This window comes from Petromyzon marinus, chromosome 49 (genome assembly GCF_048934315.1).
Source record: "Petromyzon marinus isolate PM22_M1 ecotype Great Lakes invasive population chromosome 49, UKy_Petmar_22M1.pri1.0, whole genome shotgun sequence".
Taxonomy (NCBI): Eukaryota; Metazoa; Chordata; class Hyperoartia; order Petromyzontiformes; family Petromyzontidae; genus Petromyzon; species Petromyzon marinus.
The window spans coordinates 5027854-5099942 of NC_133715.1; the positions used below are offsets into that span (position 1 = coordinate 5027854).

A 72089-nucleotide genomic window follows, 5' to 3' on the forward strand; every position below is an offset into this window, starting at 1 on the left:
AGACAGCCTTGAGGCGCACAGAAGTACAATACAACTAATTGATGTTGTAGTACAGCCGGCCTCTGATTCCCACGAGATCATTCTTGTGAATTCCGTTCATGGACAGCAGCAGTAGTCGCAACAGGAGCAGCAGAAGCAGGCACGTGGAGGGTGAAAGGAATTTCAATCTATATACCAACGTCCCTGATACGTCCATGCATGCATCAAATCGTGCGTCTTAAAATAGACCAATGCAGTTGCAAATGACATCCTAATAAAACCTTAAGGCTAATAGAAAGACACGAGATGGAACATACGTGATGGACAGTCCGTACGAGACAGACCGTACGGGCGAGACAGAACATACGAGACGGACAATGCGGACAAAACGGATCGCTCAAACGAGACAATTTAGACCACCCTCCCACCTCCGTATCCCGCAATCAAGAATCAGAATCTTTAGTATTTATCCTGGAGACGGAATCTGATGGAGCTACGAAGAACATCTTCTTCAAGACGTATAGGGCGGGGATGTCAGCAAGTTGCATCAACAAACAATATTATTATTCTTTTTTTTATATAAAAAAGCATGAAAGTACAAAATGCACTGGTACGTAAATTCCTGCAGTTTGGTCAACACCAAGTTCAAGCTCGGGGCAAGGCAGCAACACAACAACAGGCCCGGACCACAGCAAGACAACATAAGGATCGATCTGCACGGTTGGCTACGTACGGTGCTGAAGAAGTTCAACACACACACACACACACCTACAGATCGGTTACCCACGATTGCACACACGTGTGGCTGGCACAATTGCTGTCGTCCCCGGCCGAGTGACGATGATGATGCTGATGTCCGTGATTCGATTCCCCTACCGCGATGTGAACTTTCGACCTTGATCTCGCGAGTCACGTGCCCTTTGTGAAACCCCCCCAGCCCCCCCCCAGGGCCTCCCCCCCAGCAGAGCATTTAGCTCACCACTCTACAGTTTTGTGCTCACGATCAGCACCAAGCTAAGCAGCAAGACCGCTGACTCGTGGCTTCCTACAGAGGCACTCCCCACCCCGCCCCCCACGGGTCGCCTCTATCGGAGCCGACCCGTGCGAGGGCTGTTCGCGAGCGAGCACCGCCTTAACGAAGGCCAACACGGCTACGGTCACACGCCCCGGCCACCTTTGTTTCCCCAGTGGCGATATTCTACGCATCACACCTGGTGCTCGTTTTGAGATCGAGTCGACCTAGAGGAGGCCCATACGGGCTCGGATAATCGGTGGCCGTGGGTGGGAATCGCAGTGCGCTGACTGCTACGCTGCAGCTCCCCAAACACACACACGTACACACAACCGCACATGCGCACACAAACAATCACACGCACACACACGCACTCATACGCGTCCATGCACATAGGTACACACTAACAGTTTGATACGCTCACGCACAACCACACACGGACACGCACGGACACACATAGCACACTCCGACACAGGAATGCGTACACGCACAACAACCCACACATGGATACAGAATACCAATATCGATTTATCCTGGAGGAATCCGATGAGCTTTGAAGCTCTTTTTCACAGATGTCCAGCAGACACACATAGCGCACAGGGACGTACACACGCAACAACGACAGCAACCGCCATTCGCCTACAAGTTGCAGTGACGTCACCACGACGCTTGTGCCAGGCTATGTGCACAATGAGGCCACGTGAAGTGTCGAACGCTCGCTGGCAGGAGGTCACGGGGCAGACCCAGGTGCCACGGGTCGACTGGCTGAGATGAGTGGCTGATGCACCACCTGTGCTCCCTACTGTGCCAACTGGCTGTGCTTTAGCCACCCGGCGCTCCGCTCGTTGTTGTGAGCGTCGCTCCTCCGCCCTCCGTTGTTGTTGGAGGGCGACTGCCTCCAACGGCCCAGTAGCGTCCTTCACGAGCCTCCTCCACAGAGGCCGATCTTGACACCGCTGGTACCAGTCATCGGCAAGTCCACTCAGCTCCACATCCTCCTGTACCACATCACTCCATCTTTTCTCTAGCCCGTGCTGTGCCCGTTTAGCCCCCTCCATCCCGCTGAACAAAAGCTCTTTAGGCATGCGGTGGCTGGGCATGCGGGCTACATGATCCAGCCAACGCAGCCTTGCCTGCCGGAGGAGCTCACCGATGGGACTTTGTCAAGGATTTGTGAGCTCCTCACACAATCCAGCCTGGTTAAACCCAAGATGGATAGTAGGCAGGCCAGCCTAAATGTTTCTAACCGGCGAAGATGTTCCATTAGGGGGGTCCACGTTTCGCAAGCGTAGAAAAGGGAGGGAATGACTGTGGCCGAGGAGATCTGAAGCTAAATGCGAAGCGACAGACCAGGTAGCTTCCACACAGCGTTACACAACCGATGTATGTCGCTCGACTGATTCGGAGTGAGACCTCTGCTGTCAAACCGGAGCCCAAGTATGAGAAACTCTCCACTCTCTCCACAACTGCCCTATCACCAATTCGGAGTTGCGGGCGTGGAGTGTCCGATGGTACAACATACCCATGCAGGTGCTTAGTTTTGGTGGGGCTGGTGGTAAGTCCCCACCTCTAAGTGGCAAGCTCCAGGTTCAGCAGCAGTGCCTCCAACTCAGATCATCGGCAAACATAACATGTTTGAGCAATAGCGAGCCATCCCTTGACCGCACCCGGGCATCGATCAGCCTCCCATTGTATCTGTACCAGATAGAAACTCCTCCGGAACAGCTATTGAAGGCTTCACGAACTACGTGGTAGAAATATATGTTTAAATAATGTGAGAGCCAGAGGACATCCATTTCGCACCCCAAAGTGAACAGGGAATGGCTCCGACTCCCGGTCATGTAGTTTTACCTTGGCCCGCTCACCATAATGAAGGTCCTTAATGTTCATGAGCAGCAGGTCAGGGACTCTGAAAGCACGACGAACAACCCAGAGCCTAGGCTTACTGATGGTATCATAGGTCTTGACCAGGTCAATAAAGCAGAGATGTAGGTCTTGTTGGAATTCCCGACACCTCTGCTGTAGCAGACGGACAGAAAATATGGCATCTGTGCAGGACTGCCCTTTCCTGAAACCACATTGGGGCTCCGCAAGCCTCTGCTCAGCGTGCCTGGCAAGGCGATGTTGAATAATCCTTGCCAGGACCTTTCTCGGCACACTGAGGAGTGAGATGCCCCTGTAGTTGTTGCAGTCTGTGTGGTCCCCCTTCTTAAAGTAGGGAACCACCAGGGCATCCTTCCAATCCTGTGGAACCCGTCCAGTGGTCCAGACTGTTGTTATGATGTCATGTAGGGCAATCTGTGCACAAACGCCACCCTCCCTCAACATTTCGCTGGAGAGATAATTTCTGTCCGGTGCCTTTCAAGGTATCAGGCTCTTGATCGCCTTCAGTACTTCCTCAACAGATAGCACCTCAGCCAGCCACACAGGGGGTGACTTATTTTCCAATATTTGAGGCACCACAGCCTCAGCAGGGTCATCCCCACTTTGTGCCACGATGTTTTCCAGGCTGAGGCATTTCCCCTCCCCCAGGACCCCACAGAAATGCTCAGCAAATCTGCAAACCTGTTCCTGGGGGTCGGAGATTGGATCACCGTTCTTTCCACTAATGATGGCAATAGGTGTGGCGTTGCCGGTTACTTTTTTGATGGAATTAAAGAGCGATTTGTGATCGCGGACCACCAACCCACGACCACCAACCATCCTTGCAGCGCCTCACAGCTCTCCGAACCTCCGAGCGAAGGCTGTGGTAAGCCTCCTCATTATCTGACGTGGGATGCTGTAGACGATGAGAGTTGGCCTGTCGCTTTTCTCAGCCAGCCTGAACACCTCCTCTGTCAGCAGGGGTCTCTGAGGAGGTCTGGACTTTGTACCCAAAGCAGCCATTGCAGCTGCATGAGCCACATTCCTAAACCTCGCCCATTTCCCCTCGACATTAAGAGGAGTTGGAGACGATGCCAACCCCAGCCGCAAGCGGTGATGAAATTCTTGCTTGCAACTTTCATTAGCTAGCTGAGATAATGACACTATTGGTTTGAATGGGGTCCTGGGTGTACACCCACCACCGGAGTGGAAGAATGGCAGGTGCATCTAACAGATCAGCTCCACGATAGGTTTTGGTGTCAAGGACATGGGCCTGCATTCGCTATTCCGTCACTATGTAGTTCAGCCGATGTGCTTGCTTGGACCCGGTATGCATCCATGATGCCGGAACAGCGTGTTGGTAATTACAAGCCCATGGGCTGCACAAAAATCTAGCAGCCTCCTACCTTTGTTATTGAGCTGATCTGGCCCATGTCTTCCAATCACTCCAGACCAGGTGCTAGCATCATGACCAACTCGGGCATTGAAGTTACCCAACAAGGTGACTCGATCCCGAGGGGCCATTTTAGCCAGCACCTGTGACAGGAGGTCATAGAAGGCATCTGACTCATCGGCCTTGCCTGCATCCCTCCACGGATGTTCATCTTGAGTGGGGGCATAAGTAACTACGACCACCACTCCTCGCCTCTGGATGATGGGAAGGCGAGCCTAAAGTAGCCTGGAGCCTACAACTTCCCACACCTCACTGCCATGCTCCCATATCCCCTTAATTATTTTGTTCAGAAGAAGAGCCACTCCCTGTTGTTTGGCAGTCTCATGCCCCGAGTAGAGGACTGTCCACCCTTCATGGTGGCAAGAGCCAGAGCCGGTCCACCGGACCTCCTGAATACCACAGAGATCCAGGCAGTACTGGTCCAGCTCTCAACAGAGGAGTGGCAGCCTTTCCTCTGCAGTGAGCGTTGGAACATTCCACGTGGCCATCCGAAGTGGGTTTTTGTTGTTTCTAGAGGAGCCCAGAGGGTAGAGATTCAATCTCCTGGCTCCGTCATTTGGAGTTTGGCCAGGAGACGTCATAGACGCCTGTCCCCCCAGGGCCTCCGGCACAAGCTTAATCAGTGTTTTTGCATCGTAGTTTAGTGGTAGTTATTTGAAGGTGGAGGGGTTACCAGCCCCTCGCACCCGTCCACAGCCCCCATTAGGCCGCTGTGGTGGTTACAAATGCCATGAAGGGAAAGGCCAATCTCAATTGGCCCTCCCTCTACGGCACTGCCCACCACAGCGTTGCCATCCGGCACCACGAGGAGGTAGGGGGTTGTTTTTGTCGGACACGCACACACACAACCAAAGACACACACACACACACAATGACCTTGCCATGGAGTGCTGAAACATTCCCTCTGCCCCCTAAGGTTTGACACCCGCCATGAAAATGTGGAATTTCCACCCCTGGCTCATGGGTTACCACGGAACACGATTACTGGCGCAAATTTCTGTTGAGTCAGGTCAACAATTTGGGAACATGTAGTGGACGCGAGTTAGCGATGAAAATTCCACATTCCCATGACGGGGACCCGTCTATAGTACCCCAACGTGATAATTATTGCATTGATTTTTGGAAGAATGATCATGATGATGACGATGATGATGACGCTAGGCAGAGGAATCTATTCATCAAAAGAGCCGGGCGTGGCGACACACGCCTGCAATCAGCGCTTTGGAGGCGAGAATTGTAGGATGACGAAGAGATTTGTAAAACTGCCAAAGCCGCTAGGAGTCTTTAACCACCACCTCACCAGCCGCCTATTTTTGACGTGTACCCTGCAGGCTTCAATTTATTTCCTACTTTCCATACACGGCACGCATTGGGATCAATGAATGAAATCCGCCTGATAAATGTCAATAATAATTATTATTAGTTTCAACTCTTTTTTACAGGTAAGGTCCACTGAGCTATAGAGCTCTGGTTTTTTTTCAGAAGCGACCTGGCCACAAATGATCGCCCAACGAAGTTGCTCATCATCATCGCGTGGAAATGCATAGCAGCGAAAAACACTAAACGCGTGACGTTGATTATAAATATGGAGCGGGGGGAAAAAAACCGGAAGACCAGGAGAAAAATCCACGCGCCCACGGTGAGGGAGACAGGGGGACACGCCAACTCCGAATATACATCAGGCATCGCCAGGGCTGGTATCGATGCCCAGGCGAGGTAGTTAACATCTCACCACCGATGACAGCAGGAACAAGTCGGCTGGGGAACCCGTTCTGTGCGAAACCGCGAGAGTTGTTGCCGCCGTGACGGGTTTTCTCCGGGGGTCCCTAGCTTCCTCCTACACATTCCAAGGCCAACCCCACATTCGCGGATAGACTGAGCGTCCATTCTGGTTGGGGCAGGACCCTGCTGGAAAACGCGTCTTGAGTCTCTCCATTATCCTCCATTCCCCCCCCCCCACCAACGACTTTAACTATCGGCTAACTTTGGATATAAATTGCAAGAGTGTATGAATGTTGTGTTGTGATTATATACTGCCTTCCTCTTTGCGCCCTGGTGGGTGAATAAATCAATATCGTAATCCGCTCTCTCCAGGGGAATTACAACTATTTGTTGATATTTGCTTCATCCCACCCACCCCCCCACACACACACACCTCCTCCCCCCTCCTCGTAGCCTCGTGCGGTTATGAGACGAAGAAGTTTCCATTCGGGAGGCATCACGGCTGGCTGGCGGCGTTCCACCTCGCGTTGGATTAGAGAGCGGCACCGGAAGATGGTGTCGCAGAACTACTGCCGAAGAGACAGCACTCGACGTGTCCTGCAAAGAGCGCTCATTGCTCAGAGAGTTTACAGAAATGTTATAATATTTAAGTAATTATCTCTCAGACATGTCAGTCAGACAAATTAATTCAAAGCATGTAATTTTAATGTTTTTTTCTTGTTGTTGTTGTTGTTGTTGTGCAGTCACAACAACCATCAAACTCGCTACGTTTACAGAATCCGCTTTTATTCACGATTAGACGGCTAACAACTGGATTCGAACCCAAGAAGAGAAGGCGCTAGTTCTGTAATCTCTTACACGGCAATTATGGACCCAATTAGCGACCGACATTTCTGCTGTGCCACTCCACCAACACAACCGCAACTTTGGATGTTTAGTATTCATCGTTAGGGAGGAAAGTCACCGCAACCCGTGCCGAGTTATTTCCACTGGCACATCCGAGCCGTGCCAGGGCCGTGCCGAGCATCAGGCCGTCGCGGGTCAGAATGCGTGGGTTGTTTTTTTTATTATTTTGTTTATTGCAGAAGCAGAACCGTGCCGTTAATGTTGCACGCAATGAGCGTCACGGTGGCGAGATGTTAACTACCTCGCCTGGTATGCCGGAGGTCGTGGGTTTGATGCCAACCCTGACGATGCCTGTTGCTGTATATTTGGAATTTGTGTGTCTCGTTCTCGCCCCGTGGTTGGGTGGATTTTTCTCCGCGTCCTTCGGTTTTTCCCTCCGCAGTCAGAATCACGATAAGCCGCTTCGTTGAGCTATCATTTGTGGGCAGGTCGCTTTGGAAAAAGAGCCCTATATATCTGCGTGACGTGGAAACGCATGCCGTGGACGCGGGCACGCTGCGCTGTTGTTATTATTCAACCTCCTCACCGAGTACTGACTGACGTCACAATCATCGGAGGTGTCATCGGCCCCGCCCCTTGCCCTGTTTGACCTCGGGCGAGATTCAGATGTCTTGTGGGACCGGCGAAGCACGGTTCGGCAGTAAAAAAAAAACCTTTATCGTGAGAGCCCCGTGTTGGCTCGGCTCGGATGTGCCAGTGGGGGAAAAAAAGGCGTACTGTACAACACGAGACATCGAGTTTCCTATTGGGACGAGCCAACTCGAGCGGGCAGCGGTCAGGAGAGGGCGCCGCTGAGACGGCGTCTCGAGTTCGAACCCGGGTGATGTGGGTGATGTGGGTAATGTGGGTGATGTGGGTGATGTGGGTGATGTGAGTGATGTGGGTGATGTGGGTGATGTGGGTGATGTGAGTGATGTGGGTGATGTGGGTGATGTGGGTGATGTGGGTAATGTGGGTGATGTGGGTGATGTGGGTGATGTGAGTGATGTGGGTGATGTGGGTATTGTGGGTATTGTGGGTGATGTGGGTAATGTGGGTGATGTGGGTGATGTGGGTGATGTGGGTGATGTGGGTAATGTGAGTAATGTGGGTATTGTGGGTAATGTGGGTGATGTGGGTGATGTGAGTGATGTGGGTGATGTGGGTGATGTGGGTAATGTGGGTGATGTGGGTGATGTGGGTGATGTGAGTGATGTGGGTAATGTGGGTGATGTGGGTGATGTGGGTGATGTGAGTGATGTGGGTGATGTGGGTGATGTGGGTGATGTGAGTGATGTGGGTATAGTGGGTATTGTGGGTGATGTGGGTAATGTGGGTGATGTGGGTGATGTGGGTGATGTGTGTAATGTGGGTGATGTGGGTAATGTGGGTGATGTGAGTGGTGTGGGTATTGTGGGTGATTGGGTATTGTGGGTGATGTGGGTGATGTGGGCATTGTGGGTGATGTGGGTGATGTGGGTGATGTGGGTGATGTGAGTGATGTGGGTGATGTGGGTAATGTGGGTATTGTGAGTGATGTGGGTATTGTGGGTAATGTGGGTGATGTGGGTGATGTGGGTGATGTGAGTGATGTGGGTGATGTGGGTGATGTGGGTGATGTGAGTGATGTGGGTGATGTGGGTGATGTGGGTGATGTGGGTGATGTGAGTGATGTGGGTGATGTGAGTGATGTGGGTGATGTGAGTGATGTGGGTGATGTGGGTGATGTGGGTGATGTGAGTGATGTGGGTGATGTGGGTGATGTGAGTGATGTGGGTGATGTGGGTAATGTGAGTGATGTGGGTGATGTGAGTGATGTGGGTGATGTGGGTGATGTGGGTGATGTGAGTGATGTGAGTGATGTGAGTGATGTGGGTGATGTGAGTGATGTGAGTGATGTGGGTGATGTGGGTGATGTGGGTGATGTGGGTAATGTGAGTGATGTGAGTGATGTGAGTGATGTGGGTGATGTGGGTGATGTGGGTAATGTGAGTGATGTGAGTGATGTGAGTGATGTGGGTAATGTGAGTGATGTGGGTAATGTGAGTGATGTGAGTGATGTGAGTGATGTGGGTGATGTGAGTGATGTGGGTGATGTGGGTGATGTGGGTGATGTGAGTGATGTGGGTGATGTGAGTGATGTGGGTGATGTGGGTGATGTGGGTGATGTGGGTGATGTGGGTGATGTGTGTAATGTGTGTAATGTGGGTGATGTGAGTGATGTGGCTCAGAGGCACGCGAGAGGGGTTTGGGTGATGAAGATTCGGCGAGCGGTGTCGCTATGCTCAGAGCGCTCCAGTCACATCATCATCATCACTATCATCATCTTCATCATCGCCACCATCACCATCCTCTTCAATCATCATCGATCGACAATCAATCATCATCGATCAATTATCATCACTCATCATGAATCGATAATCATTATAATGAATTACCAATATTCATCAATAATCATCTTCACCATCATTAATCGTCAATAACTATCTTCAAGAATGTTCATCAATAATCATCATCAATCATCACCCATCATGATCATCGCTACCATCCTCATTCGTCATCAATATTCTTCAAGCAGCATCATCAGTGATAATTAAACATCATCAACGATCATCATCATCATCATCGTCGTAATCAAGCATCGTCAAATTCTGATATCCCTTCATGGCCATCAATGAGATTCGCACCGCTCTGTTCGTACTGGCCCCGCCATGGGAATATGGAATATCCAACATTAGCTGAGGGCCGCCAGCAGAGAGATGAACACATCCCAGTGGCTGCGTTCGGCGGTGGATGCCACGAGACTGGTCCCGTGTAGGCGCCACGGTGGCTAGGAAATGTTAACCACCCTCGCCTGGTATGCAGGAGGTCGTGGGTTCAATCCCGACCCCGACGCCTGCTGCTGCTGCTGCTGTATATTTGGAGTCTGCACGTTCTCCCCGTGGTCGCGTGGACTTTCAGACGATTTCGGCTGCTGTAAATGTCCACATGATATCGTTTGTGGCCGGGTCGCATCTGAAAAAGAGCTATACATCTCAGTGGGCCTTACCTGGTACAATAAAAAAAAATATAACAAAAATAGTTTAGTTTTAGTGTAACCTCCCAGAGAGGTCGGCGTTACGCGAGCCTCTGCGTAATAATCGCGATGTCCATTCACCTTTGGTCCTTCATCCACTGTTGGATGAAGAATGCCTCCCCATGGCGCTGGGGTTGTATGTGGGAGAAGGGTTTGTAGTGTGTGGTGTGTGTAGGCCTGTAATGTGTATGTGTGTGCCAATGTCTTTGTAGCATTGTGTGAGAGTAACAGACACTCACTCACCCAGAGACTCACCCACACGTGAATTCACACACAAAGACACTCATTCACCCAGAGACTCACTCACGAGTTGATTCACACACCCACGTACAGATTCCAAGGAGGTAAAAACCGGAGGACCCGGATAAAAATCCACGCGACCACGGCTGCACTACCCCCGAACCCGATGACGCGGGTTCGATTCCCGCTCAGGGCCACCAACACCAGTGACGATTGTCTGAACCGTTCCTGGGCCTCCCCTAGATCGACTCAGCCTCAAAATTAGTACCTGGTGTAGTGTGCAAACATCGCCACTGGGGAGACAAAGGCAGTCGGGTGTGGTACTGGCAACACGCCCCCTCGTGTACCTTGCCGGCCTTCAAAAGTGCTCGCTAACAGCACTTGCCCCAACAGTCTGCTAAGGCTATACGGGTGAGCTGTGTCTTTTGTATGTGTATGTGCGCGTGCAGATCGCGCTGTAATTGTTATTTGATGATTTGAGACGCGACTCCTCACGGTGACGCCTCACGCGGCGTCACAAGCGAGCCTACTGCTACACCCACAGAGACTCACTCACCCAGAGACTCACTCACACGTGGATTCACACACACAGAGACTCACTCACCCAGAGACTCACTCACACGTGGATTCACACACACGGACAATCACTCACCCAGAGACCCACTCACACGTGGATTCACACACACAGACAATCACTCACCCAGAGACTCACTCACACGTGGATTCACACACACAGACAATCACTCACCCAGAGACTCACTCACACGTGGATTCACACACACGGACAATCACTCACCCAGAGACTCACTCACACGTGGATTCACACACACAGACAATCACTCACCCAGAGACTCACTCACACGTGGATTCACACACACGGACAATCACTCACCCAGAGACTCACTCACACGTGGATTCACACACACAGACAATCACTCACCCAGAGACTCACTCACACGTGGATTCACACACACGGACAATCACTCACCCAGAGACTCACTCACACGTGGATTCACACACACAGACAATCACTCACCCAGAGACTCACTCACACGTGGATTCACACACACAGACAATCACTCACCCAGAGACTCACTCACACGTGGATTCACACACACGGACAATCACTCACCCAGAGACTCACTCACACGTGGATTCACACACACACAATCACTCACCCAGAGACTCACTCACACGTGGATTCACACACACACAGACAATCACTCACCCAGAGACTCACTCACACGTGGATTCACGCACACAGACAATCACTCACCCAGAGACTCACTCACACGTAGATTCACACACACAGACAATCACTCACCCAGAGACTCACCCACACGTGGATTCACACACACAGACACTCACTCACCCAGAGACTCACTCACACGTGGATTCACACACACAGACAATCACTCACCCAGAGACTCACTCACCCAGACTCACTCACACGTGGATTCACACACACAGACACTCACTCACCCAGAGACTCACTCACACGTGGATTCACACCCACAGAGACTCACTCACCCAGAGACTCACTCACACGTGGATTCACACACACAGACAATCACTCACCCAGAGACTCACTCACACGTGGATTCACACACACAGAGACTCACTCACCCAGAGACTCACTTACACGTGGATTCACACCCACAGAGACTCACTCACCCAGAGACTCACTCACACGTGGATTCACACACACAGACAATCACTCACCCAGAGACTCACTCACCCAGAGACTCACTCACACGTGGATTCACACCCACAGAGACTCACTCACCCAGAGACTCACTCACACGTGGATTCACACCCACAGAGACTCACTCACCCAGAGACTCACTCATACGTGGATTCACACCCACAGAGACTCACTCACCCAGAGACTCACACACACATACAGACACTCACTCAGTCAGAGACTCACTCACACACATACACTCACTCACCAAGAGACTCACTCACACGTGGATTCACACACACAGACACTCACTCACCCAGAGCCTCATGCACACGTGGATCCACACACACAGACACTCTCTCAGCCAGAGACTCACTCACACACAGACACTCACTCACCCAGAGACTCACACACACACAGACACTCACTCACCCAGAGACTCACTCACACGTGAATTCACACACACAGCCACTCACTCACCCAGAGACCCACTCACTAGTGGACTCACACACCCACATACATATTCTATGGAGGGAAAACCCGGAGGACCCGGAGAAAAATCCAAGCGACCACGGGGAGAACATGCAATATCCAAATATACAGCAGCAGGCGTCAGGGTCGGAATCGAACCCACGACCTCTTGCAGTACCAGGCGAGATAGTTAACATCTAGCCACCGCGGTGCCCTAATCCTCTCGTCCACACATTCACCAGACAGAAACGGCCGCTTACTAAAATGGCGGTGACGTCACCATAGCGCCTGTGCCAGGCTAGGTGCACAGTGCGGCATGTGTGTGAAATGTGAAGGTCGCGGGACGGACGCCAGGTGTTATGGGTTAACTGAATAAGATGACTGACGCCCCATTCATAGACAAAGATCACCCGTTTAGCCTTTATCAACACATCTGTTCACGTACGTAGTAAGATGATACATACGCTAATGTATGTATGCATAGCGTACATATACAAAACGACAAAGATCTCCACGCATAGCCTTAATAGATGTTTGTGGCGAACGCTGCGAGCGAGGAGCACCTATGAAGGCCGATACAGCACACGAGGGGGTAGGTGCCTAGCACCACGCCCGGACGCCTTTGTTCCCCAAGTGGCGATATTTACACACCGCACCAGGTACTTAATTGAGACTGAGTCGACCTAGGGGAGGCCCAGGTCCGGTTCAGATAATCTTCATTGGTGTTGCTGATCGTGAAAGTTAATCGAACTCGGGTCGTCGGGTTCGTATCGCAGCGTGCTTACCGCTCCCCCCACACACACACACATACAAACTCGCGTACATACATACACCCTCATAGGCGTCTTACTTTTCATTCAGAACCAAGTTCCGACTCAATCATACTCATTCTCAACCACTCCGGAAATTCCACATTCCCATGGCGGGGACGTCCACGGCTGACATCAGTGGCGAGTGTTACCAGGAGCGGTCCTGGGTCTCCCCGCTTAACCAACTCGCTGTGACCAGCGTGGTGAAGTATGGTCAAAACAACCCCTTGTGAGTGGCACGGGGGGGGGGGGGGGGGTGGCGTGCGTGGCTCATAATGGCCAACGCTCCTTTGTTGATGGCTGATACCGCCACGTGCTCTTTCACATCCCGTGGTCTTTAACGTCACTGCTGGTCAGTGACCGCTCACGGATCGCGAGGGTTCGAACTCGCAGCGCCTCCACGTGTCGCCTCCGAGCCAGCGGTGGGCTTCTCCACATTCCCGTGACGGGGGAGGCGGAACTGTCTCTCCGTTGTGATACCCACTTTAGCGACCTCGGAGGAATTCAAACTGAGTGACGATGATGAGCTTAGACTCACTCCAGGCCGCGATTCGATGAAGGTTCAGTCCTAAATTTACTGAATTCAGCTCACGTCACCGCAGGGCAAGTGGTCGATCGGGGGGTTACCCACACTTTACCCCACCAAGATATACTGCTGAGTGTAAAGAAGTGGGGTGGGAACGGAATAATTGGGGAGGGGGGGGGGGGGTGATGGAGTGTGGGGATGATTATTTGTCCGTTGTTAGCATGCCGCGCCTGGAGGTTGGCATTTGTGACGAGTGCATCACCGTTTATATATACTCGTGATTTACGCAACGTTCATAGTTTACACAACGCCAACAAAACCCATTGCTCATAAGGTAAATCGCTCGTACATGTACCATTCTTTAGCAAGACGGAACTCACAAATGGCACTCATACATAACGCTCACAAGCAACACAACACTCACAAATAACACAACACTCATTAACAGCACATCACTCATACATTACACTCGTAAATAACATTTGAAGTCAACTCAACACTCCTAAATTACACAACACTCATAAACAACACAACCATTGTGTGGTAATGAAACATAAAACCATCGGTACATTACTTAAATGTCGTGTGTGTGCATGCATCTACGTATATGTGTATATGTACGTCTGCATGCATGTACACATGTGTGTTCACGTGTGTGTACATGTATGTGTGTGCATGTATATGTGTGGGAACACAGACAAATTGGGGAGTGGTGGTGTAGAGGTGAGCGCGTCGTTCCACGGACTCGGCAATCCGAGTTCGATTCCCGCTCACGGCCAACACCGGTGACGATTATTTGAAGCGGTCCTGACGCTCCCCTAGGTCGACTCAGCCTCAAATGAGTACCTGGTGCGGTGTGTAAACATCGCCACTCGGGATACAAAGGCGGCCGGGCGTGGTGCTGACCAATCACCCCCTGGTGTGCCATGTCGAAATTCATAGGTTGCTTGCAAACAGCGCTTGCCCCACAAGTCTATAGGGGATATTTATATGTCTTTGTATATGTATGTATGGGCACGGCGCTAGCTACTCACCTCCTCGTCTCTGAAAGGCTATATGAAGGAACCTTTGTCTCTCAAGTGTGAGTGTGCGTGCATTACAAACACAGAGACACACGAACGCTTCATGAAATAAATTAGTACACTATTCACAAACACATGCGTACGCACACACTGAACACACTCACAAAATACGCACATGCTATACACAATCACTATGCATCACACACACACACTACGTTACTCACACATTCACATGACATGAAGCACATACAATAACAAAGACCCCCCGTGTAGCATGCATAGACTGTTGGGGCAAGTGCTGTTAGCGAGTAGCATTTAAGAAGACCAACACGGCACGCGGAGCGGGTGGGTGGGCCACACAGTGATAATGTTTACACAGCGAAGTACCCATTCAAGGCCGAACTGATCTAAAGGAGGCTCACCCAAGACTGGATTTAGATATCGCTACTGAGTCGGACTCGAAATCGGGTCGCCGAGTTCGTAGCGATGCGCTAGCCACTGCACGGCCGCTTAACACGTACACAAACACACACAAAATACAAATATACCCCGTATAGATTTAACAGACTGTTGTGGCTGGTGCTGTTAGCGAGCACCTGTGAAGGCCGGCACGGCACACAAGGGGGTGGGTGACCAGCGATGTTTCCACATCACACCAGGTACTCGTTTGAGGCTGAGTTGACCTAGCAGAGGCCCGGAACCGGTTCAGACAGTCGTTACTGGGTGTTGGTCGCCGTGAGGCTGGAATCGGAACTCGGCTCGCTGGATGTCGTAGCGCAGTGCGCTAACCGCTGCGCCACCGCTCCCCACACACACACACACACACCCGCACACACACGGACACTGGGTCCCGAACGACGCCAAACACCCATTGATGAAATCCATGCGGGGGGAGGGGGGGAGCAACTCATCCCAATCAATGGAGCAACATCCTCCCCGAATCCGTGTCCTGAGACTCAAGTGAGGCCATCCTGAACAAACAAGATTGTCATTCGTGTTGTAATGAACACCAAATATATACAGGCGCACACGCGCATGCACACGACCCGTTACGCACGCGCACGCACGCACTCTTGCGCGCGCGTGCGTGCGTGCGCGTGCGTGCGCGTGCGCGCGCGCGCGTGCGGTGGTCACTGATTGGAAGAGGAGCGGTGGCGCAGCCGCACTGCGACCCCGGCGACCTGAGTTCGACTCCCGCTCGCGACCCACCGACAGCGGTGACGATGGTCCGAACCGGTCACGCGGCCTCCCCCTGGGGTCGATTCGGCCTCCAAATGAGTACGCTGGTGCGGTGTGTAAACACGGCCACTGGGGAAGACAAAGGCGGTCGTGCGTGGTGCTCACCACTCACCCACCCCCCCCCCCACCCCCCTCGTGCGCCGTGCCGGCCTTCACAGGTGCTCGTTAACAGCACTTGCCCCTGCAGTCTGTTCAGGCTACACGGGGGATCTTTATCTTTGTGACGTGCTCAACCATAGTCGTGTGGCGCTGCTGTGCTCATACTTCGACTGCGCTCCCGCCTTCGTCAGCCATCACTGACCGGCGTGGTGAAGTATGGTCAAGTTTTAATACCCCGAGACCCGTGCGGCGTGAGCGTGGGAGGGGGAAGGGGGGGGGTTCATCCAGCAGTGGATTGACAGAGGGGGCCTGGCACAATGACACGTACTGTACTCACGTGTACAGTCAAGTAAATCGTACAAAAATATCTTCCTAAGATGTGTAAACATTACATCGCGAATTCTCAACCGGCCCTACACCAATAAACTTGTGACACACACACGCACACACGCACAAATCTCCGAGCGATTCGTACATTATAAACCCACATCCGTTACTTTACACAAAGACAAATCCCATTGACGTGAGTGAATTTATCTCATTTCACAAACTGAGATTCATTCATTCACCTCGCCACCACACCGCCACCACCACCCCTCCCGTTGACGTTACTAACACGAGATATCCATAACAACAACAACAGCACACATGTTAATTGTTACTGTCTGTGAAGTTTGCAATATATAGGAGGGGGGTTGGGACTATAAAATCTGTCACTCGCGAACAGAGCGAATGTTTGTAGTGGCGCTGCTGCTTCTGCTGTGTTAACAGTGGTGCATAAACAACAACAACAACACGTACGTCAACAACAACATCTCTCGGAGCCGCGTGCGGCTCTTTAAAGGACCGCTCCGCGACAGTTTATTCATTAAAGGAGCCAACCTCGGCCACGTCGTCGTCACCACGTGGCATAGCGGCGGCTCGTGACAAATTTGAGGGGTGTTTTGGGTTTTTTTGTTGGTTTTTCTTACCGAATTCTAATAAGAAAAAAAACAAAGTCTCTTGTTGCTGTTGTTTTGTTTACGATACGTTTGCCGACCTCCCCGAACCCCCGCCTTAAACACGCACAATAAACGACGTTTCGGGCGATGGACCTTCTCATGGTCTATCCTATGCGGAAGGATCATTGCCTGGAACGTCCCATAGTATTACACGGGGTCGGGGGGTGGGGGCGTCTTTAACGTCGTCAAGTCCTCGACGCACGTTGCGAATGACCCGGAGGGGGGGGGGGGGTGGAGGGGTGGAGGATGAGGAGGGGGGTGGCATCGGACATGAGTTGAACCGTGGTTTCAAAACGCAGCGGCTCAGGTTGCAGTGAGTGTGGGGTTTACGCGTGCACGTGCGCACGTGCACGTTCGTGCGCACGAACGTGCACAGCTGCGGTCTAGCGCGTACGTGTGGCGGGGAGCGAGGGAGCGGTGGCGCAGGAGTTAGCGCGCCGCACGGCGCAACCCGGTTACCCGAGTTCGACTCCGCGCTCACGGCCACCGGCGCTGGTGACGATCATCTGAGAACCGGTCCCGAGCCCTCGCCCTAGGTCGACTCAGCCTCAAATGAGTACGTCACCTGGTGTGCTGTGTAATCGTCGCCACTCGGCAGACAAAGGCGGTCGGGCGTGGTGCCGGAATTCATAGGTGCTGCTCGCCAACAGCACTTGCCCCGGGAGTATGTGTAAGGCTACACGGGGGTTCTCTGTCTTTGTGTAAACGTGTATGCAAATGAATATGTGCATTTCAACACTCGCCCTCCCCATCTGTGCCGTCACCTCCTTGCCCCACGTGCCTTCACGGTGCACCTAGCCTGGCTGTGATGACGTCACTCCGGCGAATAGTGACGAATAGCCGCTCTTGTTGTGAATGTGCATGCGCGTGTGCGCGCCTCTAAATGTTCGTGTGTCCATGTGCGCGCGTGGACGTGCCCTGATGTGTAGCGGTGAGCGCGCCGCGCTACGAACCCGGCGACCCGAGTTCGATTCCGGTCCTGGGCTTCCCCTAGGTCGACTCAGCCTCAAATGAGTACCTGGTGCGGTGTTGTAAACATCGCCACTCGGGAGACAAAGGCGGCCGGGCGTGGTACTGGCCAACCACTCCCTCGCGTGCCGTGCCCGAATTCATAGGTGCTGCTCGCTAACTGCACTTGACCCAAAAAGTCTGTTAAGGCTATACGGGGGATCTGTATCTATATATTATACACACACGCGCGCGCACGTGTCTAGAATGTGTGTAAATATCACTTTAAAATTTGAAGCATTATTCTTACGCACAAAGACCCCACCCCCCGCATAGCCTTAACAGACTGTTGGGGAATATATACACACGGAGACATATATACACTTATATATTGTCCTTCCCCCGCACCTCCGATTGGTACGGTTGGCTACGTACGGTGCGAACGAAGTTCAACACATATATACAAAGACAAAGATCCCCCGTATAGCCTTAACAGACTGTTGGGGCAAGTGGTGTTAGCGGGCACATATGAAGGACGGCACGGCACACGAAGGGGTAGGTGACCAGCACCACGCCCGGCTCCCTTGTTGTCTCCCTAGCGGCGATGTTTACACACCGCACCAGGTAATCATTTGAGGCTGAGTCGACTTAGGGGAGGCCCAGGACCGGTTCAAATAATCGTCGCCGGTGTTGGCCGTGAGCGGGAATCGAACTCGGGTCGCCGGGTTTGTAGCGCACCGCTCCCCAAATATATACACAGACATGTATACACACGCACGCACGTGTATAGCTATACACGTGCGTGGGTGTGTATTTATATCCTTACATATTTGTGGGTATTCTACGCTAGTGTTTTACATGGCTGTGTACACCTATATGCCTGCGTATGCGTGTACCGTAACGTATTATGTTACAATAATTATTGCAAATGTACTTCAATGTATACGTATATGATGCATGTATCATGTACAAGTATATACAGGTACGTATACAGACATGTAATATTCAGTCGACTACACGCACTAATTTTTCACGTACAATACAAGGTACGATTTAGAACGTTGTACACACACACACATAATCTGTTATTTCTACACCTCGCTCTGCATGAATATTACATCTTATAAACTTTCAAATGCATTGCTCACCTGCTAAGGTTATAAAAAATAAATAATAACACGTTATTATAAATATGTATCACTTTGTTGTCACAGTCGCCTGCTGCACGAACGCTTATCCACGTCTTTAACGCGGGCGTGGGGGTTGATTGAGCATACTTCACCACGGCTGGTCAATACGGGATCGGTGAAAGATCGGATAGATGGGTAGCACGTAACCGAGACTTGGAACTCAAGTGAGCGGTGCGCTAACCGCTGCACCACCGCTCCAACAACAAGCCACGTCGTAGGTGTACAGATTCGGTCCAAAACTAAAGACGTCTCTCTGCTCATAACAGAATCCGAATATTTATACCGGAGGAATCCGATGAGCTATAAAGCTCTTTTTCACACATGTCCAACAGGGGCGGGCAAGAACGTTACAACAACAAACGATCCAAAGACACGACAGTAAGTACAAACACATGGTAGCTGTGGAAGCTACACGTTCCCATGACGGGGAACGGTTCATCCGGAGATGACGGTGACTGGTTGAATCGACCCACGATTGGGAGTTGAACTCAAGAGTCCCCGGTTGACGCCCGCGTAAAACAACGCTCTGTATTTAATCTGCGTACATACGTCGTGTGTGTGTGTGTGTATGTGCACCTCCGATTAGCACGGCTGGCTACGTAACGGTGCGAAAGAAGTTCAACATACACATTATTAAGCGTGCCTGCGTGGTGGGTGGGGGTGGCAGTGCAGAGGTCAGCGCACTGCGCTACGAACTCGGCCACCCGAGTTCGAATCCCGCACACGGGAAATATCTCAGCCAAGCCAATGCCTTCTTAAGGTCGACTCAGCCTTAAATGAGTACCCGCTGCAGCGTTGTCAAACATCAGCACTGGGGAGACAAAGGCGACCGGGCGTGATTTTGGCCACCCACCGTCCCTCGTGTGCCGTGCCAGCCTTTCAAAGGCGCTCGCTAACAGCAGTTGCCCCAACAGCCTTTTTAAAAGGCTATACGGGGGTTCTTTGTCTCGCGGTTTGTATGATTGCACAAAGTACGTCTACGTGTGTGTGTGTATGTATGCATATGCATCTGTGGGATTAACACCACTCTGGCTACAAAGGCGGTCGGGCGTGGTACTGGCCACCCACCCACCCATCCACTCGTGTACCGTACGCAATGGTCTGTTGATGTTATAGTGGTGGTGGGGGGGGTGGAGAGAATCTTTGTCTTTTTGCATTCAGCTCGCGTGTGCTAGGTGATACTTTGCGCGTGTGCATGCAGGGTACACGCCGTGCAACATTGTCACGTGTTCACGAAATGTTTTTTTTAAACCTCAAAGAGAAGCACGTGGGACTGGAGAACACGCGCGAAGCAGAGACGTCGTATCGATCTTCATCCAGAAGTTGATAGATCATGCCGATGATAAGAACACTGAGACAGAGAGAGAGAGTGAGTGAGGCGCGTGCTTTAAATGACACTGCGAGACACTCAGAGAGAGACGTTCACGCATCGCATCACAGCCACGATCTATCCACTGCCGTATGAAGCCTCCGAATCGTCACCGCCTCTCTCTCTCTGCGATGGTCACGCGACGCAACGAATCGCCCAGCGCACACACGCGCGCCCAATGCACAAAAAATAAAGATCCCTATACCCCCCATATAATAGACTGTTGGGGCAAGGGGCTGTGAGCGAGTAGCACTTACGAAGGCCAACACGGCACACGAAGGGGGTGTTGTGGGTGGGGTGTGTGGGGGGGGGGGGGGGGGCAGGAACACGCCTGGCCGCCTTTGTAGCAAGTTAGACATATCGCGATGGCTGTTGAGAGAAGTTGATTGGGGCTCGGGATATAGGGACCCGTCATCTGTGGCCTGCGGTCGAGACTAAGGATGGTCGTGAGTGGCAGCCGAGAGAGAGAGGGAGGAAGATAGATAGATAGAGGGAGACAGAGAGAGAGAGAGGGGGAGAGAGATATAGAGGGAGATGGAGACAGAGAGATGAACGTTCCACCGTGGAGACGGAGCGATGAGGATCACTCGTTATTTTTATTTTTGCTGCTGCTGCTGGATTAAGAAGTGTCGGTGTGCCGTCGTGCAGCAAGCGGCAGTGCCCGGTTTGTCCCGCGAGACGCGGGCGCGTTCAGACGCCGCGCGCCGAGTGCGCGTGCCGGGTGGAGCGGTGGTGCAGCGGTAAGCGGCGGCTGCGCTCCGAAATCCGATAGCCCCCAGGGCTCGACTTCCGCACCCGGCCACCCAGCGCCGGTGACGATTATGCGAACCAGGTCGTGGGCCTCGCCCCTAGGTCGACTCAGCCTAGAATGAGTAACCAGTGGAATGTGTAAACGTGGTGAATAGGGAGACAAAGGCGGCCGGGCGTGGTACTTTGCCACCCCACGCGTGCCGTACCGGTCTTCTTAGGTGCTCGCGAACAGCACTTGCACTAATAGTGTGTTGAGCCTATAGGGTGGGTGGGCGAGGGATATTTGTCTGTGTGCATTCAGCTCGCGTGTGCCGGGCGAGCGTCAAAGAGATGGCGACGACTCGGAGACGCCTTCATCCAGCAGTGGATGAGGGCCTTCGGCTGACCATGAGGTGCACACGCAGAGTGCGCACGTGCACACTGCCAACCCTCGGTTACTGTGAGCCAAACGGAGCCGCGCGCTCACGGATTCATAAAACTTTTCACGCAACTAATATTACAGTGGTGTCGATGGTGGTGGTCGTGGTTTGTGGTTGCGTGTGGTAGTTGCGGTAGTGGTGGTCAATCGTGGTGGTGGTGATTAAAATGCATCTTCAAGTATGAATACACTCATTATAAAAAGGTACTTACATGGATAGACTGACCCCGCCACGGGAACGTGGAATTTCCACTGGCCCATTGAATCGCAAATTGGAATGAGCGCTGCTCCAATGCCCGTTTCAGCAGTGCTACTATTCGTCAATTACCTTTCATTGTAAGTAAAATGTTCGATGAATGAGCTCTCACCTGTTGGAAAATAAGGGACATCAATCATCTTGCAAATAAAGTAACCGCGCGTGAAGTCACCGGTTTGGAGCGGTGGCGCAGCGGTCAGCATTCTCCACTGTGAACCTCGCACGATGAGTTCGATCCCAGGCTGTGGCATAGCCCCCCTCCCCCCGCCTACACCGCCATCCACCCGAGCCGACCAGCATGGTGAAGTATAGCCAGGCGACCCCCCCCCATCCAGCAGTAGATTAGATAACGACATTCATATCCGTCACTTGTTTACTTGGGCACTCATTGATCACGGACGCCCGCGCGGCCGCCTTTGTCTCACTCGTATCGCTGATGTTAGTGACTCACACCACTCCGCTACGTTGAAAACTGATGGTAATTTAAGCCTGAGTCGACCTACGCGAGGCCCAGACGCTGGCAATATGTAAACAAATATTACTGCAACACATGAAGACAAAGATCCCCCCTATAGCCTTAACACACTGTTGAGGCAAGTGCTGTTAGCGAGCAGCACCTATGAAGGCCGGCACAGCACATGAGGGCGTGGGTGGCCAGCACCACACCCGGCCGCCTTTGTCTCCCCAGTGGCGATGTTTACACATCGCACCAGGCACTCATTTGAGGCTGAGTCGAACTAGTGGGAGGCTCAGGACCGGTTTGGATAATCGTCACCGGTGTGGTTTGGCCGTGAGCGGGAATCGAACTCGGGTCGCCGAGTTTGTAGCGCAGCGCGCTGCAACTCGCACGCACGACACACGGCACACACACACGACACACATACACACACGGCACACACACACGGCACACACACGGCACACACACACGGCACACACACACACGACACACACACACGGCACACACACACACGACACACACACACGGCACACACACACGACACACATACACACATGGCACACACACACGACACACACACACACACGACACACATACACACATGGCACACACACACGGCACACACACACGGCACACACACACGGCACACACACACACACGGCACACACACACACACGGCACACACACACGGCATTACACACACACGACACACACGACACACACACACGACACACACACACGGCACACACACGGCATACACACACACGGCACACACACACACGACACACACACACACATGGCACACACACACACGGCACACACACGGCACACACACACACACGACACACACACGGCACACACACACGGCACACACACACACGACACACACACGGCACACACACACGGCACACACACGACACACACACGACACACACACGGCACACACACACGACACACACACGGCACACACACACGGCACACACACGACACACACACGACACACACACGGCACACACACGGCACACACACGACACACACACAACACACACACGGCACACATACACACGACACACACACGACACACACGGCACACACACGGCACACACACACGACACACACACATGGTACACACACACACGGCACACACATGGTACACACACACACGGCACACACACACGACACACACGGCACACACACACGACACAAATGCACAACGTAAACACAAAGACACCCACACATGCAAACGCATGCGTTCATATGCGCACACGCACACGTAAACATGAACGCGATACACAAACGCAGACGCACGCACGCTAAACATCCCTATTTGACCTTTCAGACTGTTGGGGTTCGTCTTGTCAGCGAGCACCTATTAAGGCGCGGAACACGCAGTGGTGTGGCCAGCATCACGCCCGGTCGCCTTTGTGTCACTTGGACTGTGAGTTCACACACCGCAGGAGCTACCCATTGATGAGACCGCTTGTGGATGTGAGAGCTGTGTGCGTGAAGAGCACGTGCGCTCACACACACACACAAACCGCACAAACATTCTCACACAAGCATAACCCTACGCGCATACACAAATAAAATATACAAATACACTTTCACGAACACAACCCCACACACACATCAAACACACACGCACATTCGTAAACACACACACACACACAAACATAAGCCCACAACAAAGATAAAAATCCCCCGTGTAGCCTTAACAGACTGTTTGGCGAGTGCTGTTAGCGAGTAGCTGGAAGGCTGGAAAATACCACATGACAAGGTTTGGGGTCCAACACCACGCCCGGCCGCCTTTGTCTCCGTAGTGCAGATGTTTTACGGACCACGGCAGGTACGACCCAGGGCAAGCGGTCGAACTCGGCCCTCCGGGTTTGTAGCGCCACCGCTCCACACACACACACAGGTGAACTCATATAGAGTGACAGACAGACGTACACACATACACACCTTCATCAGCAAACCTTGAACTGGTAATCGCTCGACTGTGAAAGTTGCTATAATCATTTACAGCCCATTGTCAATCGACTGATGTATGAAGGCCTAGGCCACATCCGTGTCGGTCAATGGGGGGTTGTTTGACCATACTTCACCACCTTCGTCGGTCTGGGCAGGTAAAGCAGGACCCCTCCAGTAAACTCGCCACTGATGTTAGCCGTACGAATTGAACTTAGGTCGTGAGGTTTCTCAGGGCAGTGCGCTAACCCCTGCGCCACCGCTCCACGGAAGTTTATTTAGAGTGTGCGTGTGTCCAGCCAATGTGTCTTTGTGTATGTCTGTGCATACAGGGTGCTTGGACATATCATACACAAACACATGGACACGCATACACAGTACGTGAACACAAATGCACGTACAGACAAAAGCACACACACACGCACACACAAACAGGGCCATAAAGTAATACACATACGCCAACACATAAACACTCATTCATGTCATGAACACATATAAAAACAAAATGCAGAGATATCCATACACGTATACACCAACGTGCATACCTGTACGAACACAAATACGCACGCGTATACATACACACACATGAAAGCCGAATAACAAAGACACCCGGTATAGACATACAGGCTCTTGAGATAAGTGCTGTTGGCCACCACCATGCCCGGCCGCCTTTGTCTCTCCCCAGTGATATACACCACCACGACCAGGAAGTAGAGTAATTTAAGGCTGAGTCGACCTAGAGGTCGAGTCAAGTGACCGGTTCAGAAATCACTCGCCACGGATATCGGCAAGCACACGGACAAGACAGAGATTCCCCCCGTATCGCAGACAATTGGGGGTCGATGTGGCCAATGCCGCCTTTGTCTTCCCAGTGCTAATGTGTTGTTTTCTGTTCTACACACCAGGTACTCGTTAAAGGCTGAGTCGACCTAGGGGCAGACGCGGGGACCGGTGCAGAGATATTCGCTACCGTCCTTCGTCGTGAGGAGCGGGGATCGAACTCGGGACTCTGGCGGAGTTCGGACCGCAGAGCGCGCTAACCGCTGCGCCACCGCTCCCCACTACACACCGCACACACACACCGCACACACACACCATACGCACACACACCGCACACACACCCCATACACACACGCACACACACCGCACACACAACACACCGCACACACACACACCATACACACACACCGCACACACACACCACACACACCGCACACACACACCATACACACACCGCACACACACACCATACACTAACGCACACACACCGCACACAACACACCGCACACACACACCCCACGCGCGCCGCCGTAAAGAATCATCCACGCATTCGCCTTCATTCTCCTAACAAATTTATTAATAATAAAAATAAATAGAGCAAAGGCCACAGGTATATAATAATAATATTCAAAAATTCCCTGGGTCACGTCATAATTCCAATCGGTTGTGTACATGTACATATATACTTTACAAACACAATTGTATATCTTATGTCCATCGATGCCTCATGTTCCAACTAGACACGTAATTTTATATCGACGAGTATTTATGATCATTTTTTTACTTGTTTGTATCATTACACGATTCTTCCGCCCCCGTCCCCAACCCCATCACCACCCCCCCTCATCGCCCTCCGCAACCCCCCCACTCCCCCCCCCCCCCAAAACAAAAAGTCCGCGCACTTTAAAGTCACTGACGCACACACACGGCTACCGTATTCTCCCGATTATAAGACGCACACCCACCCACCCCTCGCGCTGTATCGAAACACAGCACAAAGTTGTGGCGGGTGGGTAGGAAACGGTGGGGGGGGGGGGGGTGCGTCTTATAATCCGGCGTGAGCGGATTTGTCAAAACTTAGACACCGGGAAAACTAAAATAAGATTTTCTTTGGGGGGGGGGGGGGGGGGGCGGAGGTTGTGGGCTTAGGGGGTGCGTCTTACTTTCCGGAGCGTCCTACGAATCGGGAGAATACGGTGGTAGAAGTGTGACATTTTGGCGAGTGTTTTGAAGAGTCGTTGTGCGTTGGGAGTGCGAGTATGCCTCCACGTGTTGCGTCTCCCCGCCTCCCTCTCTCTCTCTCTTTGTCAAGTTTGCGCCGTATAATCCCGAGTTGGGAGTGCTGTAACTTCTTTAAACAGAATATTACGTAACCGGTAAACTCACGCTGGGCTTGTGTAATTGTGTATGGGTGGTGTGTGTGTGCCAGCACGTGTATGCGTGTACGTATGTGTATGTGCGTGCGTGTACGCGCGTGTGTAAAGAGTGTGTTTGTGTGTGCTCGCTAACATCACTTGCCCCAACAGTCTGTTAAGGCTATATGGGGGATATTTGTCTTTGTGTATGAATGTGCGTGTAATTCCGATATGCATGAGTGTAGGACTGTAGGCATGTGTGTGTGTGTGATGGGTACGTGCGTTCATGAGTGTAATACATGTGCAAGGGTATGTGTATGTTTGTGCATCAGGGTATGTTGCCCGTGTACACGCACACCATTAAAAAAGCACGTGTCACGTGTATGTGTTCTATATATACACACACATATACAAATATTCCCCGTATAACCTTAACATACTTTGGGGGCAAGTACTGTTAGCGAGCACCTATGAAGGCCGACACACGGGGAGGGGGGGGGTGGTGTGGCCAGAACCAAGGCTGAGTTGATCTAGGGGGAAACCCGGGACCGGTTCAGATAATCGCCACTGCTATTGGTCGTGGGCGGGAATCGAACTCGGGTCGAATTGTTCGTAGCGCGGTGTGCTAACCACTACACTACCGCTCCCCATGTATACACAGACACATATAACACACACGCACACACAGATGCATTGTGTTGAACGCGGATGCATTTAACACGTGCAAAAGTTGTTGTGAAACGATTTTTTTGACAATTAATCTTAACGGGCAAACTTTTTGCACATCGCTGTCGAAAAATATATATAACGTTCAAGTCATTTATACTATCTTAAAGTACCGCAACGCGTTCAATATTTTTAACTCTGATGTAGATTGTGTCCCAACGCACACAATTCCACGTTTTAGCAAGGAAATAATAATGCGACTCATTTTTGTTGCGTGTACTTTAGAAATATTAATTACATTTGTTACTTACTTATTTAAAACTACCCTCTTTATTATAAGTCGCAGTGACCCGGACGGTGAAGTATGGTCAAACGGACACCCCATAACAAGACACCTTCATCCAGCAGTGGATTGATAATGGAGCTGTAAATTATCACAATTATCACCGTGATTATTTTATTATTTCCACTGATACTATTGGTTTTTTTTTATATATCTCTCGAGAAACTCCGTCAAATTCGAGGGAGGCTTTGGAAGTTTTCGCCGAACGCGCCAAAAACATTTTAATTTTACCCGATTTAACAATTATATCATCCAAACCGTACTTTAAATCGACGCGTACTCTGCTGCTGTATACGCGTAAAAACGCGCACAAAAAAACACTCCCTAGCATGTGATGCACAAGCAGACACGTACACGTGTAACGTCGATGACGTGCCGTTATAGCGCGTACGTACGTATGTGTGTACATAACCGTGTAAACATATGAATGAATACATAATGCGTGTACTGTATAAGATACATACATACGTGTGTACATGTGCGTGTACGTACATATGACAATTATAACGATGCATACATATGTACACTCGAATACATACATATACAAAGACATATATACACAGCCACGCGCACTATTGGACACACTAATCCCTCTATTTAAACTTACATTTCAAATTCACGTAACATGTCGACAGCCACATGAATTAAAAAAGTTAAACTTTATCGTTTTGCGGTCTTTTTTTATACTAAAACTCTGTAGCACTTTCACTTTTGCGTGTTTGTGTTTGTGTACGCGTGTGGTGCTGGCCACCCACTCCCTCGTGTACCGTTCCGGCCTTCATCGGCGCTTGCTAACAGCACTTGCCCCAACAGTCTGTTAAGGCTATACGGGGGATCTTTGTCTTTGTGTGCCAATGTGTGTGTAGATGTGTGCGCGCGCGCGCCGGACAACAATATAATTATCTCTTAATTTGCAGTGCATCATAATTAAACCAAATTTATTTAATAAACTTATTTATAACATTTCTCACGTTATTCATGTAAGAATATTTAACCACCCACTCACTATCTTTAGCCTAGGGAATGTGTGCGTGCGCGCGCGCGTGCGTGTGAGCGCATTCAATGTTACATTTGAGTTGGCACAATATAAATTCTACATGGAAGCTGTAAAATATAAATTCATTTTTAAAAAAGAAACGAACGATTCTAAAGCACATTTAAAACAATTAGGAATTTACATTTTACGTAAATTTACAAGGCTCGTCAAAATGTCCCCTCTTTAACAATACAACGCATTTGATATATATGTATACCACAATGACTTAAGTCATATACTTTAAATAATAATAGATGGTTATTTTATACAGCACTGAGAGTTGGTCAAAATAAATAAATTACCGATCTCAATCTTTCGTTTAAAAACAAAAAAATCTATCCCAAAATAAAATACTCAGTTAATTGAATAATCGAAGTAATAACGCTGCTGCTGCTGTTGTTATTATTATCATAATTGGTACGTATAAAGTACGGCTCCGGATGTGGCAAAATGTTTGGCTCGTATCAGGGAGGAACGATACTCTGGGGGTGGAATTTAAGATTTGAGATATGTTAAAGAATTGTACTCACATTTGACTCAACATAAGCAGTCAATGGATTCCCAACAACACAGCCCTGCAGTTCCCATTCTTATGTCACACTCCTTTACAGAAACAACACGCACACGCGCGCGCACAGAGACCAAAACCACAAAATCCAAAGCATTGTTAAAAGCCGCGTGTTTAAGACACTCGTGTGTGCGTGTGTCTGCGGGTGTATCCGTGTGTGTCACTGTGTCCGCGCGCGCGTGTGTATCTGTCGGTGTGTGCGTCATTGTGTCCGCGCGCGGGTGTGTCAGTGTGTGTCATTGTGTCTGCGCGTGTGTCAGTGTGCGTGTCTGTGTCTGCGCGTGTGTGTGTCAGTGTGTCATTGTGTCCGCGCGTGTGTGGCTGTGTCGGTGTGTGTGTCTGCGCGTGTCCGTGTGGCATTGTGTCTGCGCGTGTGTCCGCGTGTGTCATTGTGTCTGCGCGCGTGTGTCAGTGTGTCATTGTGTCTGCGCGTGTGTCCGCGCGTCATTGTGTCTGCGCGCGTGTGTGTCAGTATGCCATTGTGTCTGCGCGTGTGTCAGTGTGCGTGTCAGTGTGCCATTGTGTCTGCGCGTGTGTCAGTGTGGCATTGTGTCCGCGCGTGTGTGGCTGTGTCGGTGTGTCTGCGTGTGTGTCAGTGTGTCATTGTGTCTGCGCGTGTGTCAGTGTGTCATTGTGTCCGCGCGTGTGTGGCTGTGTCGGTGTGTGTCTGCGTGTGTGTCAGTGTGTCATTGTGTCTGCGCGTGTGTGTGTCAGTGTGTCATTGTGTCTGCGCGTGTGTTGCCGGGTCGGTGTGTGTCTTTGTTTAGTCTGCATCGGTGCGTGTGTGACTGTCGGTGTGTGTACCATTGTGTATGCATCTATAAATCGTCTTTCATGTGTGTCATCGTGTTTCTGTGTATACGTCTGTACCTGTGTATTTTTCTTTTTGGTATATGCGTGTACATCCGTTTCTGTATATATCTATGTATGCATACGCTGCGTAATTAGTTACGTATGCACATTTGTATAATCGTGTATTTGTGCGTGTGGAAGCCATCGTGTGGTGTGTACACGCGTTATAGCAATATGCAAGTATTTAAATTATGTACGGTCACGTATGCATATTACATGCGTGTACATGTACTGAATGTCCGTGTACATCCGTCCACAGGTATCTGTGCGTCCACGTATGTGAAACAGGACGTATCCAAGTGTACATGCATGCGTATGTACCTGTATCAGTGTGTGTATGCACATATGGATACATATGCGCCCACGTGTACGTACAGATGCATATGCCGTTGTAATAAGCGTACGTGAGAATGCTTGCTAAATGTGTATGTGCATATGCAACGTGCATTTGTATTCGCTTGTGTTAATAACGGAGCATTTTAATTATTTGACATCCCGCTAATATGTATCCCAATACACACACACACCTCACACGCACACATGTACATTGCACGTGTGTACGTACATATGTAATCGCGAACACGTGCGCGTATATTGTATGCACTGCATACACACAGCATATAGCATGTGTACGGACACACCATGCATGCACAAATAGTATTTGTACATAGAAAGTAGTGTGTACATACACACATTTTAATTCGACTGTGTATTGGTACATATACACAGTACGTGGGCCGACTGTGTATTTGCACATATACACGCTGTGCGCACATGTACACATTTCGTCTATATGTAAAAATACACGAAGCGTTACCGACGCAAATTACAGGTACACATACATGTAATAGTACAGTACACGTGTGCGCATTACCTATTAACATACATACACGCAATGAGTACACGTGTGTGTGCATAACGTGTACATACACAACACACACACACGCATGTACACATATAGCCCAGTACGTAATCTCTTATATATGGATGCTCGACACCGCGTGATGAACATCGGACGCGACACAATGTGCCATCGTAGTCCAATGCACAGGGGCCTTTGCAAATCCACTGCTGGATGAAGACCCACCCTACCCACCCCATTCTGAGCCATATCGGCGAACGTGATTTTTGTTGTTCGCCGCACATCACCAGGATCGTGAGTGCGGATCTTTGAAGGCGAAGCGCCCCCCAAAGACGCGCTCAGAAATTAACTTCGCCACCGATGTTATCCGTGACCAGGATTCGAACTCTTGATTATTATTTTTGTTTGGGTGTCGTGCTAACGGCACTGCAGCATCGCCTCCCTTTTGCGTTGTTCGTGCACAATGCGTGCACATACACACGGGTGCCTACACACATCTACAGTATTACACTGTGCCACGTACACACATACACATTACACAACACACAGGCCCTGCCTACTACTACACACACACACGTCTATTATGTGTATGTATGCAACATTATGACGGCGGGATGTCAAATATTCCACTTGGCATAGACACACACACACAAAAGCTGCCACCCCAAAATAATTACGCAAATAAGGAGCTAAAAAATAATTTTATGACATAATTGTGCCCCGACTGAACTCGTGTCTCAAAAGCATGGGATGCGGTGGTGAGTGGCCGTGTTGTTCACGCGTGGTTGTGTGCCGTGCGATTTTGTTTGTGTCGGTTGTGTCAACGTGTGTCGTGGTTGTGTTGATGTGGCGTTGACGGCTTGTGCGGCTGCCGTTGTGTTCGTGTCGGACGGTGGCGGTGGGACTCGTGGTCGTGTTATGGCCGTTGTGTCTCGTGTCACATGCGTGGTTCCGTGTTGTCATTACGTGTGCGTGTGTTACGTCGGTGATGTTGTCCACGTCGGAGTTGCTACGCGTGTTGTTGTTGTGTCGCTGTTTCACAGCGACAACAAAGTAACGACGGCGATGGCGTTATTTGTGGTGGTGGTGGTGATCATGTTGGTGATGTTGACGCGTGATGGTAAAAATTGAAGTTACCGCTGCTCTACGCGTTGACAGCTGATGTAAAGTGATCACGGTTGTCTGATGATGATGATGCTGCTGCTGGTGACGGTGTTCTCACAATGCTGTTGGCACGTACAGCGGCTACGACTCGGCTTGCGATGATGCTGGGAGCGTCGCAAAGTGACCATCAACCACACCGCCATCAAGTCACACAAGTCTCCTCTCGCTGCTATCCACACGGATGTCTTCTCCCCTTTGCTATCCACCACAGATATCGTAAAGGGGGTTTCTTAAGCGGAGACTTCCCTCTCCCATGCACTTCGCCGCGTCAAATCAACGCCGCAGTCAGCTTGTTCGCTCAGTTCACCTGCGCGCGATGGAGGTTTGCGGCCGCGCGTGATTTTTCTCGGATTCGTAATTTTCTCATTCGTGTTGAGATGCTGCTGTTGCTGCTGATGAGAATGGTACGGATGATGCCAATGCTGTTGATGATGCCGATTTTGGTAGTCGTGGTGATGAAGATGATGATTGCGGTGCTGGTCTTTATGATGATGATGATAATGGTTGGTCAGGATGATGAGCACCTTAGTGCTGCCGCTGATGATGATGATGCCAATAATTGAACCGAAGGTTACGATTACGGTGCTGCAGCTGCTGTTGACAATGAAGGTGCTGATGATGATGATCATGTGGCTGCTGATGATGCTGCTGATGATGATGACAAAGAAGATGTCGACCTCACCAATGAAGCCGACGATGCTGATGATGAAATCCAACTGATGCTATTCGCAGCAGCATTGAAAGCCGTGGTGGTTGTGGTCGTGCTCGAGATGATGTTGGTGGCGAATTTTCCAATTGTAGTGGTGGTGGTGAAGGGTGTTTTTTAACGTTGGTAGTGGTGGAGAATTTGACGATGGTGTTGGTGATGAATCTGCCTGTAATGTTGGTGTTTCTGCAGCTGCAGCTGCTGGTGGTGCTGCTGCTGGTAGTGCCGACGGTGTGAGGTGACGGTGCTGCTGATGGTGTTACTGGTGACAGTGGTAGCATATACTGGTGATGGTGGCAGTCGTAGTACTGGCGGTGATGGTGACAGTGGTCGTATATAGTGATGGTGCTGATGGCGATGGTGCGAAAGTCGCAGCCGCGTGTCCCCCTTCTCTCCGCCGCGTCTCCTCGAACACACGCACGAGTCCCGCGCTCTGCCACGGCTCCTCACACACCGAGACAAACAGGAGGAGGAGGAGGGGGGGGGTGTCTCACTGCCCCCCACCCCCCTCTCCACTCCCTGCACGGATCCCACATCACAGCGCGTGGTGGGCATGGTGGCTCGGACTGTTGCACCCTCCAGCCATGGAGCCCTGCAAACCCTGATCCTCAGGGCCTCCTACTCCCTGCACGGTCATCCGCTTCTCCTTTTGGCGTCGGTTGCAGAACCACACGCGCACCACCTCCTTCTCGAGCTGCAGCGCCTCGGCTATGGCCGTTATCTCCTGCGCCGAGGGCTTGGGGCTCTGCAGGAAGTGCTTCTCCAGGGCCCCCTTCACCGCCACCTCGATCGAGGTCCTCTTCTTGCGCTTGCGACCCTGCGCTGCCATCTTATCGAGGCCGCAGGCGCCGCCCGCGCAGCCGTTGGCCGAGTCGGCCTCCTCCAGCCACTTGCTGAGCAGCGGCTTGAGCTTGCACATGTTCTTGAAGCTCAGCTGCAGCGCCTCGAAGCGGCAGATGGTCGTCTGCGAGAAGACGTTGCCGTACAGGGTGCCCAGCGCCAGGCCCACGTCGGCCTGCGTGAAGCCCAGCTTGATCCGCCTCTGCTTGAACTCCTTGGCGAATTGCTCGAGGTCATCCGAGGTGGGCGGCGCAGGCTCCTCAAGCTCCGTGTCCGAGATGCTGCCTCCCCCTCCTCCTCCTCCTCCACCACCAACACCGGGGCCGTCCTGCCCGGGCTGTGGAGACCCCCCGTGGAGCGGGGAGAGCCCCAGGGGCAGGAGGCCCGAGGCGCCCGCGTGCCCGTAGGGCGGCGGCGAGTAGGCGAGTGCGCTCTGGTGATGGTGGTGATGGTGGTGGTGCTGCTGCTGCTGCTGGTGGTGATGGGGCTGCTGACCCGGGGGTGACTGCAGCAGAGTGGCCGCCGTTGGGTTCGGACCCCACACGCCGTGTGGAGAGTGTCGCTGCTGATCCTGCTGCTGCTGCTGTTGCTGATGCTGCTGCTGATGATGATTCTGCTGCTGCTGCTGTTGCTGCTGCTGCATATCTTCCACCTTCGGCGTGTCCTGATGGGCGAGCGGACTGCCGCCGGCCCACGAGTGATGCGACGAACCGACGCCCTGCGACGGAGGCTGGTGGTGGTGATGGTGGTGGTGATGGTGGCCCATGCTCTCCGAGGCCGCGTGATGTTGCAGGGCCGTGAGCCACTGCGGACTGAAGGGCGGCAGGTGGCCGTTCGTGCCCAGGTACTCGGCGGCGGGCAGGAGCTTGGCGTGCTCGCGGTAGGCGGGGTGCGTTTGCTCGGCTCCCGACATAACCCCACCACCGCCGGAGCTACCGCCGGGAAGATATGGGTTACTGGCAGTGGCTGCCATCAATCACCCTTCCACACACTTGGTGGTGGTGGTGGTGATGGTGTCGTTTGCTGCGGCTGTTGCGTCGGCTGTTGTTGTTGGAGCTGATGATGATGATGTTTGTTGTTGTTGTTGATGATGATGCGCTCTCTTCTGTCGGTGTCACTTTGACGCACACGCAGCACACAACAACAACAACAACGGGCATGCCCTTAGGTGACGGGGTAAAAAAAAAATAGCCGTGCCCCGTGGTCAAGTGAGTGAGAGCGAGAGAGAGACACGCACAGGGCACACAAGACACAAAGCGATAGAGTGGCAGTCACTGCGGTCGTGGTGTGTGTAGCAGTGTGGGTGGCTGGTAGTAGTGGCGAGCCGCTGTGAGCACGTATGTTGTCCCGACGCCACGGCTCGAGACCTCGGCCACTTACCTCTCGGACGATTGTAGAGGAAGCCACGGCGCGATATTGGCCGTCGAAGATGGTTGTCGATATAACCTTGTAAAAATAAAAAAAAAACCGTAAAATTCTCGCCGGCGATATGAATGTAAATATATATATTTTTTAAAAACCACACACGATAATACCGATAACGAAATAAAGAGTTCCACGGGTGGTGGTGGTGGCGGCGGCGGTCGTCGTCGAATGAGCGCGCCCCGTTAAGCTTCGTACTATTTCTCAGCCCCCCGCTCACCTACCTCGCCCTCCCTACTCGCACGGCACCACAAGGCGCGTGGCCGCTACCACCACCGCCGCCGTCGTCGCCACAATAGCTCGCCTGCTACAGCCGCGCAAATGGCTCTCGCGTCGAGAGCGGGGAAGGTGGTACGTGCCTCCCTGACACCGCCAGCTACGCAGCCCCCCTCCCTCCCCCTGCACTCCTCTACAGCACCACACACACACACCCACTGCACGCGCGCTATTGTACGCGTCCCGCGCTAGAACTCCTCCGTGCACTGTCGATGTCTCGCCGCTGCCGCTGCCCGCTACTCGCCCGACGTTCTAGCGCTGCTCGCCGTGTGATTCCAGCTCTCGTCCTAGCTCCCTCTCTCGTCCTAGCTCTCCCTCTCTCGTCCTAGCTCTCCCTCTCTCTCCTAGCTCTCTCTCTCTCTCTCCGCCCGACCGCCGGGGCTGCTACGCTAGTGGCCGGGGCTGCTGCGCCCGATCCGAGCTCAGAGAGAGGCGAGATAAAGCGCCCCGAGCGCGCTTCCGACGCTCTCTGATCGGCGGGGTCGTTCCCCCCTCGCGCCGCCGCCGCCGCCCACCCGCCCGTGTCCGTGTGTGTGCGCGCGCGTAGCTGCGTGGCTGCCCGTGTCCGTGTGTGCAGTCGCGTAGCTGCCCGCGTGTGTGTGTGTGTGCAGCTGCGTGGCTACCCCGTGCTTGCGACCCAACCGCCGCTGCCGTTGGCTACTGTGGCTTCGGCCCCCCCACCCCCGTTGCTTGTGGCTACCGCGAGCGACCCCCGGGCGCCTCGCTCGCTCCTCTCGCGCTTCGCGGTGCGCGCCTCCTCCGTTGTGTGCGCTCCGTCCCCCGCGCGCGCCGCCTCCACCTCGGAGCCCGCGGGGTGCCCCCATTGGTCCGCGTGCGCGCGCGCGCCCGCCCCAGCTCCGCCCTCCCCTTCCTCCTCCTCCGCCCTCCCCCCCTTGCCTCCGCCACGCGCACGCCGCCCGCCTGTGATTGGCTGGAGCTTAATTGCAAATTTTTTTTGTGTGTTCGGGATGGGGTGGGGGTGGTGTGGATGTGGGTGGGGGGGGGGTAAGGGGGAGGAGAGTTGGGGGGGTTGGGTGGGGGAGGTGGCGGTGGGGGTGGTGGTATGGGGGTGGGGTGGGAGGTGTGTGTGTGGGTGATAGTGTGTGTGTGTCTGCATGTGTGTGCACGTGTGTGTATATGTACGTGCATGTGTGTGTGTGTGGCGTGGTGCTGGTCACCCACCCCCTCGTATGTCGTTCCGGTGCTCGCTAACAGCACTTGCCCCAACATTCTGTTGAAGGCTATACGGGGGTATTTATATTTGTGTGTGTGTGTGTGGGGGGCGCTGGTGTAGCGGTTAGCGCGCTGCACTACGATCCCTGCCGACCCGGGTTCGATTTCCGCTCACGGCCAACACCGTTGACGATTATCTGAACCGGTTCTGGGCCTCCCCTAGGGTCGACTCAGTCTCAATCGAGTGCCTGGTACGATGTGTAGCAAACATCGTCACTGGGGAGACAAAGGCGGTCGGGTGTGGTGCTGGCCACCGACCCCATCGTGTGCCGTGCCGGCCTTCATAGGTGCTCGCAAACAACACTTGCCCCTACAGTCTGTTAAGGCTATACGGGGGAACTTTGTCTTTTAATCGTGTGTGATCTGTACCGCACGTACGGGAAACACAAAGTGTGTGGCTGTATGTGTGACGGACGGGTGTGTCCCTGCTTACTATTGTATTTGTTTTGTGTGTTCATGAGAGTGCACTTAGCCTGGCACAAACGCCATGAAATGCCACCATCTACTTGTGTGTGCCACCCGTGTGTGTGTTGTGTGCCACCCGTGTGTGTGTGTGCCACCCGTGTGTGTCTGTGCCACCAGTGTGTGTGTCTGTCCCACCAGTGTGTGTGTCTATGCCACCAGTGTGTGTGTGTGCCACCCGTGTGTGTGTGCCACCCGAGTGTGTGTCTGTCCCACCCGTGTGTTGTGTCTGTGTCACCAGTGTGTGTGTCTGTGCCACCCGTGTGTGTGTCTGTGCCACCTGTGTGTGTGTCTGTGCCACCAGTGTGTGTGTCTGTGTGTGCCACCAGTGTGTGTGTGTGCCACCTGTGTGTGTGTCTGTGCCACCCGTGTGTGTCTGTGTGCCGCCAGTGTGTGTGTCTGTGCCACCCGTGTGTGTGTGTGTGCCACCCGTGTGTGTGCCAACCGTGTGTGTGTGCCACCAGTGTGTGTGTGTGTCTGTCCCACCCGTGTGTGTGTCTGTGCCACCCGTGTGTGTGTCTGTGCCACCCGTGTGTGTGTCTGTGCCACTCGTGTGTGTGTCTGTGCCACCCGTGTGTGTGTGTCACCAGTGTGTGTGTCTGTCCCACCCGTGTGTGTGTCTGTGTGTGCGTGTCGCTGAATAGATGCTCGCTAACAGCGCTTGCCCCAACAATCAATGAGGTCATAAGGAGATCTTTATAGTATTTGTGTCTGTAGTGTGTGTGTGTGCGAGATATGTGGGTGTACCATTGTGTATTAATTACCTGTAGTGCTCGGGTGTGAGTGTGTAGGGGCTACATGCACCTATCCTGGCACAAGTGCAGTGGTGACGTTACCGCCACTAAGTGGTGAACGGCGGTTGTTGTTGTTGTGTGTACACGTGCGGTGGTCATCCACCCCCTCGTGTGCCGTGCCGGCCTTCAATGGTGATCACTCAGAGCACTTTCCCCAACAGTCTGTTAAGGCTATACGGGGGATATTTGTCTTTGTGTATGTGATTGTATTTGTGCGAGACAGTGTCTTTGTCTTCTTGTATAGATCACTAATTTGTGTGCGGTTCTTCCTTTGTCCCGTGCCTGCACAATGTATTTGAGTGTGGGGAGCGGTGGTGCAGCGGTTAGCGCGCTGCTCTACGAACCTGGTGACCCGGGTTCGATTCCCGCTCACGGCCAACACCGTTTACGATTATCTGAACCGGTCTTGGGCCTCCCCTAGGTCGACTCAACCTCAAATTAGTACCTGGTGCGGTGTGTAAATATCGTCACTGGGGAGACAAAGGTGGCCGGGCGAGGTGCTGGCCACCCACCCCCTCGTGTGCCGTGCCGGCCTTTCATCGGTGCTCGCTAACAGCACTTGCCCCAACAGTGTTAAGGCTACACGGGGGATCTTTATCTTTGTATCTATCATAGTGTGAACGTTAGAACTGTCCACACCACGACGTCGACGTCGTGCGCTGTTCCGATTTTAATAGGTCTTCACTGACAGCACTTGCCCCGACAGCCTGCATAGCTATCGGGGTATATTTGTCTTTGGGGTGTGTGAGAGTGTCAATGTCGTTGTGTGTGGTCTTGTGTGTGATGGTGTGTGTAGGTGTGAGAGTGGGCCTGTGTCATTGTGTGTGTGTCTTTGTCTTTGTTAGTGTGTTAGTGTGTCTGTGAGAGTGTGTGTGTCTTTGTTAGTGTGTCTGTGAGTGTGTGGTTCATAGCACTTGCCCCTACAGTCTGTTCATGCTATACAGACACAAATACGAACCCAGCCATCCGGGTTCGATTCCCGCCCACGGCCAACACCGGTGACTAACAAATGATGTGTAAACATCGCCACTAGGGAGACAAAGGCGGCCGGGCCTGGTGTTGGCCACCCAGCCTCTCGTGTGTCGTTAACAGCAGTTGCCCCCAAAAGTCTTTGTGGGGGGGGGGGGGGTAGGCGTTGTGTGTGGGTGTGTTTCGCTGTGTTCTGTGTATGAGTGTAAAAAAGTGCGTGCTTTTGTAAGCGAGTGTGCGCGTGTAAGCGAGTCCGTGCGTCAGCAAGTGTGCGTGTGTGATCAAAGATTGTGTGTGGGCGAGTGTGTGTTTGAGCAAGTGTGTGTGTGAGCCGTTGTGATTGTATTTGTTGTGTTCCTTGTACGTATAAATGGGTGTGTCATTGTCTTTGTGTCTGCGTGTGATTCTGCGCCGCTTTGTGTGTGTGTGTGTTCGTGTGTGGTGCTGTCCCGAGACCTCCTCCTGTCAGCGAACCTTGGACACTTTCACGTGGCCTCAAAGTGCACCTAGCCTGGCACAGGCGCCGTGGTGACGTCACCGTCGCTGAGTGGCGAATGGCGCTTGTGTTGGTAGTGGTGGTGCTGACCACCAATCGCCTCGTGTGCCCTTCCGGCCTTCATAGGTGCGACTCGCTAACAGCACTTGCCCCCAACTCTGTTAAGGCTACACGTGGAGATCTTTGTCTTTGTTTGTGTGTGTGGGGGAGCGGTGGTGCAGCGGTTAGCGCTACGCTGCGCTACGAAACCTGGCGACCCGGGTTCGATTCCCGCTCACGGCCAACACCTAATGACGATTATCTGAACCAGTCCTGGGCCTCCCCTAGGTCGACTCAGCCTCAAATTAGTACCTGGTGCGATGTGTAAACATCGCCACTGGGGATACAAAGGCGGCCGGGCGTGGTGTTAGCCATCCAACCAACTCCCATGCGCTCTGGCGGCTTTAACACGTGCTCTCTCACAGCAGTTGATGAATGCTATACGCGGGGTGATCGTTGCACGTGTTAATAAGCATCTCTGCGTCATGTGTGCAATGATTAGCAGCGCTGTGCTACCAAGCTGGCCACCGAAGTTCCATTCCAGCTCTCGATCAACAACAACACCAGTGGCGATTATCTGAAAGTGTCCTGGGCCTCCCCTAAGTCGGCTCAGCCTCAAATGAGTAGTACCTGGTGTGGTGTGGTGCGGTGTGGTGCAGTGTGGTGTGGTGCAGTCTGGTGTGGTGCAGTGTGGTGTGGTGTGGTGCGGTGTGGTGCGGTGTCATGTGGTGTGGTGTGGTGCGGTGTGGTGCAGTGTGGTGTGATGCAGTGTGGTGTGGTGTGGTGCAGTGTGGTGTGGTGTGGTGAGGTGTGGTGTGTGGTGGTGTAGTGTGGTGTGGTGTGTAAACTCCGCCGCTGGGGAGACAAATGCGGCCTGGCGTGGTGCTGGCCATCCACACCCTCTCGCTTACATCACTTCGAGTTTGTGTGTGTATGTACCTCCTGTGTGTGTGTATGTCCTGTGTATGTATCTCCTGTGTGTGTATGTTTCCCCTGTGTGTATGTATCTCCTGAGTGTGTATGTATCTCGTGTGTGTATGTACCCCCTGTGTATGTATCGCCTGTGTGTATCCCCTGTGTGTATGTATCCCCTCTGTGTATGTATCTCATATGTGTATGTATCTCCTGTGTATGTATCTCTGGTGTGTGTATGTATCTCCTGTGTATGTATCTCCTGCGTGTGTATCCCCTGTGTGTATGTATCTCCTGTGTGTGTATCCTCTGTGTGTATGTATCCCCTGCGTGTATGTATTTCCTGTGTGTTTATGTATCACCTGTGTGTATGTATCCCCTGTATGTGTGTATGTATCCCCTGTGTATGTGTGTATGTACCCCCTGTGTGTGTATCTCCTGTGTGTGTATGTATCTCCTGTGTGTATTATCCCCTGTGTGTATGTATCTCCTGTGTGAATGTATCTCGTGTGTGTGTATCTCATGTGTGTGTATGTATCTCCTGTGTGTATGTATCCCTTGTGTGTGTGTATGTATCTCATGTGTGTGTATGTATCTCCTCTGTGTATGTATCTCCTGTGTGTATGTATCTCCTGTGTGTATGCATCTCCTGTGTGTATGTATCTCCCGTGTGTATTTATCTCCTGTGTATGTATCCCCCCTGTGCGTGTGTATCTCCTGTGTGTATGTACCCCCGGTGTGTGTATGTATCACCTGTGTGTACGTAGCTCCTGTGTGTATGTATCTCCTTTGTGTGTATGTATCCCGTGTGTATGTATCTCCTGTGTGTTTATGTATCACATGTGTGTATGTATCCCCTGTATGTGTGTATGTATCACTTGTGTCTGTTTATGTATCACCCGTGAGTGTGTATCCCCTGTGTATGTATCTCCTGTGTGTGTATCTCCTGTGTATGTATCTCCTGTGTGTATGTATCTCCTGTGTGTATGTATCTCCTGTGTGTATGTATCTCCTTGTGTATGTATGTATCACCTGTGTGTATGTATCCCATGTGTGTGTATGTATCTCCTGTGTGTGTATGTATCTCCTGTGTGTGTATGTATCACCTGTGTGTATGTATCTCCTGTATGTGTGTATGTATCCCCTGTGCGTGTTTGTATGTATCCCCTGTGTGTATGTATCCCCTGTGTGTATGTATCACGTGTGTATATATCACCTGTGTCTGTTTATGTATCACCTGTGAGTGTGTATCCCCTGTGTATGTATCTCCTGTGTGTATCTCCTGTGTATGTATCTCCTGTGTATGTATCTCCTGTGTGTATGTATTTCATGTGTGTATGTATCTCCTGTGTGTATGTATCTCTTGTGTGGATGTATGTATCTCCTGTGTGGATGTATCTCCTGTGTGTATGTATGTATCACCTGTATGTGTAGGTATCACCTGTGTGTGTATGTATCCCATGTGTGTGTATGTATCTCCTGTGTGTATGTATCACCTGTGTGTATGTATCTCCTGTATGTGTGTATGTATCCCCTGTGCGTGTTTGTATGTATCCCATGTGTGTATGTATCTCATGTGTGTATGTATCACGCGTGTATGTATCACCTGTGTGTATGTATCCCATGTGTATGTATCTTCTGTGTGTGTATGTATCACCTGTGTGTATGTATCTCCTGTATGTGTGCATGTATCCCATGCGTGTGTATGTATCCCCGGTGTGTATGTATCTCCTGTGTGTATGTATCTCCTGTGTGTATGTATCAACTGTGTTTGTGTATCCCCTGTGTGTGTATCTCCTGTGTGTATGTATCCCCTGTGTATGTATCCCCTGTGTGTATGTATCTCCTGTGTGTGCATGTATCGCCTGTGTGTATGTATCACCTGTGTGTACGTATCTCATGTGTGCATGTATCACCTGTGTGTATGTATCTCCTGTGTGTATGTATCACCTGTGTGTATGTATCACCTGTGTGTATGTATCTCCTGTGTGTATGTATCTCCTGTATGTGTGTATGTATCACCTGTTTGTATGTATGTATTACCTGTGTGTATGTATTCCCTGTATGTGTATGTATCACCTGTGTGTGTATGTATCTCCTGTGTGTGTATCTCTGTATGTGTGTATGTACCCCCTATGTGTATGTATCTCCTGTCTGTATGTATTTCCTGTGTGTATGTATCTCCTGTGTGTGTATCCCCTGTGTGTATGTATCTCCTGTGTGTGTATGTATCACCTGTGTGTATGTATCTCCTGTATGTGTGTATGTATCCCCTGTGTATGGGCATGCATCCCTTGTGTGTATGTATCTCCTGTGTGTATGTATCTCCTGTGTGTATGTATCTCCTATGTGTGTATGTATCTCCTGTGTGTATGTATGTATCTCCTGTGTGTATGTATCTCCTGTGTGTATGTATCTCCTGTGTGTATGTATCGCCTGTGTGTGTATGTATCCCATGTATGTGTATGTATCTCCTGTGTGTGTATGTATCACTTGTGTGTATGTATCTCCTGTATGTGTGTATGTATCCCTTGTGTGTGTATGTATGTATCCCCTGTGTATGTATCTCATGTGTGTATGTATCACTTGGGTGTGTATGTATCACCTGTGTGTATGTATCTCCTGTGTGTATGTATCACCTGTGTGTATGTATTTCCTGTATGTGTGTATGTATCCCATGTGTGTGTATATGTATCCCCTGTGTGTGTATGTGTCTCCTGTGTATATATCTCCTGTGTGTATGTATCACCTGTGTTTGTGTATCCCCTGTGTGAGTATCCCCTGTGTGTATGTATCTCCTGTGTGTGTATGTATCACCTGTGTGTATGTATCACCTGTGTGTGTGTATGTATCTCCTGTATGTGTATGTATCACCTGTGTGTATGTATCACCTGTGTGTATGTATCCCCTGCGGGTGTATGTATCTCCTGTGTGCATTATCTCCTGTATGTGTGTATGTATCACCTGTGTGTGTATGTATCACCTGTGTATGTATCCCCTGTATGTGTATGTATCACCTGTGTGTATGTATCTCCTGTGCGTGTATCTCCTGTATGTGTGTATGCACTCCCTGTGTGTATGTATCTCCTTGTGTATGCATTTCCTGTGTGTATGTATCTCCTGTGTTTATGTATCTCCTGTGTATATATCTCCTGTTTGTGTATTTATCACCTGCGTGTATGTATCTCCTGTATGTGTGTATGTATCCCCTGTGTATGCATCCTCTGTGTGTGTTTGTATCTCCTGTGTGTATGTATCTCCTGTGTGTGTATGTATCACCTGTGCGTATGTATCTCCTATATGTGTGTATGTATCCTCTGTGTGTATGTATCTCCTGTGTGTATGTATCACCTGTGTGCGTATGCATCACCTGTGTGTGCATGTATCTCCTGTGTTTGTATGAATCTCCCGTGTGTATGTATTACCTGTATGTGTGTATGTATCTCCTGTGTCTGTGTATGTATCCCCTGTGTGTATGCATCCCCTGTGTGTGTATCTCCTGTGTGTATATATCACCTGTATGTGTGCATGTATCACCTGTGTGTGTATGTATCTCCTGCGTGTGTATGTATCACCTGTGTGTGTATGTATCTCCTGTGTGTATGTATCCTCTGTGTGTATGTATCACCTGTTTGTGTGTATCTCCTATATGTGTGTATTTATCACCTTTGTGTGTATCTCCTGTGTGTATGTATCACCTGTGTGTGTATCTCCTGTGTGTGTATGCATCCCCTGTGTGTGTGTATGTATCACCTGTTTGTGTATGTATCACCTGTGTGTGTGTATCCCCTTTGTGTGTATTTATCACCTGTGTGTATGTATCACTTGTGTGTGTATGTATCACCTATATGTATGTGCGTATGTATCACCTGTGTGTATGTATCACCTGTGTGTATGTATCACCTGTGTTTGTGTATCTCCTGTATGTGTGTATGTATCACCTGTGTGTATGCATCACCTGTGTTTGTGTATCCCCTGTATGTGTGTATGTATCACCTGTGTGTATGTATCACCTGTGTGTATGTATGTATCTCCTGTGTGTATGTATCACCTGTGTGTATCTCTTGTGTGTATGTATCACCTGTATGTGTGTATGTATCACCTGTATGTGTGTATGTATCACCTGTGTGTATGTATCACCTGTGCGTCTGTGTGTATCTCCTGTGTGTATGTATCACCTGTGTGTGTATCCCCTGTGTGTATGTATGTATCTCCTGTATGTGTATATGTATCACCGGTATGTGTGTATGTATCACCTGTGTGTATGTATCCCCTGTGTGTATGTATGTATCTCCTGTTTGTGTGTATGTATCACATGTGTGTATGTATCACCTGTGTGTATGTGTATCTCCTGTATGTGTGTATCACCAGTGTGTGTGTATGTATCACCTGTGTGTATGTATGTATCGCATGTGTGTATGTATCACCTGTGTGTGTATCCCCTGTATGTGTGTATGTATCACCTGTGTGTATGTATCACCTGTGTGTATGTATGTATCACCTGTGTGTATCACCTGTGTGTATCACCTGTATGTGTGTATGTATTAGCTGTGTGTATGTGTGTACGTATCACCTGTATGTGTGTGTATCACTTGTATGTGTGTGTATCACCTGTGTGTATGTATCCCCTGTATGTGTGTATGTATCTCCTGTGTGTATGGGTGTATGTATCACCTGTGTGTATGTGTGTATGTATCTCCTGTGTGTGTATCACCTGTGTGTGTATGTATCACCTGTGTGTATGTATCTCCTGTGTGTATGGGTGTATGTATCACCTGTATGTGTATGTATCTCCTGTGTGTATGTATCATCTGTATGTGTGTATGTATCTCCTGTGTGTATGTATCTCCTGTGTGTATGTATCTCCTGTGTGTATGTATCACCTGTGTGTGTGGTTGTACATTGTGCTCGTGTGTGCTATGCTCATGACCTGAGGGTAGCCGGTTAAATTCTCGCTGGAGGGATCGAATCAGAGACCATCATCACCACCTCCGCTCAGGGGTCGATAAAACCCGTACCACTCGGCTACATGCGGAATGACCGTGGTGGTGATGCTGTGGATGTCCTGGTCCCTGCCGTGGGATTGTAGAGTTTCCATCGTGTTGTTATGTTCGGCCGCACAAGAACAAAAACAACACTGGGATACCTCCTGCCAAAATGTTTTGGTGGGTGGGAGCGGTGGCGCAGTGGTTAGCACACCGCGCGATGAACCATTGGTCCAGGCAATCTGATGTCCGCTCAAGGCTAATGTCAGTGGCGAGTGATATCTAAAGCGGCCCTGGGCCTTATCCGCTTTTGTTCAACGACGACTGCTGGACGAAGGCCTCCACACACCGCGTCGATCCACGGGAGCTGTTTGACCATACTTCACCACTCTGGTGCATGGAGATTCGAACTCGTCGTCATCAAGTTTGGTTAGCGCAGAGTGCGCTAACCACTGCGCCACGACTCCCACCACCCCCATGGCATTTTTAAGTTGGTCGCCCACGACCACGGTTGCCTACGTACGGTGCTAAAGAAGTTCAACGTGCACGCTCGCTCTCTCTCTCTCTCCCTCTCTCTCGGTGCGGCACTCTCCAATCGGCGTTAGCGCAGGGGGTGGCGAATTATTCGGTTCACTGGCTCGGCTCGGATGTGCCAGTGGGGAAAGTAAAAGGGTGCTGGGGTATCAGACGCCGTGCTTTGTGTGCACGCGTCCATGCGTGAGACTCCCCCGAAAGCCGGGCAGGTGTGAGCCTGGCCAGCACTGCTACGGCACACTGCCCGGGGAATGCCGCGTGCTCTAGGCTTGGCCAGCAATGGATTCTTGAATCCATCCGTGCGGAAAGTTAAATGTTATCCCGGCCCACCCGGCGCTTCCCCCGTCATAAATCCAGCGCCACTGTTGGGGGTTGTCGCTGGACAGTACCCAGCAAGGTCGGCGAAATGACCCTCCTTGCAAACTCCATGGCCAAGACGCGTCCAACTGTGGCAATGCCCCCCCACCACAACGATTTCTGAAACTCCTTTTGGGGTTCCTTTTACCCCGGGGGTAGGGTGTGGGAGTAATTGAGCACGTGCCGCCGTCTCACGCACGCGGCACGTCTGTAAACGTGCACTGCGGCGGTCACGTGCCTTGCGCACGTGCGTGAGTGGTGTGTAAGTGTAATAATTATAATCGGTTTTACCCTTTCTGGCAATGAAAGAGGAGGTGGTAAAGGTGTTCAGACGACAAATAGAAACCCTTTTGCAAGGAATCAAAGTTCTCAATAACCACACCCGGTACTTTTGGTGAACACGCAAACGAGCATGCTCCGTTAATATTTGATGCATTGTCTTTGAAACTGATTGGCCCGCACGAGAGACAGCAGCCTTCTTTGCGGGCCCAGTCTCACCAGTGTCAGAGCAGAGAACCCCAAAACGCGAGCAGTACAAAGACAATGCACGTACCAGAGCATGTAATGCTAGGGGGTGAGCAGCTACAAAATATTGCCAGAAAGGCTAAAATCTATACTTGTTTTTTTCCATACATTGATACTGGCAAAAAGTACTAATTTCGTATGTATGTATGCTAAACTTTTTTTCGCATAGTACGTAGCCAACCGTAGCTAATCGGAGGCGCGGGAGGGGATGCGAAGGAGAAACGAACAGGCAAAATGAAAACAGTTCCAGAGAAACGACACGGAGATGCGTGGCGCAGTGGTTAGCCGTGCGCGCGGCCACGGCTACCATCAGTGGCGAATGTTATCTGAACCGCCATTAATGCCAACCCGGGCTGACAAGTGTGGTGAAGTATGTCCACCTCCCCTACCGCCACACCCCCCGCTCCCCCCCCCCTGCCCCCCATAACCAACTTGTCGTGGGGAAGGGCGGCTTCATCCAGCAGTGGAATTGCATGAGCGGTGTGAATTATTACTACTACACCGGCATATGCGGGGACCAACATGCATTGTAAATTGTTTCGTGTTATGAATTTGTATGCATTGTATACGTATGTATAATGGTGTATGTTTGTACAATATGTATTCTCAAATGTGTATGTATGTCGCCTTAAGTATACATGACGATGCATGTATTACGTGTCTAACATAACGTTCTGTGTGTGTTATGTATGCGGTGGGGGAGCGGTGGCGCAGTGGTTAGCGCACTGCGCTATGAAAACCGGGCGAGCCGAGTTCGATTCCCACTGACGGCCAAACACCAGTGACGATTACCTGAACCGGCACTGGGCCATATCCTAGGTCGTCTCAGCCTCAAATGAGTACATGGCGCCGTGTGTAAACATCGCCACTGGGGAGACAAAGACGCCCGGGCGTAGTGCTGGCCACCCACCCCCTCGAACGTGCCGTGCCGGCCTTCAGCACTTGCCCCAACAGTCTGCTCAGGTTCTTTGTCCGCGTAACCAGAAGCGGAGTTCGCCCCGCTCTCTGCCGGCTTCGGGGTCACACTCCGCGGAGGCCTCATCTCAACAGTCGCGTGCCCACTGACAAAGCAATTATCAGTCTATAATTTTAATGGTAGGTTTATTTGAACAGTGAGAGACAGAATAACAACAAAAAATCCAGAAAAACGCATGTCAAAAATGTAATGAGTTGATTTGCATTTTAATGAGGGATATAAGTATTTGACCCCTCTGCAAAACATGACTTAGTACTTGGTGGCAAAACCCTTGTTGGCAATCACAGAGGTCAGACGTTTCTTGTAGTTGGCCACCAGGTTTGCACACATCTCAGGAGGAATTTTGTCCCACTCCTCTTTGCAGATCTTCTCCAAGTCATTAAGGTTTCGAGGCTGACGTGTGGCAACTCGAATCTTCAGCTCCCTCCACAGATGTTCTATGGGATTAAGGTCTGGAGACTGGCTAGGCCACTCCAGGACCTTAATGTGCTTCTTCTTGAGCCACTCCTTTGTTGCCTTGGCCGTGTGTTTTGGGTCATTGTCATGCTGGAATACCCATCCACCACCCATTTTCAATGCCCTGGCTGAGGGAAGGAGGTTCTCACCCAAGATTTGACGGTACATGGCACCGTCCATCGTCCCTTTGATGCGGTGAAGTTGTCCTGTCCCCTTGGCAGAAAAACACCCCCAAAGCATAATGTTTCCACCTCCATGTTTGACGGTGGGGATGGTGTTCTTGGGGTCATAGGCAGCATTCTTCCTCCTCCAAACACGGCGAGTTGAGTTGATGCCAAAGAGCTGCATTTTGGTCTCATCTGACCACAACACTTTCACCCAGTTGTCCTCTGAATCATTGAGATGTTCTTTGGCAAACTTCAGACGGGCATGTATATGTGCTTTCTTGAGCAGGGGGACCTTGCGGGCGCTGCAGGATTTCAGTTCTTCACGGCGTAGTGTGTTACCAATTGTTTTCTTGGTGACTATGGTCCCAGCTGCCTTGAGATCATTGTAGTTCTTGGCTGATTCCTCACCGTTCTCATGATCATTGCAACTCTACGAGGTGAGATCTTGCATGGAGCTCCAGGCCGAGGGAGATTGACAGTTCTTTTGTGTTTCTTCCATTTGCCAAATAATTGCACCAACTGTTGTCACCTTCTCACTAAGCTGCTTTACAATGGTCTTGTAGCCCATTCCAGCCTTGTGTAGGTCTACAATCTTGTCCCTGACATCCTTGGAGAGCTCTTTGGTCTTGGCCATGGTGGAGAGTTTGGAATATGATTGATTGATTGCTTCTGTGGATAGGTGTCTTTTATACAGGTAACAAGCTGAGATTAGGAGCACTCCCTTTAAGAGTGTGCTCCTAATCTCAGCTCGTTACCTGTATAAAAGACACTTGGGAGCCAGAAATCTTTCTGATTGAGAGGGGGTCAAATACTTATTTCCTTCATTAAAATGCAAATCAATTTATAAAATTTTTGACATGCGTTTTTCTGGATTTTGTTGTTGTTATTCTGTCTCTCACTGTTCAAATAAACCTACCATTAAAATTATAGACTGATCATTTCTTTGTCAGTGGGCAAACGTACAAAATCAGCAGGGGATCAAAGACTTTTTTCCCTCACTGTAAGAGGTCACAACATTTGTTTTCTTAAATGTGATACGTTGAACTTTTCCACCTTCTAAGCATAGACTCGACTCAACGTAATCTCTGAAGCGTTTCTCGAACAGCAATGGGGTTTGCATAACTCGGCTCTCTCACGCTTCTAGAACACCACTAGAAGTCCCATTAGTTACTTGACTCTCTAGAAAACCACTAGAAGTCCCATCAGTCACTCGGCTCTATAGCCCTTTTATAACACGCATTGAAGTGCCATCAGTTAATTGGATCTATAGCCCTTCTAGAACACCACTAGAAGTGCCATCAGTTACTTGACTCTCTAGAAAACCACTAGAAGTTCCATCAGTCACTCGGCTCTTTTGCCCTTCTAGACCACCACTAGAAATCCCATCAGTTACTCTGCTCTATAGCCCTTCTAGAACACCACTAGAAGTTCCATCAGTTACTCTGCTCTATAGCCCTTCTAGAACACCACTAGAAGTTCCATCAGTTACTCTGCTCTATAGCCCTTCTAGAACAACACTAGAATTCCCATCAGTTACTCTGCTCTATAGCCCTTCTCGATCACCACTAGAAGTCCCATCAGTTACTCTGCTCTATAGCCCTTCTAGAACATCACTAGAAGTCCCATCAGTTACTCTGCTCTATAGCCCTTCTAGAACAACACTAGAATTCCCATCAGTTACTCTGCTCTATAGCCCTTCTCTATCACCACTTGAAGTCCCATCTGTTACTCTGCTCTATAGCCCTTCTAGATCACCACCAGAAGTCCCATCAGTTACTCTGCTCTATAGCCCTTCTAGAACATCACTAGAAGTCCCATCAGTTACTCTGCTCTATAGCCCTTCTAGAACACCACTAGAAGTCCCATCAGTTACTCTGCTCTATAGCCCTTCTCGATCACCACTAGAAGTCCCATCAGTTACTCTGCTCTATAGCCCTTCTCGATCACCACTAGAAGTCCTATCAGTTACTCTGCTATGTAGCCCTTCTAGAACATCACTATCATTTAATTCAGCCGCGACGTTCTTAGCTGTGCGCGTGTTCAGGACACAAAAGTTGAAGCGTCGTGAGACCACGATCCAACAGTTGGAAATTCCACGTGCCTATGACGAGGACCACTTTAAAAACGGGCTCTCTCTCTCCCACGCATTAACTCATGGATTAAATAAATGTACACGATTCCCGCGCCCTTATTCGGCGAGGGGGCGGGTGGAGGGGCGTGGGGGAGGAGGGGGCGGGGGGGTTCGTGAATCATGAATCAATACATTTAGGTGTTGTTGTCAACTTCATGAATATTTCATGACGCGCGTGCATACATATATTCATAAATATGCGTGTGTTGTTTGTGTATACCCATTGTGGCAATCTTTTTGTCGTTTCCATATACGCATGTGTGTGTGTCTTTTGTTTTGTCTTATCGGGAGCGATGGCGCAGTGGTTAGCGCGTGCTGCACTGCAATCCCGGCCGCCCGAGTTTGATTCCCACTCACGCCCATCAACAGCAGTGACGATTATTTTATTTGAACCGGTCCTGGGCCTCCAAATAGCTTGACTCAGCCTTAAATGAGCACCTAGTGCCAGTTGATCTGCCAGTCCAACAGTGTGATAAACGCTATACGGGGGACGTGTGTATGTATATGCATAGAAAGCATATATGCAGACGCATACGTGTGCGTGTGTATAATTGCTTATTTTGGTATTTTCTCAAGATCAGCCTCTGTGGAGGAGGCTCGTCAAGGACGCTGCTGCTGCTGCTGGGGAGTTGAAGGCAGTCGCCCTCCAGCAACAGCGGAGGGCAGAGGAGCGACGGTCACAACAACGAGCGGTGCGCCGGGCGGCTAAAACGCAGCGGGTTGGCGCAGCGGGGAGCACAGCTGGTGCTGCATCTGCCAAGTCATCTCAGTCAGTCAACCCATGGCACCTGGATCTGTCCCGTGACCTCCTGTCAGGTGGCCGTGGTGACGTCACCGTTACTTTCGTGGGGAATTCGAATCCTGCTCATGACCAACACCATTATCTGACCCAGTCCTGGGGCTTCCCCTAGGTCGACTAAGCCTCTCCATGATGTATAAACATCGCCACTAGGGAGACAAAGGCGGCCGGTCGTGGTGCTATCCGATACGATACCATACCAGTAGTCTGTTGAGGCTATACGGGAGAGTACTGTTTACCAATTAGTCATTCACACCCAATTGTCAATCCAATTGTCAATCCAATTGGTCCAGATTATACTCGCCTGGAATCGAAGTCAGGCGACCGGATTCACCACTGCGCGACCGCTCCAACTCTACTGATGTTATCACAATACCTTGTTATTATGCCAGGCTAGGGCACAAGCCAGCACCAATGAAGTTAGCCCTCATATACTGCGCGTACGTAATAAATAACACTGTTCGGAACGCATCCCCATACATGCAATGTTACGATAACCCCTTTTAGCGCTGATTCGATGAGCGCTCACTTTTCCAGGCACGCAACTTGAGCTCGAAGCGAGGTCGGCTGGTCAGTGCAGGTTGGTGAAATAACTCCTGTGCCATTTCTCCAACTAGCTAGGGGTGATCGCTAACAGCACTTTCCCCCCTGACACATTCACACAAAGATCCCCCGTATAGCCTTAACATACCGTTGGGGCAAGTGCTGTTAGCGAGCAACTATGAAGGCCGGCACGGTACACGAGGGGGTGGGTGGCCAGCACCACGCCCGACCGCCTTTGCCCTCCCCAGTGGCGATGTTTACTCACCGCACCAGGTACTCATTTGAGGCTGAGTCGATCTAGGGGAGTCCCAGGACCGGTTCAGATAGTCGTCACTGGTGTTGGCCGTGAGCGGGAATCGAACCCGGGTCGCCAGGTTCATAGCGCAGCGCGCTAACCGCTACACTATCGGTCCCCACATACTAATGCACACTAATACACACACACTAATACACACACACACACTAACACACACACAATGATAGTGACACACTAAAACACACACACACACACTAATACACACAAACACAATGACAGCGACACACACTAATACACACACACACACTAATACATACACACACTAATACACTAATACACAAAGATCCCCCGTACAGACTGTTGGGGCAAGTGCTGTTAGCGAGCAGCTATGAAGGCCGGCACTGTGGCACACGAGCGGGTGGGTGGCCAGCACCTCGCCACGGCCCCCTTTGTCTCCCTGGTGGCGATGTTTACTCACCGCACCAGGTACTCATGTGATGTTGAGTCGACCTAGGGGAGGCCCACGACCGGTTCAGATAACCCCACACACACACACTGACACGCACACTCACACCCTACCCATGAACCCCCCAGGCTGTAAAAACCATGAAAGACTCCCCCCCCCCTCCCTGAAGAATAGAAGCGGCTGGGGCCCCTCCCCCTGGGCTGCCTTGAAGAATCTGGGAGAGAAACTCTGAGATTCCAGCTCAGCCCTGAGCCTCCACAACCACAACCACCACAACAACCACCACCACAACAACAACCACCACCACCGCACTACAAACACCACGGACATCACAAAAACCACCACCACTATCACACCAACCATAACCACCACTGCCATGCTACAAACAGCACAACAACAACAACCACCACCACACTACAGACACCACTACCACACTACAGACACCGCCACCCCACTACAGACACCACTACACTACAGACACCACCACCACACTACAGACACCACCACCACACCACAGACACCGCCACCCCACTACAGACACCACTACACTACAGACACCACCACCATACTACAGACACCACCACACTACAGACACCACCACCACACTACAGACACCGCCACCCCACTACAGACACCACTACACTACAGACACCACCACCACACTACAGACACCACCACCACACTACAGACACCACCACACTACAGACACCACCACCACACTACAGACACCGCCACCCCACTACAGACACCACTACACTACAGACACCACCACCACACTACAGACACCACCACACTACAGACACCACCACCACCACACTACAGACACCGCCACCCCACGAATGACACCACTACACTACAGACACCACCACACTACAGACACCACCACAACACTACAGACACCACCACACTACAGACACCGCCACCACAGTACAGACACCACCACACTACAGACACCACCACACTACAGACACCACCACACTGCAGACATCACCACCACACTACAGACACCATCACACTACAAACACCACCACCACACTACAGACATCGCCACCACACTACAGACACCACCACCACCACACTACAGATACCACTACACTACAGACACCACCACCATACTACAGACACCACCACACTACAGACACCACCACCACACTACAGACACCACCACACTACAGTCACCACCACCACACTACAGACACCACCACACTACAGACACCACCACACTACAGACACCACCACACTACAGACACCACCACCACACTACAGACACCACCACACCACAGACACCACCACACTACAGACACCACCACCACACTACAGACACCACCACCACACCACAGACACCACCACACTACAGACACCACCACCACACTACAGACACCACCACACTACAGTCACCACCACCACATTACAGACACCACCACACTACAGACACCACCACACTACAGACACCACCACCACACTACAGACACCACCACCACACTACAGACACCACCTCCACACCATAGACACCACCACACTACAGACACCACCACCACACTACAGACACCACCACACTACAGACGAAACGTAATTTTGTTCCAGATCATGATCATCACCTTCAGCAGCATCGTCGTAACAATCAGTCCTCGACAATCATCACCATCATCACTTTTGCATAAACAATCATCGTAATCATCACCCCGTTTATCATTTTATCAGTCTCTTCACTGCAATCATCATCAGCAGCATCAGTTCCTTCACGATAATCATCACCATCATCACTTTTGCGTTTACATTCATTTTCGTAATCATCATTAGCACTAACATCATCAGTCCCTTCACTGCAATGATCATCATTATCATCATCACCCATTGCAAGTGGAGACAATCAGAATCTTTTAACATCCTGGAAAAATCCGATGACCTACAAAGCTCTTTTTTTTCCCCAGAGACGTCCAGCCTGCGAGCGAGTGAGAACCACTTGTAATGTGTGTGAGTTGGTTCCATGGCCATACTTCACCACGCTGGTCATCTCATGTTGCGTGAATGTGGGGAGCAGGGTTAGGCGCGTGGGAGGAGAGTGGGCGTGGAGTTGATGGAGAGGGGTTGGTGGGTGGGATCACCGCACTTGACGTCATGATCAACAATAACAATCGTGATTGAATGCGCGTGTGCGCGTGCGCCCCACGGGGTCTCGAGCCAGCCTGCGGCGAAGAACAATTGGACAGGTGCGACCCGTAATACAGGTAAGGTGGTGGCGAAGCAACGTTGTGCCCCCCCTCCTTCTCTCTCTCTCTCTGTGCGAGTGTCTCTCGCTCCCGCGCTCAAGGCTCATAGTGGCCGCGGGCTGAGACGTCGCGACAAAGCGACACAAAGTTCTCGGCCTTCGGGGGCTCAAGCACCTTTGGACCGTGAAGTCTCGTGGCGCGGCGCGGCTCTCTTTGGCTCTGAACGTCATCAGTCACCGTGGGTACGAGCGTCATCGGAAGAAATCTGGATTCATCCACCGCTGGATGAAAGCCAGGCAACCAGCCTGTGGACCATCTCTCACGGACTCGCGAATTCCACTGCTATCGCCTCGATGCTGCGCGTCGTCCGATATGTTCGCGCTCTATCAATATAAAGATCTTGACTCGATGTCGTGGTTGTGTCCGTCCTACTGGACTCACGAACTTCAACCCCCAATAACGTGGGTCAGGCGAGTTACTCCCCCACCCCCGTTGCCTGACCCAACACGGTTCTGAGACACAAATGTAGGAATAATGAGCGTTAGCAAATGGAACCAATTGTCCGTTTTGTGAGGTTATCCTCGCCGGCTCGTAACTGCAAGCGAAATAAAAAGAAATGTCAACGGACCCTCTGCACGGGTGATGTAGATCGTGCTCGATGGTTACTCTTGTAAACCAAATTGTTTACAATCAATGAGTTTCGTTTGTGAGTTTGTTCGTTGGTTTGGTAGTTTGTAAGTTGGTTCGTTTGTTAGTTGTTTAGTTTGTTTCTAAGTTTGTAAGTTTCTTAGTAAGTTAGTTAGTGATTTTGTTTGCGAGTTTGTTAGTAAGTTAGTTTGTGAGTTTGTTTGTTAGTTGGTTAGTTACTTGGTTAGTTACTTTGTGAGTTGGTTGAGCCAGCTGGCCACGATTGGACAACACTAAGCCCCACTTTTCCGCCAGGCAACTGGAGAGCATCACAGACGAGCTGAGTGTTACTGACCTTGCATTAAAACTCACAATACCATACTTAAGAATCACAGTTCAGAGACGAGCATCATTATATATACTATTAAAAATAAGATTTGTTTTAAAGTTCAAATCTCACGAATGGTCCTCAAGCTATCCGGGAGGACACTCTCGTCCCAGCGGTGAACCGGGCTGCCATTGGATGATTTGATTTAAAACAACGTGAGCCACAGAGGAAAATGTTTGCAGTTAAAAAAAAATCAGTTCGGTGACTTGAACGCCATCGATCTGGGCGATGTGGTTTACGATCTTGCTCTGTTGACACCAGTCGGTGATTCCGATCTCCACGGCTGGTGATCACGCCGACAGACATCGGCCTCTGGAAAGCTGATTGCTAAAGCTGCTGTCAATTTTCTGCTGCTGCTGCTTTTTGGCTATAACCTTCGCCACCTTGATTATCTCGGTCCGCCTTAAATTAGTAACCGCCTCTGTCAACGCGGGTTTATAATGACCGTGCCGCAGACACTCTGAGCCAGCGCTGCTGAGGACCTGGGTTCGAGCCCTAGGTCTGGGTGTCTGTGTCTCACAGGGGGCTTCAATAATGGCCGTGTCAGAGACACGGAGCCAGCGCAGCTGATATCCTGGGTTCGAGCCCTAGGTCTGAGTGTCTGTGTCTCACATGGGCTTCATATTGGCCGTGTCAGACACTCTGAGCCAGCGCAGCTGAGGACCTGGGTGTAAACCCGGCTTGTAGGCGCCCGTGACTAACCCAGGTCGCCGCGTGTCGTGAGTTCGACGTTTCGACCCCGTCACCAACGACTGCACGCAACGAAAACCACCGTCGTGCAACTCGAGGCGGCTTCTCGCTGAGTTCAGCCGAGCGCGGCTCTGAGCGCTGAGATTTAGAAACGAGTCAGAGGAGGAGAGACGCGCGGGGAACCGCTCCTCGGAGAGCGTGGAGGGGAGAGGCGGGGGGCAGAGGGGGGGGCGGAGGGGGGGGCGGAGGGGGGGGCGGAGGGGGGGCGGAGGGGGGGCGCCCCCTCTCGTGCTGGGTGAGAGAGGCGACTGCAGGAGGAGGAGGAGGAGGAGAAGCGACTTCTATTGCTGAATAGAGGAGACGGGATGAGCGTGAATGGACGGGAGCGGTGCCGGTGGCACTGCGTGGGGCAGGGGGCTGGGCTCCTCACCCCGGCAGCGAGAGCGGCAGCGCCTGGCGGGAGAGCGCTGGGGGCATGCGGAGGGTGCTGGGAACTGAGTGGAGGAGGGATATGGTGGGCAACTTGGAGGTAGTGATGGGTGGGACTCGTGTGTAGGGTGCAGGAGGATAGGGTGGGTAACTTGGAGGTAGGGATGGGTGGGACTCGTGTGTAGGGCGGAGGAGGATAGGGTAGGCAACTTGGAGGTAGTGATGGGTGGGACTCGTGTGTAGGGTGGAGGAGGGATATGGTGGGCAACTTGGAGGTAGTGATGGGTGGGACTCGTGTGTAGGGTGGAGGAGGATAGGGTAGGAAACTTGGAGGTAGTGATGGGTGTTTGGCCGACTCTAGTGATATCTCCACAGCTGTTCTTGTTTTTGTCTTCACAATGTGAATAGGAGATTAAATGGACCAATTGAGACCCTGGATCACATCATGAACAAAAGAGGGGAATGAGATGAGAGTGGAGAGGTAGGAGAGTGCGTGGAGGGGAGTCGAGTGAGATGAGAGGGGAGTGAGATGAGAGGGGAGTGAGATGAGAGGGGAGTGAGATGAGAGGGGAGTCGAGTGAGATGAGAGGGGAGTCGAGTGAGATGAGAGGGGAGTCGAGTGAGATGAGAGGGGAGTCGAGTAAGATGAGCCTGGTGCTGACTCATCATCTCCGCTGAGACGTGTCTCGGACTCCGAGCCGCTGTTCATGCGGAAAGAGATAAACAACAACAACAACCGCCGTTCACCACCAAGTGGCGGTCACTTCACCCAGGAGCTTGTGCTACTGTGCAAAAGTTGTCAGCGTTTTAGCCGCCCGTGGTTCCGCTCGTTGTTGTGAGCGTCGCTCCTCCGCCCTCCGCTGTTGTTGGAGGGCAACTGCCTCCAACTGCTCAGCAGTAGAGGCCGATCTTGACACCGCTGGTAGCGGTCATCGGCGAGTCCACTCAGCTCCACATTCTCCTTAAACCAAATGTCGTCTCTCTCTCTTCTCCAGCCCGTGCCGCGCACCCGTTTAGCCCCCCTCTATCCGATCAAAAACGAAAGCTGCGTGCGAGCTACATGACCCGGCCAACGCAGCCTCGCAAGCCTGACACGCGCACAGAGACAAGAGGCCGTCCATAAATGACGTCACGCACCTAGGGGGGTGGGGGGTCAGACATTTGTGACGATGTGTGACGATGGGGGGTGGGGGGTGGGTGAGAAATGTGACGTCACATCAAAATGCGCAACTTTAAATAAATATAGACAACACGTTCTACTTAATTAAATATAATTTTTAATAAATGTTTTCTCCTACAACATCAGAGTGCAGCGCCACATTAAATACGCACTACAATGACAACAGTTTAAGTCGATTTGAAGCATGTTTTATTTTTCTTTAGGGTGGGAGTGGGGGGGGGCAGAGCTTTGTGACGTCATCGCGTGACGTCATTATGGACGGCCCCCAAGGGTCGCCCTATACCCTTTTACATAGCGTTGGCGAGTGCTGTTGGCGAGCACCTGTGAAGGCCGGCACGGCGCGCAGTGTCCAGCACCACTCCCAGCCGCTGCTATCTCCCCAGTGCTGATGTGTTACATAACGCACCAGGTCCCAACTGAAGGCCGTGTCGACCCAGAACCGGTTCAGATATTCATCAATGAGGGCTGGCCGTGAGCGGGAATCGAAATCGGATTTGCTGGGCTCGTAGCGGAGTGCGCTAACCACTACGCCACCGCTCCCCGCAGTGCACACTGCATGGTCTGCATGCAAACCCCACACTATAAACAACATAGTAAACCCATAGACACATATAGCTACGCAGATGCCTGCAGGGATGCTCAGAGACTCCTAGAGATGCACAGCGAATCATCGTGACGCATAGAAACCCACGGAGGAGCGTAAGGAACCGTATCGATGCGTTACAGCCGCAGGAGTGCGACTCTGGCCAAGCAACCTAAACCACGAGGCCATTCCGTAAACCACCCACTTGTGGTCTGCGATCCTTCAACAGAATCGGGGAGGAGGAGGAGGAGCAGTGGGGGGACAGCAGAGCTACAGGAAATAGCAAAGGAAGCAGGAAGCAGCAGCAGCAAGCAGCAGGAAGCAGCAACAGGAAGCAGCAAGCAGCAAAGCAGCAGGAAGCAGTCGCAGGAGGCAGCAAGTAGCAGCAGTAATCAGCAACAGGAATCAGCAAGCAGCAGGAAGCAGCAGGAAGCAGCATCAAGTAGCAGGAAGCAGCAGAAAGTAGCAAGAAGCAGCAGGAAGCAGTCGCAGGAAGCAGCAAGTAGCAGCAGGCAAGTAGCAGCAGGAAGCAGCAACAGGAAGCAGCAACAGGAAGCAGCAGCAAGGAAGCAGCAAGCAGAATGAAACAGCAGCAAGCAGCAGGAGCAAGCAGCATCCGCAGCAGCAAGCGGCAGCAAGTAGCAGGAAGCAGAAGCAAGCAGCAGGAAGCAGAAGCAAGCAGCAGGAAACAGAAGCAAGCAGCAGGAAGTATCAGCAAGTCGTAGGAAGCAGCAGGAAGCAGTCGCAGGAAGCAGAAAGTAGCAGCAGGCAATCAGCAGCAGGAAGCAGCAGCAGGAAGCAGCAGCAAGGAGCAGGAAGTATCAGCAAGTCGTAGGAAGCAGCAGCAGGAAGCAGCAACAGGAAGCAGCAACAGGAAGCAGCAACAGGAAGTATCGGCAAGTCGCAGGAAGCAGCAGCAGCAGCAGGCAGCAGCAAGAGGAAGCAGCAGCAGGAAGGAGCAAGCGGGACCTTCACATTGAGCATCGAGCTCCCGAATAACGCTGCTGCTGCTGCTACCAACATAACTCGCGCAAGAGAGAATCGAGTTTGCGCTCGCTACAATTCATTGCCAGCGCCAGGGGTTAAACATTAATCGGGACCCCCGCTAAGGGGGGGGGGGGGGGTGGTCACACTGTACACGAGGGGACATTCCACCTCGTGTGGAACTTCCCCAGCGACTCGAACCCGGCTCCCCACAAACCCATCCTCGGTCGCACTCAACGAAATCGATTACTACTCCGTGCCGTGAAGAAAGGACCACTGCCCGAACCGTCGCCTATTGTACACGTGTGGTTTTGTTGTTGTTGTTGTCGTTGTTAAGACCACGGTGTTATTGTCGTGTGCGTTGTGTGTTGAGGGTTCAGCCGTGGTGTGGATTCTACTCTTGCCCGTGACCCTCCGTGGTAGAGAACGTCCCGCGGAAGGGAACATCACAGAGCTACCGCTGAGAACATTTCAACGAACCTACGGTGGCGGCGAGTCGAGAATGGTCACCCGCATTACCACAACATTCGTCGCATCACACAAAAGACAAAGATCCCCCGTATAGCCTTACACGTACTGTTGGGGCAAGTGCTGTTAGCGAGCACCTATGAAGGCCGGAGTGGCTCGCGCCGAGGTGGGTGGGCCAGCACCACGCACGACCCCCTTTGTCTCCCCCAGTGGCGATGTTTACACACCGCACCAGGTACTCATTTGAGGCTGAGTCGACCTAGGGGAGGCTCAGAACCGGATCAGGTAATCGCCACCGGTGTTGGGCCGTGAGCGGGAATCGAACCCGGGGAGCCGTGACACACACACAGGTAGTCTACACGTGTATGTACCGACACGTGATGTACACACCGATATTTGAATTCTCAGAGCTCGAATTTCGCCAAATTAAGTGCGGAAAGAAATTTTAATTAACGAGGGTTTTTTTTTTTTGCGTGTGCACTCATCGATGACCGGGCTGATATCGTCAACTCGCAACCCTTGGGAACCCGGTTTCAACCACAACTCACCCTATATGAGTCTATGGCGTGAGTCTGTGAGCCGCTATGGGAGTCTACGGGTCTCTATATGAGTCTATGGGTCTCCTTGGGAATGTATTGTTCTTTACGTGAGCCTTTGGTTCTCTATACGAGTCTATGAACCTACATGTGAGTATATGGCTTTCTATGCGAGCCTGTAGGTTTTATATGCAAGTATGAGTCTCTACGTGACTGTTTATTTGTTTTTAATATTATTGCTATTTGTATTTTACCAGGTAAGGGCCCCAGGGAGCTAAATAACTCAATCTTTCTGAAAAAAATGATAGCCACAAATGATAGCTGCACGAAGTGGCCAAATGCATGGAACGCGTGACGTTGATTCTAAATGGGGAGGGAAAACCCTGGAGGAGGACCCGGGGAAAGATCCACGCGACCACGGGGAGAGAGAGGCCAGTTCAGTTTTATTTATTAGGTACTAGCTGTACTACTACCCGGCTTAAGCCCGGGACTTGGATCCACCACGCGCGGCCGCCTTTGTCTCTCCCCAGTGGCGATGTTCACACACCACAGCAGTTACTCGTTTTGAGGCTGAGTCGACCTAGGGGAGGCCCAGGAGCGGTTGAAATAATCGCCACCGGTGGTGGGCGTGAGCGGGAATCGAACTCGGGTCGCCGGGTTCGTAGCGCAGCGCGCTTAGCACTACACTACAATGCGTTACGCTTCCACGTGCGAGGGTCACGTGACAGATTTAACGTCACAGGTCACTTGCCGTGCAAAACAAATATGCATTATTGAGCTCCCCCCCCCCCAAAAAAAAAAATGTGTGTTTTTTATAATGTTTGCATGGTGCACAGTCTGGAAAGTACCCACACGGCAAATTTCAAGTTTGTTGCATGTCGGGAAGTACGCTAAACATTTTGAACAGACAACACATATTCACAACTTTGCCTTTTATATATATGGAGATAACCCTGTGAGACATGCGGCTTTTGGACTCGGGTACAACCGCAACCAAAAACATGAACAAGAAACATCTTAAAGTGACTACACGCAACAGAAAACAATCCTGGGAAGAAAAAAAACAGCACAGAGAGAAACCGCAAACTCCAAATACACAGCAGCAGGCGTCAGGAGTCGGGATCGAACCCAATCAGGGTAATCATATTGCAATTCTTAGAAAGATACAAATTAACAGAGGTTTGCGTTGCTTATGCAAACTGGTTAGGTTAATTAATTAAAATCGATTCCAGCGCTCACGATTCCCGCTATCGAATCGCCAGTTGTAAGAGTCGATTAAAAAGTCGACTCATACACCTGCTATGTAATCGGCTCACGTGATCCCTGCAGCCACTATAGGTCGCTATAATGCACCACTGGAGGGGAAGGATGTGGGCAGGGGACGATCCTGATGCGGTGGCCCTGAGCCAGCGGTGGAAATTCCACATTGCCATGACGGAAGCGAGCCTCTTCAAATTGTAACACATAGGTCGTGCTGCGCGTTTAATGAACCCCGAATGGTGGTGATGATAACGGTGGTATTGATAATGATTGTGATGGTGTTCACGATTATATTGTATTGGTGATGGTGTGGTTATAATGTTGAAGATGGTGTGAATAATGATGATGGTGATGATAGTGATGATGATGATGACGATAATAATTGTGATGGTGTTCATGATTATATTGGTGATGTGGTTTTGATGTTGATGGTGGTGTAAATGAAGATGATGGAGATGATGATTCTGATGATGATGGTGTTGATGATGATAGTGAAAGTGATGGTCTTCATGACTATTCTAGTGATGACGTGGTGATGATGTTGATGATGGCGGTGTTGATGGCGATGGCCATGATGGTAATGAAGATTGTGCGTGAGACCACTGTGAGATGGTATTGCGATGCGTGAGCGGGGGAGATGTGGCGCAGTGATTAGCGCAGTGCTACCAACCAGGCCCAACCGAGTTCGATTCCCGGCCACGGCTCGAACAATCAGATGGCGAAAGACATCTGAACCGGTCCTGGGATTCCACAGTATGTCGACTCAGCCTTAAATTACTCCCTGTTGCGGAGTGCAAACGTTAGCAGTGGGGAGACAAAGGCGGCCGGGTGTGGCACTGACCAAACCACCACCTCATGTGCCGTTCCATACTTAATAGGTGCTCGCTAACAGCCCTTGCCCCGACCCCCTGAATTGCATATATGGGGAATCGTTGCTTTGTGTATATGAAAGTGTGTGTGCGTGTATAGTTGTGTGTATGTCTTTACTTTATATTAAAGTGTGTGTGTGTTAATAATAGTGCGTGTGTGTCTTGTCGTGTATGTACCGTATATATGAAGGAGTGTGTTTGTGTAGTTGTGTGTTTATATGGGTGCATGTGTTCTGTTAAGTTATGCCCAGGCACGTATCGCGAGTGTGTGTGTGTTCTTGTGATTGTGTGTGCGTGTGACTGCCAGTGCGCCTATGTGAGCGTGTTTTTATCTGTGTATGTGCGTGTGTGTGTTGGTGTGTGTATGGGTGTGTTCTTGGGTGTAATGTGTGTGTGTTCGTGCGTGTATATGCCTATGAGGTGGTGTTTGTGTGTGTTCGTATGTGTGTAATTTTATCTGTGTGTGTGTGTTCGTGCGTGTATGGGTGCGTTCTTGAGTGTAATGTGTGTGTTTGTATATGTCTATGTGTCTGTGTTCGTGTGTGTGTGTATTTTTATCTGGGTGTGTGTTCGTGTTTGTATGGGTGTGTTCTTGGGTGTAATGTGTGTGTGTTCGTGCGTGTATATGTCTTTGTGTTTGTTTCTGTGCGTTCGTGTGTCTGTGTTCGTGTGTGTTGATTTTTGTCTGTGTGTGTGTGTTCGTGTGTGTATGGGTGTGTTCTTGGGTGTAATGTGTGTGTGTTCGTGCGTGTATATGTCTTTGTGTTGGTTTCTGTGTGTTCGTGTGTCTGTGTTCGTGTGTGTATTTGTATCTGTGTGTGTGTGTTCGTGTGTGTATGGGTGTGTTCTTGGGTGTAATGTGTGTGTGTTCGTGTTTGTATGGGTGTGTTCTTGGGTGTAATGTGTGTGTGTTCGTGCGTGTATATGTCTATGTGTTTTTTTCTGTGTGCTCGTGTGTCTGTGTTCGTGTGTGTATTTTTATATGTGTGTGTATGGGTGTGTTTTTATGTGCGCGCTGCGCTATGAACCTTGCGACCCAGGTTCGATTCCCGCTCACGGCCAATACCGGTGACGATTTTCTGAACCGGTCCTGGGCTTCCCCTAGGTCGACTCAGCCTCAAATTAGTACCTGGTGTGGTGCATACACATCGCCACTTTGGAGACAAAGGCGGCCGGGCGTGGTGTTGGCCACCCACCCCCTCGTGTGCCGTGCCGGCATTCATTGGTGCTACTCGCTAACAGCACTTGCCCCTACAGTCTGTTAAGGCTATACGGGCGATCTTTGTCTTTTGTGTATGTATGTATGTGTGTTCGTGTGTGCCTGTGTTCGTGTGTGTGCGTGTATGGCCTCAAGGTGCACATGGCCTGGCACAAGCGTCGTGGTGACGTCACCGCCACTTAGTGGCGAATGGCGATTGTTGTTGCGTGTATGTGGCCTGTGTGTATGAGTTCGAATCCCTACCCACGACCAATAACAATATCAGCGAACTCACCCTGGGCCTTCCCCGATGTCGACTCAGCCTTGAATCAATACCTTGGCGAAGTGTGAAAACATCAGCATTTGGAGAGACAAAGGCGGCCGGGAGTGGTGTTGGCCATCCCACCCCCTGGCGTGCTCGCTAACAGCACTTTCCCCCAACGGTCTTGAAGGCTACACGGGAGAGCTTTGCCTGTGTTGTTTTGTGTCTGTGTCCGTGTGTTCTCTTAAGTTATGCCCAAGCACGTGTGATCCGTGTGTGTGTAAGTCAATAAGTGTGTGTGTGTAGGGCGGAGGGGAGCGGTGGCACAGTGGTTAGCGCGCAACTGCACTACGAACCCGGTTGGATCCGCAGTTCGATTCCCCGGCCACGTCTACTAGCATCGGTGACGAAGTGATGTCAGAACCGGTGCCGGCTGAGTCAAACCCCTGGGTCGACTTAGCCTTAAACGAAAAAATTATAATACCACCTGGTGTGTTGTATGTAAAACATCGGCACTGGGGACACAAACGTGGCCGGGCGTGGTTCCAGCCACTGTGCGCCGTATCGGTCGGAATCGGTGCACGCTCCACAGCACTTGCCCCAACAGTCTATGTTAGGCTACACGGGGGCCCTTTGTCATTGTGTAGTTGTAATCGTGTCTGTGTGTGTGCTTGAGTCTCCGTGCCTGTGCTTTGTGTGTGTGTATATAGCACTTGACCCAACAGCGTATAAGGCTATATTGGGGACCTTTGTTTGTGTTGATGTTAGTAAGTCTTTGCATGAGTGTATCCGTGTTTGTATCTCCGTGTGCATGTCTGTATATATGTGGGAGTGACGAGTATCTGAACCGGTGCTGGGGCCTCCCCTAGGTCGACTCAGCCTCAAATTAGTACTTGTCGCGACGTGTAAACATCGCCACTGGGGAGACAAAGGCGGCCGGGCGTGGTGCTGGCCACCCACCCCCTCGCGTGCCGTATTGGACTTCATAGGTGCTCGCTAACAGCACCTCGCCCCAACAGTCTATTAAGTCTGTACGGGGGATGTGTAGCTTTGTAACCTATAACACCTGGGTCTGTCCCGTGACCTCCTACCAGCGAGTCTTCAACACTTCACGTGGCCTCAAAGTGCACCTAGCCTGGCACCGGCGCGGCGGTGACGATGACGTCACTGAGTGGCGAATGGCGGCTGTTTGTTGTTGTTGTTGTGTGCGCCGTCTGCTAAGTTATGCCCGAGCACGTGTTGTGTGTGCGTATGGACCAGGGTATAAGTAGTCAATAAGTGTGTTGTGTGTTGTGTGCGGGGAGCGGCGGTGCAGCGGTTAGCGCGCTGCGCTATGAACCTGCCGGAGCCGAGGTTCGATTTCCGCTCGCGGCCACCCCCACCATCATCAACCACGACGATGCGAGTGGATCTCAGTTCGATGCACGGCCACCACCACCATCACGGCCACGGCTAGCATCAGTGACGAATGATGTCGGAACCGGTGCCAGAGGCAACCCCCTGGGTCGACTCGCAGGTCGGCTCAGCCTCAAATGAGTAGCCCGGTGCGGTGTGTAAGCGTCGCCACTGGGGAGACAAAGGCGGCCGGACGTGGTTCTGGCCACCCCCTCGTGTGCCGTTCCGGCCTTTATAGGTGCTCGTGAACAGCGCAGTAGTTTGTTGTGCTGACAAAGACGGGGAGGGGGGGGGGGTCTTTTTGTCTTAATGTGGTCCCCCTCTTTAAGAAAGGTGACCGCAGCAGTGATTGTAACAACTACCGGGGCATCTTCCTCATCAGTGTGAGGCCGGGAGTGGTCCTGGCAAGGGCTATTTGCCTTCATTTACAGGCAGCATGCTGAGGAGAGGCTTGCGGAGCCCCAGTGTGGTTCAAGACCGGGGCGGTCCTGGACAGACACCATTGTCTCTGCTTAGCTGCTACAGCAGAGGTGTGGGGAATTCCAACAGGACCGACACCTCTGACTTATTGACCTGGTCAAGGCCTACGATACCATCAATAGGCCAGAGCTCTGGGTTATTATTCGTGCTTTCTGGATCCCTGACTGTCTGCTCACAATCATTGAGGACCGGAGTCGGAGTCATCTCCTGTTCATGTTGGGGGGGGGGGGGGGGTGGGCGGTGGGATGTCCTCTGCCCACGTAGCCCAAGAAGCCTTCCATATCTGTACCGGAGGAATTTCCATCTGATACAGATGCAATGAGAGGCTGATCGATGCCCGGGTGCGTGCAAGGGATGGCTTCCTATTGGCCAACCATGTGATGTACGCTGATGATCTGGTCATTGCTGCTCGCTCTGAGATGGAATTGGAAACGCTGCTACTGAACTTAAAAGGTGCTAACTAAGAGATGGGGCTCTACCATCAGCCCCACAAACACAAAGCACCTGGGATTGTTTTCAATGTCATCGAATGCTTCCCTCTCTACACTCCCCATGAGTGATTTGGGCAGAGAGTGGAGAAGTTTCCGTACCTGGGCAGTGTGCTTATGACCGACTCCGATTTGGCAGCAGAGGTGTCACTCCGAATCAGTCGAGCGTCTTTGTATTTTCATCAGCTCCGTAACGATGCGTGGAACCTACAGGAAGCTCCAGGTCTTCTCGGCCACAATTATCCCCTCCCTCTTTTGTGCTTGCGAAACATTTAGACTGGGCTGCCGACGATCCATCCTGCGTTTAACCAGGCCGGATTGTGTGAGAAGCTCACAGATGACTGGTACCAGCAGTGTTAAGATCGGCACACGAGGGGGTGGGAAGCCAGAACCACGCCCGGCCGCCTTTGTCTCCCCAGTGGCGATGTTTACACATCGCATCGGGTACTCGTTTGAGGCTGAATCAACCGAGGGGAGCCCCATGATCGGTTCAGATAATCGTAATTGGTGTTCGCCGTGAGCGGGAATCGAACTCGGGTCGCGGGGGTCATAGGGCAGCGCGCTAACCGCTACGCTACCGCTCCCCCCATACATCCACACGAACAAACAGACAGACACACAGGCAGATAGACACCAACATGCATACATACACACACAGCGACACCCACTATACACACACACGCGCGCACACCAGAGAGAATGAGAAACTGAGAGATGTAGAGTTAGACTGGGGGAGAAAGGGGGAGAGAGAAAGAGACATTGACAGACCGGGAGATGGGAAGAGAGATGGGAGGGGGGGGACAGAGAGGGGAGAGTGAGAAGAGATCTCGGGAGAGGGACATCGGGAGAGAGAGAGAGGGACAAGGAGAGACAGGGAGTGGACGACGAGAAAGAGGGGATGAGAGATGGGAAGAGAGATGGGGAGAGAGATGGGGAGAGAGATGGGGAGAGAGATGGGGAGAGAGATGGGGAGAGAGATGGGGAGAGAGATGGGGAGGGAGATGGGGAGAGAGATGGGGAGAGAGATGGGGAGAGAGATGGGGAGAGAGATGGGGAGAGAGATGGGGGGAGAGATGGCGTTGAGCAGGCGGGGGTCCGTGACGGAGAGCGATGGGATATGTAGGGGAAAGATGGGAGATAGTGACAGAGGGAGAGTGAGAGAGAAGAGGAAGGGAGAGCGATTTAGAGAGATGCAGAAAGAGGAAGAGAGAGGGATGGGGAGAGTAAAAATAAAAAAGAGAGTTGCTGAGAGAGAGGCGGGGGGGGGGTGGAGACAGACTGGGAGAAGGGGGAGAGAGATGCAGGGAGAGAGGAGGGGAGAGGGGCAGAGATGCAGGGAGAGAGGAGCGGGGGAGAGTGTGTGGGAGCGCGCGTTCATCTCTGAGAGAGTGCGTGTGCTGCATAAAGATTTCCCCCCCCCCCCCGGCTTCCCCCTCCCCTCCCGCCGCTGCCCCTCCCCCCATCTCCCTCCCCACACACGCAGCACACACGAAGGTCAATGCAGGAGGGAGACTGTGGGGGGTGGGATGAGGTGGGGGCGGGGAAGCGGGGGTGCAGGGACGGGACCTCCCATGGGACCCATGCAGGTGCCCCCCCCCTCCTCCCCCATCTCCCCCTCCCCCCATCTCCCCCCCCCCCCCCATCACGTCCCACCCCCCTCCCTGCCTCTTGTCCCCCCTCGCTGTGTCTCTGGTTGCTGTGAGTGGTGATGGAGCTGTGTTTGTGTTTATGAGTTCATACTGATGCTGCTGCTGGTGCTGATGATGATTTAGATGATTGTTGTATTGATGAAGATGATGATGTTGTTGGAATTGTTACTGATGAAGATGATGTTGATATTGATGATGGTGATGAGGAAGATGATGAGATTGATGATGATAGTGATTAAAATGAGTATTGTATTTATGATGATATTGAGATTGATGATGATAATATTGAGATTATTATTAATGATGATGAGATTGATGTTGCTTGTGCTGATGATTATTGGATTTATGAAGATGATGTTGACATTGTTACTGATGCAGATGACGTCGAGATTGATGATGATGATGATGTTGATATTGAGATTATTATTAATGGTGATGTTGACATTGATGATGCTGGTGATGATTAAGATTAATGTTGTTATGATGATATTGAGATAATTATTGATGATGTTGATATTGATTATGTTGAAGAGTATTCATAAAAGAAGGTGATATTGCGATTGATATTGAGATTGATAATGAAGATGTTGAGATTAATGATGATATTATGATGATGTTCAGATTTGTTTTAATGGATGATCATCAGAATAAAACTGAAATCAATGATATTGAGACCATTGTCGATGAAGTTTGCGTCGTTTATTTATCGTGATGAAATGTATCTTTACGTTGATAACGATCGGACGGTTTGCTATCTTTGATTATGGCGGCGATGATGATTACTGACGAGTCGTTAACATCGACACCAAACAGCTCCGTCCCCCACGACGTGTGTGTGTGTGTGTGTTACTAAAGCCAATGAGCTCGTAACGAGCGGCACGCCACGGCCAGCAAACGACGAGACGCGACCCCCTCCACGAGGGGGCCAACCCGGAGATGCACCGTGCTCCATCTTCGCCAGCCTTGGTTCTCATCGGCAGCGCGCGGGACCCAAGGGGGCTGTCAGCATCGTCTGCCCTGCTCAGGCAGCTCCACGTTCGCACGGCGGGGTTCCGGTGCAGTCGTTGGACGAACGTCGTCCAGTTTAATCGACCCCTTCAAGCTCCACGATGACAATGATGATTGGCTGAGTTGGTCTCGGCCAAGCGGAGTTGGGACTCGCCCAGGAGAGGGTCCGGTTCTCTCCGCACAGAGACCCCCCGCTGCCACACACCCCGTGCCTGTCAAGGAGACCAGGGCTTGGTACAGAGCGGCGATTCTCAGCGGGTGCGTCACGAATCACCAGTGGGTCTGTGACGGACCTCCAAGGTGGTCATCGGGGCTGCGGTGCCAACGCAGCTTGATGCGGACGATACTTGCCAACGTTTATTATACCCTTTGTTTCGGACGTGAATTCATCATTTTACTTTTTTTTAATTCAAGTCGGGGTGTAAACGACCCTGATTCAACTACCCCGAACTCTAAGATCTAAATGCCTCCTGTAAAAAAAACTAAAACACAAAAAAACGTATAGCTGCGTTTAAAACAAATACATTCCTGGGAATATTAATCATTTTATGTTACAGGTATTTAGAGCTATAAAAGTGAATGCGTTTTGTGTCACCGGGGGTGGAAGGACTGGCGTGGTCCGTGGAAATATTCACATCAGTGTTTAGAGACACTGGGTTAGAGGGTGCACAGTGTCCGTGTCAGAGAGACACTGTGTTAGATTGTGCACAGTGTCCGTGTCAGAGAGACACTGTGTTAGATTGTGCACAGTGTCCGTGTCAGAGAGACACTGTGTTAGAGGGTGACAGTGTCCGTGTCAGAGAGACACTGTGTTAGAGGGTGACAGTGTCCGTGTCAGAGAGACACTGTGTTCGATTGTGACAGTGTCCGTGTCAGAGAGACACTGTGTTAGAGTGTGCACAGTGTCCGTGTCAGAGAGACACTGTGTTAGATTGTGACAGTGTCCATGTCAGAGACACACTGTGTTAGAGTGTGCACAGTGTCCGTGTCAGAGGGACACTGTGTTAGAGGGTGACAGTGTCCATGTCAGAGAGACACTGTGTTAGAGTGTGCACAGTGTCCGTGTCAGAGAGACACTGTGTTAGAGTGTGCACAGTGTCCGTGTCAGAGAGACACTGTGTTAGAGTGTGATAGTGTCCGTGTCAGAGAGACACTGTGTTAGATTGTGCACAGTGTCCGTGTCAGAGAGACACTGTGTTAGATTGTGCACAGTGTCCGTGTCAGAGAGACACTGTGTTAGAGGGTGACAGTGTCCGTGTCAGAGAGACACTGTGTTAGAGGGTGACAGTGTCCGTGTCAGAGAGACACTGTGTTCGATTGTGACAGTGTCCGTGTCAGAGAGACACTGTGTTAGAGTGTGCACAGGGTCCGTGTCAGAGAGACACTGTGTTAGATTGTGACAGTGTCCATGTCAGAGACACACTGTGTTAGAGTGTGCACAGTGTCCGTGTCAGAGGGAAACTGTGTTAGAGGGTGACAGTGTCCATGTCAGAGAGACACTGTGTTAGAGTGTGCACAGTGTCCGTGTCAGAGAGACACTGTGTTAGAGTGTGCACAGTGTCCGTGTCAGAGAGACACTGTGTTAGAGTGTGATAGTGTCCGTGTCAGAGAGACACTGTGTTAGATTGTGACAGTGTCCGTGTCAGAGAGACACTGTGTTAGATTGTGATAGTGTCCGTGTCAGAGAGACACTGGGTTAGATTGTGACAGTGTCCGTGTCAGAGAGACACTGTGTTAGTGGGTGACAGTGTCCGTGTCAGAGAGACACTGTGTTAGAGGGTGCACAGTGTCCGTGTCAGAGAGACACTGTGTTAGTGGGTGACAGTGTCCGTGTCAGAGAGACACTGTGTTAGAGTGTGCACAGTGTCCGTGTCAGAGAGACACTGTGTTAGAGTGTGCACAGTGTCCGTGTCAGAGAGACACTGTGTTAGATTGTGACAGTGTCCGTGTCAGAGAGACACTGTGTTAGATTGTGACAGTGTCCGTGTCAGAGAGACACTGGGTTAGATTGTGACAGTGTCCGTGTCAGAGAGACACTGTGTTAGTGGGTGACAGTGTCCGTGTCAGAGAGACACTGTGTTAGAGGGTGCACAGTGTCCGTGTCAGAGAGACACTGTGTTAGAGCGTGATAGTGTCCGTGTCAGAGAGACACTGTGTTAGAGTGTGCACAGTGTCCGTGTCAGAGAGACACTGTGTTAGAGTGTGCACAGTGTCCGTGTCAGAGAGACACTGTGTTAGATTGTGACAGTGTCCGTGTCAGAGAGACACTGTGTTAGATTGTGACAGTGTCCGTGTCAGAGAGACACTGGGTTAGATTGTGTACAGTGTCCGTGTCAGAGAGACACTGGGTTAGATTGTGTACAGTGTCCGTGTCAGAGAGACACTGGGTTAGATTGTGACAGTGTCCGTGTCAGAGAGACACTGGGTTAGAGCGTGCACAGTGTCCGTGTCAGAGAGACACTGAGTTAGAGGGTGATAGTGTCCGTGTCAGAGAGACACTGTGTTAGATTGTGACAGTGTCCGTGTCAGAGAGACACTGTGTTAGATTGTGACAGTGTCCGTGTCAGAGAGACACTGTGTTAGAGTGTGACAGTGTCCGTGTCAGAGAGACACTGTGTTAGATTGTGACAGTGTCCGTGTCAGAGAGACACTGTGTTAGAGTGTGACAGTGTCCGTGTCAGAGAGACACTGTGTTAGAGGGTGACAGTGTCCGTGTCAGAGAGACACTGTGTTAGAGGGTGACAGTGTCCGTGTCAGAGAGACACTGTGTTAGATTGTGACAGTGTCCGTGTCAGAGAGACACTGTGTTAGAGCGTGCACAGTGGCGGTGTCAGAGGGACACTGTGTTAGAGGGTGACAGTGTCCATGTCAGAGAGACACTGTGTTAGAGCGTGCACAGTGTCCGTGTCAGAGAGACACTGTGTTAGTGGGTGACAGTGTCCGTGTCAGAGAGATACTGTGTTAGAGTGTGCACAGTG

The 72089-nt window shown here is 51.3% G+C and overlaps 1 protein-coding gene across 2 annotated transcripts; it reads right to left on the reverse strand.

The window, feature by feature from the left end:
* Positions 1 to 25772: 25772 nt before the first annotated feature.
* On the reverse strand, positions 25773 to 36134 carry LOC116952944 (uncharacterized). Of its 2 annotated transcripts, none has more exons than XM_032972692.2 (3): positions 36008 to 36134; positions 34990 to 35055; positions 25773 to 34726 (listed from the first exon to the last, which is right to left on the reverse strand). In XM_032972692.2, the coding sequence occupies exon 3, from the start codon at positions 34580 to 34582 to the stop codon at positions 33305 to 33307; it is 1278 nt and encodes a 425-aa protein (XP_032828583.1). In that variant the 5' UTR covers positions 34583 to 34726; positions 34990 to 35055; positions 36008 to 36134; the 3' UTR covers positions 25773 to 33304. The 2 variants fall into 2 exon arrangements, with proteins under 2 accessions (XP_032828583.1, XP_032828582.1); XM_032972691.2 differs by having other exon boundaries at positions 35931 to 36134.
* Positions 36135 to 72089: the final 35955 nt, after the last annotated feature.

What these genes read in the sequence shown, in the direction of transcription:
- LOC116952944 (XM_032972692.2), bottom strand. Translation starts at nt 34,582, where the DNA reads ATGGCAGCCACTGCCAGTAACCCATATCTTCCCGGCGGTAGCTCCGGC.